General features: G+C 38.4%; 2 pseudogenes; one reads left to right on the top strand and one right to left on the bottom strand.

Moving 5' to 3' along the window:
* The first annotated feature begins 41,834 nt into the window (after positions 1-41,834).
* On the top strand, positions 41,835-55,482 carry LOC128109031 (60S ribosomal protein L18-like; annotated as a pseudogene).
* Positions 55,483-72,046: 16,564 nt separating this feature from the next.
* The window catches only part of LOC128108859 (60S ribosomal protein L3-like), a 1,214-nt pseudogene continuing 1,171 nt past the window's right edge, over positions 72,047-72,089 (bottom strand).

The following is a 72,089-nucleotide window of genomic DNA, read 5'->3' as shown; positions in this document are numbered from 1 at the left end:
AAATAGGACAACTGATATCAGTCAAGTTGTCCTATTTGGATATTGTCCAAAGGATATCAAGGGGACACAAATTTATAAGGAAGAAGTGGAAGTATCTCTATTTGCAGATTATATGATAGCATAAATAAGTGCAATGGCTATTCTTGGTTGTCAACTTGACTACATTTTGAAGTAACTGAAACCCAAGGGGCTAGGTATACCTGTGAGAGATTTTCTTTTCTCAAATAAATCATTCATGGTGGAAAGACACAATCTTATTCCATATCTTTGGAGGTGGGAAGATCCACCAATAATCTGGGCCACACCTTCTGTTTTCTACATATATAAAGGACATGGAAGAAGGAGGCTTACTCTCTCTTTGTCTGCTTGCTCTAACTCTCAGTAGCAAGTCTAATGGCTGGCATTATAACCTACTTCTTAAGGATTCCAAGATATACTGGAGACCAGCTGAAACATCCACCTCCATGGACTGACAATTACTGGATTCCTGGACCTTCTTTTAGTAAACAGATTTGTAGGACTAGCTGGATGAGAATGTGTAAGCCATTCTCATAAATTTCCTTTACAAACATGCGTGTGTGTGTGTGTGTGTGTGTGTGTGTGTGTGTGTGTGTGTGTGTGTTCATTCTGTATATATTCATTCTGTAATTTCTGCTTCCCTAGAGAACCCTAATATAAAAGTGACTAAAAATTCCACAGTGAAATCCCTACAGCTAATAAACTCTTCCAGCAAAGTAGCTGGATACAAAAGCTAACTCACACACAAAAAAAAATAGTAGTCCTCCTATGTACCAATGACAGATGGACTAAGTAAGAAATCAGGGAAACATACATTCCACAATAGCTTCAAATAATATAAAATGTCTTGGAGTAAATCTAAACAAGCAAATGAAGACTCAAATGATTATAAATTTTAACTCTTTAAAGAAAGATATTGAAGAAGGTAGCAGAAGACAGAAAGATCTACCTTGATCATAGATCAGTAGGATTAATATAGTAAAAATGTCCCTCCTACCAAAACCAATCTTCAGATTCAATGCAATACCCATCAAAATTCCAAGAAAATTTTACAGATCTTGAAAGGACAATTTTCATCTTCAAATGGAAACAAAATAATCTCAGGATAGTGTAGGTAGAGTTTTTCTGCCTGGCCCACAGTCAGGACAAATCTCTCTCACCCGCCAGTCCCTCAGCAGCTCAGACCCGACCAAGTAAACACAGAGACCTATATTGCTTACAAACTGTATGACCATGGCAGGCTTCTTGCTAACTGTTCTTATAGCTTAAATTAATCCATTTCTATTAATCTATACCTTGCCACATGGCTCGTGGCTTACCGGCATCTTCACATGCTGTTTGTCATCATGGCGGCTGGCAGTGTCTCTCTGACTCAGTCTTCCACTTCCCAGTTTTTTCTCCTCCTTGTCCCGCTTATACTTCCTGCTTGGCCACTGACCAATCAGTGATTTATTTATTGACCAATCAGCAACACATTTGACATACAGACCATCCCACAGCACTTCCCCTTTTCTTTTCTTAAAAAGGAAGGTTTTAACCTTTACACATCTCCAAAGTCAGCTTGGTATATTTGGCAATTTGGGCATAGCTTCTCTTACTACTTCCTGCTGGAGGTGGGCGCTGTATCTTCTGGGGAAACAAAGAAAATTTTAGGATCACGGAGTAGTCTGTGAGGCTTTATCGTCTGAGCCAGTTGCCTTGAAACCATTCTGGATGTTGGATCATCTGGGCCTTAGTGTCACCTTTTAGGGGGTCTTGGCTGGTCAAACCTGATGTATCTTAATCTGGAACAAATCCATAGCCTCTGGCTTTCTGTGAGAACAAAAGCAGAATCTCCTTCCCAAAGCAACATATCCTTATATCCAAATTTTGAAGTTAAGGTACCTTTAAAATATACATTTTGGCATAACTCAACAGCTTTTACAATCAAATGTTTTTCTGCAGTTAAAAATCCCAAAGACAACACAATCCAGATTCTCTGTGTAATATTCATCTTCACGTGGCTTATTTTTTATATTAATTTTACTGTCTCTTTAAAGACTTTATTTTTTAAAACTATGTATTTGTTTCTATAACTGTATATATCACCCTTTTTGTCTCTTTCAAGCCTATGTATATTTTACACACATTTTAAACTATTACATCTGAATCTGTCTTATTGTGAATCTATTGCTTTAAACTGCAGCAGCTGTGGCTGCTGGCTCCGCCCACCTCAGCTTCCCAACATGGCGTGGTACTTTACCACCAGCTCTGGGAGTTATCGTGGGTCTATGTGGGTCTATGCTTTTATCCAAGCAGCGTGTAGCCCAGAAACCTCTTTTTTTTGTTTTGTACTAGCAAAGGCTAAATCTACCATGCAGCTTAATGTGCCACTTGCAGAGGCCTCATTCCCGCCATACTGCAGGTCAAGCGCACATGCTAGGAACCCACCAATAGCTCAAACCGGCAGCTGCCGCTCATTTGAGAGAGAAAATTAGGAACTGTTTTTAGCTCCATTTTAGAATCTTTTTTCTCAGTTTTTAGGTGGAAACTCTTGCCACCACGTTGGACGCCATTTATAGGTAGAGTTTTCCTGCCTGGCCCACAGTCAGGACAAATCTCTCTCACCCGCCAGTCCCACAGCAGCCCAGACCCGACCAAGTAAACACAGAGACCTATATTGCTTACAAACTGTATGACCGTGGCAGGCTTCTTGCTAACTGTTCTTATAGCTTAAATTAATCCATTTCTATTAATCTATACCTTGCCACATGGCTCGTGGCTTACCGGCATCTTCACATGCTGTTTGTCATCATGGCGGCTGGCAGTGTCTCTCTGACTCAGTCTTCCACTTCCCAGTTTTTTCTCCTCCTTGTCCTGCCTATACTTCCTGCCTGGCCACTGACCAATCAGTGATTTATTTATTGACCAATCAGCAACACATTTGACATACAGACCATCCCACAACAGGATAGCTAAAACAAAACCAAATAATAAAAGAACTGCTAGAGATATCAACTCCTCTGATTTCAAGTTGTACTACTCAGTTATGGCAATAAAACCATCATGATATTGATACAAAAACAGACATGTTTATCAATGGAATTGAATTGAAGAAGCGGACATAAATCCACAAATCTATGCATGCCTATTCTTTGATAAAGAAGCCTGAAACACACACTGGAAAAAATGACAGCATCTTCAACAAATGGGGCTGGTCAAACTGGAGAACTGCACATAGAAGAATATAAATAGATCCATACTTATCAACCTGAACAAAACTAAAGTATAAAAGACATCAGCATAAAACCGATATAAAGAAACTAGGAAAGAAAGAGCCTTGAACTCACTGGCACTGGAGAAGACTTTCTGAAGAGAACAACATTAGTACAGGCACTTAAGCTCAACAATTAATACATGGGACCTCTTGAAACTGAAAATCTTTTGTATGGCAAAGGGCAGCATCATTTAGACTAAGCAACAGCCACAGAAGGTGAAAAGATACTTTACCCACTATACATCTGACACAGGGCAAATATCCAAAATATATCAAGATCTCACAAAAACTAGATATCAAGAAAAGAATTAACTCAATTAAAAAATGAGTTACAAATCTAAACTGAGAATTCTCAGTAGATGAATATCAAATGGCTGAGAAACAAATGTTCAACATCCTTATCTACTAGGGAAATGCAAAATAAATTTCCTTTGAGACTTTATCTTACCTCTGTCAGAATGGCTAAGATCAGTAACACAAGCAACAGCTCATACTAATGAGTATGTGAAATAAGGGGAACAATCATCCATTGCTGGTTGGAGTGCAAACATATATAGCCATTATGGAAATCAGTGTGGGTGTTCATCAGAATTATGTGAATAGATCTACCTCAAGATACAGCTATAGCACTCTTAAGCATAAAGTCAAAAGTCACTTCATCCTTCGGCAGAGACATTTGCTCAACCATATTCATTGATGTTCTAGTCATAATAGCCAGAAACTAGAAACAACCTACATGTCCCTCAACAGAAGAAAAATGGATAAAGAAAAGCTGGTACATTTACACAATAGAGTATTGCTCAGCCAGTTTAAAAAAAAAATCAAATCATGTAATTCATATGCAAATGAATGTAACTGAAAAAATCATCCTAAGTGAGGTATCCCAGACATAGAAAGACAAATATAGTATGTATTCATTATATGTGGTTATTAGTTGTTAAGTTGTTACTGAGGCAGAATCCATAGAAGATAGAGAGTAAGGGTATAGGGCATTGGATATATCTTGCTATGAAAGATAAAGACAATTGATGATTGCAGATGGATGGGGAGATTGGAATGGAAAGGTCAAGTAGAAATGGGGAGGGGAAAGGGAGATGAGGAAGGGAATGAAGGAAGCAACAACTAAAGTTAAGGGTTATTTGAAGGGTAGTGTGGAAACCTAGTAGAGTAGAAGCTTCCATATATATGAAATTGCCAAATAATAGAGGAGACAGGGCCCAGCTGGTTAGCTATTATCACCAAATGAATCTTCCAACGTTGAGATTCATCTACATTGAACTGATTCGTTGGCCACGGGATTCCCAAACAATCCAATCTGTTTTTACAATAGGTTACTCTCCCAAAACTGGGAGCTATGTTGCTTTGCTAAAGACAACACCTAGACATATCACTGAACATGGAGAAGTTGAGCTACTGCCTATATACAGCCTTCACTAGCATCTATGGTACAGGAATGCAACTGGAAGTTTTCCTGTGTCTCGTCTGGTGCTGCAGCCATTCTGTCACAAATAAACACACAGAGGCTTATATTAATTACAAACTATTTGGTCTATGGCTCAGGCTTATCATTAACTAGCTCTTACAACTTAATTCAACCCATTTCTATTAATCTATGCTTTGCCACATGGCTTCTTGGCATTAAATGTGTTCCATTACATCTTGCTCCCCTGGCAGTGCTCAGGGTCTCCTTTGACTCTTCTTTCTTTTCCTTGTCTCTCTGCTTAGATTCCTCATCTGGTTCTATTTTGCCTTGCCATAGGCCATAGCAGGTTCTTTATTAACCAATGGTAGCAACACATATTCACAGCATACAGAAAGACCAACCCACAGCACAGGAAGGCACTCTGCATGCTACCAAAAGAGAAATGTAAACACCAAATCCAGCTACAAACCCTTTGATCTACAATGGTGATCTTCCTGCAAGATGAGATAGGGCAATGGTGACACAAAGCTTGTAGGAGTCATCAACCATTATGTGATTTGACTTAAGACCTACTCTACTAGATGGCACCTGTATCTGATAGTGCTTGGGTGACCAAGAACCTGTGGTGGTATTGTGTTCCCCAAAATATTGTGCACCCTAATAAACTTATCTGGGGTCAGAGACAGAACAGCCACTAGATACTAAGGTTAGAAAATGGTGGTACTCACACTTTTAATCCTAGCATTCCAGACGTAGAAATCCCTCTGGATCTCTGTGAGTTCAAGGCCACATTGGAAACAGCCAGGCATGGTGACACATGCCTTTAATCCCAAGAAGTGAGCCTTTAATCCCAGGGAGTGATGGTAGAAAGCAGAAAGGTATATAAGGTGTGAGGACCAGAAACTAGAAGCATTCGGCTGGTTAAGCTTTCAGGCTTTCGAGCAGCTGTGTAGCTGAGATTCACTCTGGATGAGGATTCCAGTCTGAGGAAACACGATCAGCTGAGGAATTGGCGAGGTGAGGAAACTGTGGCTTGTTCTGCTTCTCTGATCTTCTGGCATTCACCCCAATAACTGGCCTCAGGTTTGATTTTATTATTTTTTTATTTTTTTTAATTTATTTATTTATTATGTATACAGAAGGGGCACCAGATCTCATTACAGATGGTTGTGAGCCACCATGTGGTTGCTGGGAATTGAACTCAGGACCTCTGGAAGTTGCAGTCAGTGCTCTTAACCTCTGAGCCATCTCTCCAGCCCAGGTTTGATTTTATTAATTAGACCTTTTAAGATTTCTGCTACAAGAACCCAATACTAGATAACCCAGGGTCTTAGGAGAAACAGAAATACTATGATTCTAAAAAAAGAAAACGCAGCAATAAAATGACTCCTAATGACATTCTGCTATATTTAGAAATCAGTGTCTTGTTCAACCATTATCAGAGAAGTTTCCTCCTGCAGTAGATGGGAACAATTGTATAAAGCCACACCGACATTATGCAGAATGAAAGACCTGATACCACTCTTCCCTAAGTGGGAATCTCTCCCCTCAGGGCTCAGAGAACACCTGGAAGAGGAAGCAGGAATTGTATAAGAGCCAGAGCACATGAAGGACACCAAGAAAACAAGGTCCTCTAAATCAACATGAGAAAAGCTCATGTGAACTCACAGAGACTGAGGCAGCATGCACAGGGCCTGCACTGTTCTGCCTAGGTCCTCTGTGTATGGATTATTGCTTCCAGTTTACTGTTTTATGGAATTCTTAAGTGTACAAAGGAGTATCTGATTCTTATGCCTTCTCTTGGGCTCTTTTCCTTGTTTACTTGTTTTGTCTAATTGATATGTTAGTTTTGTTTGCTTTATTTTATTTTAATATTAACCCTTAGAAACCTGTTTATTCTTTTAATGAGTCACAGAAAGGGAGTGGTTGGAAGGAGAGGAGGAGAGGAAGTGGGACACATAGGGAGGGGAAACAATAATTAGGATATGTTATATGAAAAAATCTATTTTCAATAAAAAGAAAAATAAGTTAAAAAAACCCTCAATCTTGGTGGCTTAAATCAAGAAAAAAAGTAGAGACCAGAGAAAAGTTAAACTTTGAAACTAGAACACAGAGAAGGGTTGTACAACTTGCTGGAGGAAGGCAGACATGAAAAGAACACAGAAGAGCTAACTTTGTTGTTTTACTTCTCCATCCTCTACTCTTCATTATTCATTTACACCATTTTCGAAGTTCTAAGTTCTGCTTGTATTTTTTTTTTTTTAATTGTAGAGAATACAACGATTGCATTCTTCCTGAGAAAATTTATCTTCGGCATGAAAAAAGCATTCCACTTGCTGTTACCCACAGAGGAGGTAATAGTAAGCCTTCTTTTCTTGATATAAGTTGTGAGTAAAGGTTCCAGGAAAAACCATAGCCTAAATTGGTTTAATTTAATTGGTCAACTGACTGATTAGAATTTCAGTGAATTTAGAAAGGATGGACTATTGCAGGTTAGAGCATCATTACAGTTAATCTTAGGCACCTTTGTGCCTGACCTAACATTCTTGTGACTCTCAGATAAAGTATTTTGGGATGCATGAACTTAGCAGATCATTGTTTTCCACCAAACCCAGAGGAGAAGATTGCCCTCGAACAGTATCCGGAACCTGTAGTGGAGACCTGCTAACCTTGCTTTGTCACACCTGATGTTTCTTCTAATGTATTTGTCAAGTTCCTTGGTTTACCCTATTCTTTGTCTTGTTTTTGTAGAATTCATGAATCTGCTGATAACCTGGAACATGGAATTTGAGGTATCCCAAGTCTGAATCTGTATTCCTGGGTCATGGTCATTTTTATTGGTTCAAGATGACCTGTCTTACCCTTGAGGTAGGAGCTGATTCTTCTGTGGGCAAGGTTTAACTTTGTAGTCATCTAAGAATTTCTCTTTGTGGTCCCAAATGCAGGATGCGTGTCTGAAGTTAAGAAATAGATGACAACATGAATGCTTTAGGTTTTCCTTTTAGTGCTGGGCTTGTTGAAAGCTGCTCTGTTATTGGTTTATTTTCAATCTTGCAGTAACATAACAGTAGCTCTGCCATTGACTGATTTTTATTGAGACAAACAGCAACAAACCATTTGGAGTATTGGGATGATAGCATCTCAAACCTGTATCCTTTATAAATTTATTAAATCTCTGACTTAGCAAAGCAGAATATGTGGTAGGAAGATTTGCAGTTTCATAAAGTTTTGATGGAAGAAACAGGTATAAGAAAAAAAATCAGACAAGTCAGGGAAGTAAAAGAAATAGCTGGAAATGAATCAGATTGTGGTTGCCTGATTTACACCTGGCCTTGATTTGGACCTGAGTGTACACATGTCTTTATGTTTTCCTTCCCAACTTGAATAAGGATGAATGATATGTGTCACCAAGAAAATTTTATGGAAATAATTATATGTACCCTTTAAAAATAGGCCTGAATTTTACTTTTCTGTTCCTTGGACAGGTCACTCCAAACTAAGCCAGTTGTCCTATCACAAGTCCTGTGATATGATCTTTATGGGAAGCAGCTACTGTCTCCTTCACTAAGCCACTATGACATTCAGAGCAACCGGAAGTAGTGTCTCTACGCTGTCACATCTTCAGATTGTCACAATCAACCCAAAATCTGGCCAAGAAGCATTTGGAAAGTACCTAGGTATGTAAGTTCTCAGAAAATATGAGATTGGTGATGGTTTGTTTAATTGTCAAGCAGACTCAACCTGGAATCAGCTGGGATGATGGTCTCAATGAGAGATTGTCTTGTTTGGGGGCATTGTCTCGATCACTCCTTAATTGATGTTGGGAGACCCCACCCACTATGGATTGTACTATGCCCTAGGCAGGGATCCTTGACTGCAGCTGTTGAAAGGGAACTGAGTACAAGTCAACATGTATGCATTCATTTTTCTTGCTCTTGATTGTGGATGGGATATGACCAACTGTCTCAAGCTCCTGCCATTTTGACTTCCCCATAATAATGGACGGTGGCCTGGAATTATCAGCTAAATTAAATACTTTCACTCCTAAATAGCCTGTTGTCAAGCAACAGAGATGAAATTAGGGGAAAGGTTTAGCATGATTATCATTTTTAGACTCCATTACTGTTTTAGTGTGATACATTATATTGGACTAGATACTTCACACAAAATATAAAGAAGGCAATTCATTGTGAACTCATCGGGTGTAGCTGAAGGATTCCTGCGGTGTGGACAGTTTTGGAGTTGAGATACTTTAATAGAAAAGTAAGATATTGATTATTTCAGTTACTGAAATATTCCTCTCAGCTCTAGGATTATAATTTCATTTTCTTTTATTTGGTGTGAAATAGGCTTTCTCTGGTGTTTACTTTCCCAAGAGTCGCCCTTTGATCCTGTCAAGATGATGCTATGATTCAGTGTAAAGCTGTGTTGGGTCTAAGCTTTTGTCTTCAGTACACTTCACAGAATGTTTTTGTTTCCTCTCTTTTATTCCTGCCTTTTGGTATTTTAATCAGCTATTATTCTGCACTGCAGGAAGGCTGTTGAGGTTTTCTTATGAGAACTAAAGCCTCATTGTAGTGATCAGAGATAAGCTACACTAGTGCTATGAATATGTAACTCCCAGCCAGAACTTGAGTGATGTTCAATGAATACCGAACTCTTAGACCAGAAAGAAAGGCTTTTAAGCAGAAGTGAGTGAGGAGATTGTAAAAGGAATGACTTATTTATTTTCTGACTTATTTTCATGCTAATGGAAAATGGAATTACAAGATCATTAGGAACTTGACAGACCCTTTGCTCCATTCATCTCTCCTTTTCTAGCGAACTGATCTGGACAAGGCTGCAAAGTAATAGAACTTGAAACTTTTTCAAGTTCAATGACTAACAAAATGTTTTTCTTCATCAAATATTTTTTTTAGGACTTTCACTCCAGCAGTATGTACATTGCATGTAAAATCCAGTTTGAACAAAAATCTTAAGTTACTTCAGTGAGACCCCTCATCTTTGCTATCAGATCACCTTCCACATACCTCCAAACTTTGATCAGATTTCTAAATTTACAGTGTCTCCTAGGTAATTTCTGACTTGCCTTGAGTAAGAATCATTGTTACGTCAGTGTGATAGTTACTACTAGTGTCATCTTGGCAGGATCTAGAAGCACCTTCCTACAAACATCTGGGCACACCTGTGAGAAATTATCTAGATCGGGTTAAATGAAGTGGGAAGACCCCCCTGAACAATAGGTGGTACCATTACATGGGCTGTGTTACTAGGCTGAATCTGTTGTGTCCAGGTCGCAAGACCCCCAAGCAAGACCACCACAGAGCCAATATCCGATGCAAGCACACAAAGGTTTTTAATAACAAAACAAGTAAGTTTGGTCCGTGTCCAACATCCAACAGAGTGGGTGGAGAAGAATGGCCCCGAGCACTCACTTTAAGGGGTTATATAGGAAAAGTTTACATGTACCTTGGGATTTGACAAGGGGGTTAGGAGTGAAGTAGTTTTTTGAAGTTACTGGCTGAACTATAAGCATGAAGTTACTGATGGCTAACAGGATTCAGGGTATCTACAGAGACATAAATTTTTACTCCCTATGACCTGCTTTTGTTGAACCCAGGATACATATACATACATATGTATATATATATATATGTGTTTGTATACACACACACACACACACACACACACACACACACACACACACACACATATATATATATATACACATTCAGATTTATTGTTCCAGTCCTACTTGCTGTGGGATGGTCTGTATGTCAAGTGTGTTGCTGACTGGTCAATAAATAAATCACTGGCCAGTGGCTAGGCAGGAAGTATAGGTGGGACAAGGAGGAGAATAAAGCTGGGAAGTGGAAGGCTGAGTCAGAGAGATACTGCCAGCTGCCCCAATGACAAACAGCATGTGAAGATGCCGGTAAGCCACGAGCCACGTGGCAAGGTATAGATGAATGGAAATGGATTAATTTAAGCTGTAAGAACAGTTAGCAAGAAGCCTGCCACGGCCATACAGTTTGTAACCAATATAAGTCTCTGTGCTTACTTGGTTGGGTCTGAGCATCTGTGGGACTGGCAGGTGAGAGAGATTTGTCCTGACTGTGGGCCAGGCAGGAAAACTCTAGCTACACCTACTCTTCTCTGAGGTCAGTTGATATTACTCCCCATATCTTGTTTTGCCAAGTCCAGGATACATAGATTTATTTTCCCAGACTTGTAAGTTTAAGTTCAACTTCTGGTCACTTCTAAAACAACTGGTCAGCAAATACTTTTGGAGGAGGGAAGGGGGAAGCATCTCTCAAGATGGCTACTGGTTTTTCCCTTTCAAATCCAAAGGAGAAAGTGAGCAGAGTGGCAGCAGTCACCGCTGTCTGTTTCCTGGCTGCTGATGCACCAGCTACTTTAAGCTTCTGCCACCATGACTCCCTAAACACGATGAACTGGATTCATGAACTGTGAGTGGAAATCAACCCTTTGTCTCATTACATTGGCTTTGTCGGGATATTTTATCACAGTAATAGCAAAGGAAACAAAGAGAAAATCATAACAGTCAACACACACACACATAAAATACATCTTTCATCACAAAAGGACTAAGAAATAGTTTATTCTAGAGCCAAATTTGAGTAACGATGGCCCAGAAAACATGGAACTAGGTTACCCCAGCTTCCATGTTTCAATATGAAAAGAGATTCAGAGAGTTTTTATGGTAAAAGAACAGAGGAAGTCATGTATCAACACAATTTAAAAATACACTGGTACATAAAACAGTCAAGCAAGTAGAATTGTAGGATTGGTACAGAGGTGGACAAAGAGTAGCTCTTTAGGGGGTAAAGATAGCCCAAATGAAATTTTAAAGTATCAGATAAGCAATTTCCCAACTACTTATGATCCTTGAAATATTCATAAGTTTATCAGATAATATAAACAGCCTTTTGCCAGTACTAAGGACTAGAGCCATTGCTGTGATAGGTCTGATGCAGATTTTAGGTGTTTAGAAGTGGTTTTATGAAGAAATGCAGAAGAATTATAACTTTGGCAAGAAGAGCCCTCAGGTACTATAATCAGAACTTAGTGGGCCACTCTGGTGAAACCTGGACAGAGCATGAAGAAAGAAACAGAGCATTGAAGGTCCAGCTCATGGAGTTTCAGGGAGGAGCAAGATTCTACTAAGAACCTGCCTAGATAGCATTTGTGTGTTATTCTAAAATCAGTCAATCAATCAATCAATGGCTGCATTCTGAACATATCCCAAGAAATCAAGTGAAGTTAAATGTAAAGGCCCATAGTGACACAGGGTTAGAAGTCAAAGTAGAGAGATAAAAAATATTTAAAGTAGCCGGGCAGTGGTGGTGCATGCCTTTAATCCCAGCACTCGGGAGGCAGAGGCAGGCGGATCCTGATCTACAGCGCGAGATCCAGGAAAGGCGCAAAGCTACACAGAGAAACCCTGTCTCGAAAAACCAAAAAAAAGAAAATTTAAAGTAGTTCAAGGTAAGGTGCTGTGAGCAGGTTTAGTGTTTTGAACAGGAAGGGTACAGACCACAAAACACCAGTAATTAAAGAGATCAGTGGCAATGAAGAGAAGCCTGCTACCATGTACTAGCACAACAAGAAAGGTGCCACGAGGGTAAGATCCCATATACTGAAGGCTCCATCTTCTATAAATGGATGTTTCAGAGAGTCTAACTTAAGCATGCTGCTGAAGGTGCTTCTTGCTCAAAAACAACCACCAAGGAAAGTGCTTTCCCAGTCATCACACAAAGGCCCAAGTAACCACGGGCCGATGCATCTGGGCTCCATTCCAGGTTAGCAGAAGAACTTGGCAGTATTGTTCACATGGTGATGGTTTTATAGACATAAATATGTAAGACTAGGGGTATCTTACCCTGTGATTTCAGAAACTCACAGAAGCCAGCATTGTGTGATAGGGCTGACTTGCAAGCAAGACATCTCTGATGGTCACATCATGAGGTCGTGAAGACGGAGTGATAGAGACTCCAGAATTTTTGAGATGGCAAGATTTTGGAACATCTACCAATGTAAGCTCTAGGCTTACTTAGGGTAGGCTAGGCTAAATTACATGGTGTGGAATTTCCTGCCACCTCTGAAAACACTTAAGAGTTATAAACCACTGAATTCTGAGGATTCAAAGGCTCTTTCCCTGAGTTTCCCTGTGATGAGATACATGGTGGTTATCTCTCCTGTTGAAGCTCTTGTTGGGAGCTGAAAGTTTGCTCTCCCTGTTCAGGGCTCCTTCCAGTGCAGCTCTTTTGAAGGTTAGTCTGTTGGTATGCAGTTACTTATGTGGCTTTGAGGTGAGTTTCTGAGCAACCCACTGGAAATGAAAGTTAGAAGATAGTTTTCTGGAGATTGCTGACACTTCACTTGTGATGACAGAGTAACTAAATCAAGGAAGGAAGTCAGATTCCTCTGTTCATCTTCAGTCTGTCTCTTTTACTTTGGCTTAATGTAGAGATATAAGAACAAACCCTTTCTAGACAGATACTCCCTATCTGCAGGACTGTGGCATTGCACCCTGGAGAAGAAGTGATCATATTATTGGCACTACATCAATCCCCTTAAGAGATGTGGGAGTCAAGGGCACCTTCAGATCACATTATAGAACCAGAATTTACCCCGTGTCAAATAGAGCATATCTAGGCCACAACAGCACAAAGTGTACACCTCTTGTCCCTTGCTCCAATTTTTCCTACATTTCAACTTTAATGTCATTGCCCTGAATATGGACCTGGGACCACTGGATTCCTTTACCAGTTCCTTTTAGTATTGTGTATACATTAAATAATTCCATGCTCTGCTTTCCCACATTATCTCATAACTTGTCATATATGGGGTAGGTAGCTGATCCAAGCTTATTAAGGAAGTCAGGGTCCCAGCTTTTTCTCTGAAATTTCTGCCTGAAATACAAGGTCTTATGGTTTACGCTCTGTGTTCTCCAAAAAGGAAAGGTTCACCAGCAGCAGTAAATAGCATCATAGAATAATTGCTATGGGAGATGTTCTCAAAGACAGCCCTAGGAAGGACTGGAAAAGTTTCTCAATCAGCTGTCTCTAGGAGGTGCTCATGAGGGTGAGGTCTGAAGCTAGTGTGGGATTCAGGTGACTAAAAAAGTAACATGGGTGTGGCAAGACTACACACAGGAACAACCTAACAGAAGCCAAATGCAAAGACCCGGACACCTGCAGAGCAGAGCTTCCAGACATGTGAAGAGAGCTCAGAAGAGAGGAGGGTCGTGTGGTGTGAGGTGACTGAGGGAAGCCATGAGGCAGATGCTGCCAGAGGAGACAACACAGCATCCTGTTGCATTTTTTTGCCCTCATAGATAAAAAGAAGGTAAACGTGAGCCCAGGAGGAAACCTGGAGACCATTTTCAAGCTTGAGAAAACATGAAAAAAAAGGCAGCCTGATGAATCAGCAGCTGCCTGGGAAAGGGAGATGGAAAAAGAGAAAAAAAAAATGACCTTTTCTGTTCTAGAAGTCAAGAAAGCAGGAAGGCACAGTGGGAGGTGGTGGTTCTTGGGGTCTTTAAGTACGTATCTCATTAAGAGGGTAATTATTTCTCACATCTTCATTTCATAAATTCAGGTGTGTCTCACTTGTTTGGCTTCATGCCGACCTTCTTTAGGTTGTAAAACAGGAATCTCCTTATGTCAGAAGGTCTCTGGCTTTATGTGGGCATGGAAACTTACTACAGACTATGTCAGAAAGTTGTTAGTAGCCATGGGCCTAACCATTTATAAGGGGGCTTACTAGCCATCATCCATGGCATTTCTGTCAGAGGACACACATACTATATTGGAATCCATTTGTTCTCAAAGGGGTCCCTGACACAGAAGAAAACTGATATCTCTTTACTTACCTCACAAAGGAAGCTATTGTTACCAGCAACTTAGAGTCATTAAACCAGCTGCATAGTTTCACTGTATTTTAAAGGAAATTAGGAAACAGATATTGGTGAAGGAAACATACTTATGTTCAGTTTTAACAGTCAAGATAGTGTCTAATTCCCTCCCCATCATGCCTGTAGCTGCTTACAGTTTGTAGATAGTTACTATGGATTATGTATGGAGGTTTGTAAGAAACCTATAAATAAAAGTGTCAGATGATCCAGTTCTGTACCACTTATTGACAAATATCCAAAGGACTCCCCATCCTGCTACATAGATAGTTGCTAATCCATGTTACTGCTGCTCTATTCACAACAGGCAGGAAATGGGAAGCAGTCTAGATGTTCATCAACAGATGAATGAATCATTATCTAAATATGGTGCATATACACAGTAGAATTTTACTCAACCATAAGAGATGTAGAATTAAGAAATTTGCAGGAAATTGAGTTGGACTGGAAATAATGTATTGCATGATGTAACTCAGACTTAAGAAGATAAATGCTGCATGATCTTCTGTATGCATTCTCTAGCTTCTAATTTTTGAATAAGTATAATTTATATGCAAGTGAATGTGGGCAGAAATCCTGAGGCCAGGAAGGGGCCCACAGAAGTGGAACCAAGATTTTAAGGGAGAAGTGTGGGAGGTTAATAGAAAGCATATGGCATGAAAAGGGAAGTCAGATTCTAGGGACAGAAGGGACAGGAGCACAGTGGAGGAGGAATAGGGAAGGATGGGAGGGAAGGACCAAGCCAACAAGACAGAGTTTGCATGAAAAGACATTGGGAATACTGCTTCTGTATAAGCTAGTTGAAACATTAAACACATTAAAATTCTAGAACGTATGTGTTCCTAACTGTGAGATGGTCTGACTGGTCCTCTTCGACAGGAAGGGGATCTGGATCCCATCCCTCCACCCCATCCCTCCATTCTCTTTTTTGTCTCCTGAGACCAATTTTATTTATGTAAGCCAGAGGAAAATGGGCCTTTAGTCATTTGGAACTTTGGGCACTCTTCTCAGCTCTCCAGTCCACTCTCTCATGGAAGTGATGTCACTCTTTTCTTTTTATTTAAAAAAATTCTTCATTTTACATACCAATCACAGATCCCTATCTCATCCCTCTTCCAGCTCCTCTTTGCCTCCCTCCCCCAACCCAACCCCCATCCCCTTATCCAAAAGGTTAAGTCCTCCTGTGGGAGGACAACAAAGCCTGGTACATTCAGTTGAGGCAGGACCAAGCCCCTCCCCGCTGCATCAAGGGTGAGCAACGTGTCCAATCATAGGTAATGGGATCCAGAAAGCCAGCTCACACACCAGGGATAGATTCTGATCACACTGCCAGGGGCCCCTCAAACAGATCCAGCTACACCTGTCTCCTGTATGCAGAGGGTCTAGTCAGTCCCATGAAGTTTCCACAGCTGTCGGTCTAAAGTTTGTGAGTTCCTATTAGCTTGGTTCAGTTGCCTCTGTAGATTTCCCTATCATGATCTTGACACCCCTTGCTCATATAATCCCTCTACCCTCTCTTTGACTGGACTCCTGGAGCTCTGCCTGGTGCTTGGTTGGGGATCTCTGCATCTGCTTCCATCAGTTACTGGACGAAGGCTCTATGATGGTAGTTAGAGAATTCACCAATCTGATTACCGGGGTAGGCCAGTTCAGGCACCCTCTCCACTATTGCTCAGTTATGTTCACAGCAGCATTATTTGTAACAGCCAGAACCTAAGAAACAACCTAGATGCCCTTCAACTGAAGAATAGATAAAGAAAATGTGGTACATATACATAATGGAGTATTACTCAGCTGTAAAAAAAAAATAATGACATCATGAAATTTGGAGGCAAATGGATGGAACTAGAAAACATCATCCTGAGTGAGGTAACCCAGACTCAGAAAGACAAACATGGTATATACTCACTCATAAGTAGAAACTAGATGTAAAGCAAAGGATAATCAGACTACAACCCACAACGCCAGAGAAGCTAGGAAACAAGGAGGACCCTAAGAGGGATGCATGGATTGCCTTGGGAAGGGGAAAAAGATGAGATTTCCACGAATAAACTGGGAATGAGGGGAAGTAATAAAGGGGAGGGAATGGGGGATGAGAACATGAGGGAATAGGATGATCGAGCTGGGGGAGGGACATAGTGGGAGAGCAATGAAAGAGATATCTTGTTAGAGGAAGACATGGGGATAGGAGAAATCTGGTGCTAGTGAAATTTCCAGGAATCCACAAGGACAACCAGATTAGACTACTAGCAACAGTGGAGATGTCACCCCTCTTAAACTATTTCTACTCCATGCTTAACTTGAAAGGCCTAATATTTTCTCCATGTCCTTCTGGTGGTTGCTGGGACTTTCCTTTTGGTTGGTAAAGAGGCATCTGGGAGTGAAGAATTTCTGAACAATCATAATTGTAGACTCTGTGGAGGAAGACTTTAGGAGGGGCCAAAAGGAATGGAAATATCATTCCTCTAGTGAGGATTGTTTGGCTGAAGAGGTGTGGAGGAAAGGGCTCTCTACCTTTCTCCTGATGGCCCTCAAGTTGTAGATATTCTAAGCATCTTCCACCTCAAATCAGAGATGTGAATCTTGTCTTGCTGGCAATCGCCAGGCCAGAGATGCTACCAGCAGCAGATACCAGAGATGTCTGGGAGCCAAGCTTATTGTCTTCCCACAGTCTTGCCATCTGCAAGGCCTAGAACTTCTTGCTCTTGGTACATCATTTCACATTTGTTCCCAATCTGTTAAGGACAGAGTCCTAGGCCCTGCTTTGAGAGGAGTTACACTGTAGAGAGGTGCTTTTCCCTATGTCACGGTTGTTTTGCCTGTTAGAAAATTGCTCGCGGTAATATACCTTTCATTAACGGGAATCTTCCACAGCTAAAAACTTCTAAGAGTTGAAAAATATTATATTATCTCTGATCCAGATCATACTTCAGTTTCAGGGAAAAAAAATCACACAAAAGGTGAGAATTCAGACTGCAGTTCCCACTACCAGGAGGGACAGAAGAGCCAGAAGCAGAGTGCCATGGGGAGAGGCACCCAACCGTGCCCCATGTAGCCTGGATACAGTGGTGGCACTTTTAGGATTTTTTTTTCTACGTCTGTAAAAAGAATTCCTAAATGGGCCCTTGAATGTTACAAAGTTGAGCTGTGAATGAGATCACGTGCTATCGCTCAGTAACAGGTGTTTTAACAACTAAAGTAATACACATTCTCACTACCACTTGTATCAGGCATCTGAACTTGCTGCATATTGTTTAGGAGCTGTCGTAGCTCTACCCTTTTCTTTTCCTCATCAAAGGACAGTGAATCTCAGATGCCTTCTAATTAAACATTAGCTACTGTCAGAGCATGGCTCAGGAATGGAGGTTCGAGGAGAATTGTGAGTGCTTGTGAAGAACACTCCAAGAAAATACAAGTGTTGGGACCTCAGCGGCCAAGAACATGAAATTGTTCTTGGAATGTGTTTTCGTGCTCCTCCCAGGAGTCGTTGATAGGAGTGAGTTTACTCCAGTTTACTCATCATTGCTTGCTGTTTTTATTCAATTAGATGTTTAACTAGCCTTTGGATGCCTCTATGGAAAAAATACATTTTTGTCATGTGTGACTTGTCCTTGTGATTGTATACAGCTTGAACTCATGAGAACTTTACTCATCGACCTTTCTTAACTCTCAGAGTATAAATGGTCTGAGGCTCTAAGTAAAGTTGGCTATTACATGAGACTTTCACCTGCCTCATTTATTAATTCCCCTCTCCCTGGTACCACCACATCTAGAGTGGTGACAAGCTGCATTGTTTAAGTTGAAAGGAATGGGATACACTGGCCTGTTAACTTCATCTACCCTCTCCTCCACATGAGAGGTTCGTGTGAAATAATTAACACCGTTACTGTGAGAATCGGTATTCTATGAAGTGCTTTCCCCATGCTGGCCACCCCAAGCCCCTTGCTTTTCACATTGGGAGTAACACCTAGGATATTTTAAGGGTAATCATACAGTATTCCCCAAGTTCCAGCATTAATAGTCTCCTCCTTTCCAGGGGAGCAAGAAGAAGAAAGAGGACATTTGTCTTAAAAACAATAAATTTTAAGGCAAAAACAGAAGCCCCCCATCCCAACCTGTCAAGTGAAATATAGTTAAAGCTACCACTGTGAACACAGTTCCGTCAAGGATGTTCACATTCCCAGTGCCAGGGCTTAGGAATAGAATGGAACATGCTGTACAGTGGAAGGAATTAATGACTTAATGACCATGAAGCTGACCTTGAGATAAGAAGATGGAGATGCTGCTACATAATTGCTGGACCAGTGAATATCACGAACATAGATTTCAGCCTGGTCTGATGAATATTAGGTACTTGAGGTTCTAACACTGAACAGGAAAAAAAATGTATCCTGTCTTAGGTTCTTAATTCCTGGATATGTATTGTAGCTTCAATAGTAAGCACATGTTTCTTCATAAATCCATCTGTACGTGAGATGTATTTCAGTAATCCGAATATGCCTCTCATTGATTGACTGTTCAATTAATGTATGAGAGGGATGTGTGCCTGGATTCCAGGCAAGCACCACCAAGAAAAAAAAAAAGAAGCTACTTTTGATTCAGAATTGAACTGTGTATAATTTATGATATAGTATTTACAATGTTTGAAATATACATGGCAAAATATCACTCAGTAGGATGATTTTGTTCATAATATGTTTCAGGACAAGATTGTGCAAAATACCTTTGACACTGACAAGAGCAGAATAGAGAGGTCAATTTCATTCTCCCTCAGCTCTCCATGAAGTCAAGCCACAGACCATAGTTTAAGGAATGCCTCTAGCACCCGGGGGAAAACAGAATGGTTAGCTGTTAGCTCAAAGACACTGAACAGACAGAAAGAGTGCAGCCTTTCCCAGACCAAGTCCAGTCTGCCTGCCTGCTTCCCAGTCCACTTCTACTCTATCCTTTTTCCTTGGTCAACTCTCTTCCCTCCCCCTCCCTGTCCATATGCTCTCTGTCCTGCTAGTTTATCAATCATGTTTTTCTATCCTCATTAAAATTTCTTATGAAAATACAATTATACATACATCTTTGAGTTTTTACCTCCAAAGTTTTCCACATCATCTAAAACTTGCACTAGATTAATTTGTAGATGCCTGTCAATCTGTCTTTGTTGTGAGACCAGCTGTGAATGAGGACAGAAAATATTTTAACCTGCTCTCGTCTACATATTCTCATTATTGCTGGAGTCCATGAATTCCTTCCAGCCATCTCTTTCCTTCTTCCTCTCACACCACAACAAAACCCTCTTTAAAGACAAGAAAACACAATTTTTATCCTGGATAATGAGGGTTTAGTGTTCTAGGCGGCATAGAAGACTTTGCCCAGGTTCTTAGCCACCATTTATGAAAGCAACTTTTAAACTCTACAATTCTATCCAAAATATTAATTGATATTTTGTTACTGAAAAAGAATCAATTTATGGTACAGATCCACAGAAAACAAAAGAATTTTTCTACAGTTGACATAATTTAAAAAATGTTTGTTTATTGTTACTGAACCATAAATACTTCCTTTAAAATTTTAGGTTTCTTAGGAGAGTTAACTAGGTATGGCACATGAGTGATTTTAAAGAAACTGTTTTAATTATCATACAATGATTATAATTTTTGAAAGATTAGATTTCCAAATGCATTTTTGTCAGTCTCATAAAATGTTATAACTTGTTCATTTATTGATTATTATTGCAACATATTACAAGGGCATGTATATGAGTTGGCATATGCACATACATATGTTGAGTCTGTTTTGTTGGTGGTGTGTATATGCTTTTAAGACAAAGAAGCTATCAACATGAGAGTAAGGGGGATACAGGTAAGGGGTTCGAGGAAGGGTAGATGGTGTGTTAGAGGAGGAAAAAGAAAGGGGAAAGTAGTGTAATTGTATTTCAATTTAAATAATGTTCACTGACGTGTTTTTGGTTATTTTGTTGTTAAAAATGTTTGAAATGTGTACTTGTGTATGTGGGTTGGTGTGGGAGATGAATGTACATTTTCATGTGGGTGTGTGCAAGTCTGCATGTACGTGGAATCTCTGGGGCAATGTCAAGTATTTTTCTTGCTCTTGCTTCATCTTATTTTTAGAGGCAGAGTCTTGCATTGAACCTGGTTCTCGTAAATTTGGACAGACTGGCTGACCAAGGCACTCTGCATCCAGGCTTGGGGTTAAGACAGTTGCAGGAAGTTTTCCTGTGGGTGCTGGGGATGTGCACTCCAACAGTCATGCTTGTCTGACAGGCGATGTACCTACTGAGCCATCTCCCCATCCCTCACATGACCTTATGTTATTTAAATACAATACATTTATGTTCATTGTTCACTTTACTAATGAAATAAAAATAGCTTTCGAAAATGTGATAGAAAAGATGAATTTTGAAACAAAAAAAAATCAAGCAAAGTTGCTCAGTGATTGATTGTTTCAGGCTAAGTAGGGGCAAAGAGAGACAAGGAAAAAGCACAGAAGTGCCTTTGCAGACGTGCCCACATTTTTACTGTTATGGTTGAGATTAAGGAATATAAAAAGGCTTGGTCCAAGTGTAAATCTAGCTAGTATAGTGAAGGCTAGATGAAGAAGTTTGACACAGAATTAAAGGATTGTGTTGGTAGAGCTGAACAGTAGACAATAGAGTCTCCAAACAGAACATTTACGACTGAGGAAAATCAACTTGTTCTATTAACAATTTAAGTAGGTAACAGCTGGCCACTGAGGGCTAGATTGTGAGACTGTCTCAGAAGAAGTAAGAAAAGGAAGGGAAAATATTAGCAAATCAAGAATCAGCAGCATCCTCTAATCTTCTATAAAAAATTCTTATGCTAGTTGTCACAAGCCATTTATAAAATTTGTCTGCTATTCTTCCTCATGCCCCAATCCAAGACTGTCCTTTGCCAACACGCCACCCCTCACACACAATCATTCTTGTGCATATATGTATTTAACCTCTGATAGCTTTGATCACAAAATATTGCAGAGAGGTGACTTAAAAACAGATTTGCATTTTTTTTCAGGTTCAGAGACTAGAGGTCCCATGTTGATGTCAGAATAGACAGATTGTCCTAATGCTTGTGTCTGTCCACCCCTCTGTGTTTGTACATGACCTTTTCTCTTTTTTTCATTAGGGATACATAGTTGCATCCTTATGATTTTCCTGGATAAAGATAAGTCAGAATTGAGCACTTGCCTTAGGGAGAGTAATTTCTTAGCTTAGTATTTGCTACACATATTTGCAATTGAGACAGGAAGGAAGAGACATGGCCAAAACCTTGGCTGAGTAAGCACATGTGTTTCCTGGCAACATTAGGTCTCTATGATTCAAACGTATTTGGGGACCACACACGAGCATATCTGGATAGACAAATGTAGTCTTAGTATGGATAAACTGTAAACATCTAACTGAACACACAGCTGCCTTGCTTCCCCAGTGGCTCTCCAGATTTTAGAATAAGCAAGGATTCCCAGAGAACTTTATCTGTACATAGGGCTTTATAATATGCCTGCACCAGACCACGCAAGTCAACATCAAAGCAGGAGGGAAGATGGGATCACAAGACCCTCTCCCTTGTTGAAAATTATAGAAAGTCATAGGCTTCTGAGAAAAGAATAATTAGATTTCTTCATGGATGCATCCCTGATGAGATACTCATGCCCAAATAGTCAGCCCTATAAAATTGGACTCAGTAAGCTTTGTAGGGATTACACAGGAACACTCTTCATATATGCTAAATATAAATTTATGAAATAATTATAGAAGAAAAGGACATGAATTTGAGAGGGAGACATGGGGAGGCACTGAGGAATTGAATCAGGAGAGAAGAATGGATATGATGAAAATTTATTATTCTCACATAAGAAATTATTTAAAAAATATTTTCAGTTGTTGGAATGATGGCTGAGTGGTTAAGAGCACTGGCTGCTTTTCCAGAGGACTTGAATTCAACTCTCAGCACACACATGGTGGCCAACAACATTCTGTAACTTCAGTTCCAAGGGAACTGACACACTCTTCTGGCTTTCGTGGGCACCACACACACATATAGTGCAGACATACTTGAAGACAAACACTCATAGACGTGAAATAAAATAACAGTGAATTTTTTAAAACAACTCAAGAAGTTCTGACTCAGCTCTCCACATTTTCTCTTTAATGTTTCTTCTTTGATCAATAGCCAAGCAACTTTTGAGACATGAGAAAAGTCCCTTTCAAGACAGTGTATTTTTACAAGGTTTATTATTTGTTTTTCTGTGTTTGGAAACACTGAGAAACAGATATGAGAAAGAATAGCAGAAATCAAAGCAAAGGCAGAATTATTAGTTGAGAAGGCATTTAATTCCTCTTTAGTTATTAAAATATTCCAAATGTTTCTGTAATTTGCCTCGTGGCAATCAGGTCAGGTGAGGTGTCACAGATCTCAGATGCATCTTGAGTCCCAAGGGCTCTTGCAAAATTTTACCAGTACCACGATATTTTCTGTGAGTGAATCAATTATATTTTAATGACCAGCTCAAGTGTCTAATGAACATTAATGTTACCATTGCTCTGTGGGCATTTAGGAATTGGTCAGAAATATAAGGAAACCGTAATGTTAGCTGAAATAACACTTAAGAGATTTTTCTCCCAGAATTGTATTTGGTGACTTCAGTCTCACACTGTAAGAATGCAGATGAAATTCTGCAGAGGTGATGCCATCAGACTCAGTAAGGCTGATGTCCGGAGCCTCTGCTAGTCATGCTCTTGGAGTTGTCCCTGAAGTGCCATGTTCGGGGGACATATTGGTTGGGGCAGCATCATCCAGAACTTTCCACTGCTTCTATGCTTATATGCCCTTCAATTGAATTTCAAAACCTTACTAATATTTTAATAAACACAAAATCTACTGAGTTTTAAAGTTTATATTACTATAAACATGTCATCATTTGAAAATATCTCAAGTGAAATAATGAGATTTTCTTATTCATCACTAGTAAAAATACAAAATATATTGAAATAATAGTTAAACCAAAGTTCTGTGCTTCACATGTTTTAAATAAATGACTTAGTACAATGTAAGTAGGAGTTATTTAAAAGAATATACAGTTTATTTATTTGTCGTAAATTAAATTTACCATCAGGATTTAATACGCTGATTATTTTTTCATCTTTAATATAATATATTACTTTTCATAGAGAAACAATAATTTCTGAGAGCATTGGATTTATTAAAATGTAGCACTGGTGTGGATTGGATAACAAACGGTCTTTGATTCAAAAAATACTCTGTCAGTATGATTATTTCATTTTCAGTGATTAATGATGTTGGCATTTGGCTCATAATGAAATTGTATTACTTTGAATTTCTATGGCATTCTTTCTCTTAGAACTTCAAGGACTCTCCTCTTTCATGACCTCAAGAAATATCTTGCAAGCATAATAATATCAGTTTTCTGATGTTTAAAGTCATCAGACACTTCTTTGGAAAATTATGAACTTTAAAAAATACTTAATAGAAAAGCAATCCAAGCTGGCACCTTCAAGACCTCTCAGGTGTTGGCCGTAAGTTTAACAATATGCCACTGTTGTTAATAGCTTTACTGGTTTCACTGAACTTCAATGTGTGAACTTAATTAACTTGAAAACTGAAAGTATTCTTTGAATAAAACATGTTAACATTTGTCCAAGAAATTTAGAAATAAAGTGTTGGAAGATTTTTGTGAAGAATTTGTATCCTGTGTTAAATACAGAGTTTTGCACCCATCCTTTAAATAGTACTCACTAATTCCATATCAATGCTGATTCTCTTCATTTACAATGTATCTGTATATGCAACTCTTATTAATCTTATGCATGTTGAGGAGGGGATACATAAAAGGTACATAAAGTACTATTTGAATAATGTTCCAAATGTGATGTCAAGTTACAGCATGAAGAAAACAGCCACATCATACAATCAGATTGGGATAGATAAGTGGTAGAAAGGTAACATAAGTAATTAAAATGAAGAAAAGGCATCCAGTGGCTACAGCTCATGAGAAACTGCAGCTACACAAAGGCACAAAGGCTGAGGCAAGAAATATCGGATATTATCATAAAATGTAGCAAATGAGTATCAGTTGAATTTATTGACAACTGAAGTTGTCAAGGGTTAAGAAAACTTTTAATATAGTGTATCACCTCACTGATAATTTCAGGTAACTTATTTGAATTATATTCACCTCTGACTGCTCTCCTACCTCCTGCTAACACCCCAGCACCTGCCCACTTCTCTCCAACTTTGTGTCCTATGTTTATGTAATAACTTACCTATTTCAATTTGTGCTGCCAATACACTCAGTGGTATGGGATCATCCATTGTAGTATGGCTGACCTACTAATGGCCATACAGTTAAAGGATATAGTTCTTCTTTCACTAGAAACCATATCTGTCAATAGCCCTTGATTAAACTTAGAGTGTCAAAAATGTTTGCCAGCTTCACTCTAGACTAGAATGATGTCTGGCTTGATCTTGTACAGTCACCCAAAGCTGCCTGTGAGTTTATGAGGACATCAGTCCTGTCATGTCCTTAGGATAATGTTTTTCCCCAATCTACTTCAGCCACTGGTTCTTACACACGTTCTGGGCCCTCTTTCACATTTTTTGAACCATGAATGGGAGGAGTGTGTGATAGAAAATTTCAATTTATGGCTGAACACTCTGTGGACATTTATTCCCTGTACTTTGACCAGTTGTGAGTTTCTCTTTCAACTTTTCCATTACAGAAAGGAACTTCTCTAATGAAACCTGAAAGCTGCGCTAATCTAAGGATATAGATATATGAATGAGAATTAAAGCAGTAGGCTCACATCCAGGGTCTTTGGCCTTGCTAAAACAATGGATTCTTGGACAGATTGACATTGCCAGGCATACATTTCCTCCTCTGTGACCTTATATCCAATCAGAAAGCAGTTAGTTACTGACATAGCATTTGTGCTATTATTGTGCCATTGGTGATAACATTCCAAACAGGACATTACTGTAGTGCAGAGTCCACAGCTGTAAGACTATTTTTTGTTTGTTTGTTTGTTGTTTGTTTGTTTTTCTACACAGTACCTTCTAGAACAATGAAAGCTAGCCAGCATGAAGGAAGCTTCCTGGTTGGTACTAATTTTATTTCTCCAGGTATAATCAAAGTTTGTGGTGTCTTCAGCAATAGAGTCTTACCACCAATGACTGGAGAATGACCAAGAGCTATAGAAAAGCTAGGTATTATGAGGGCTCTGGGACACCTCAAATCAATAACTCTAAAGGAGGTATCGCATGTCTGGCACTGACTTATCTTTTTCATTTTAAAACATAAGGCTCTGAGAAGATAATTTTCTCCTGTGCAGGGATCAATTATACTCTTTTATATATATATATATATATATATATATATATATATATATATATATATATATATGTGTGTGTGTGTGTGTGTGTGTGTGTGCAGTAAATCTCAATCTTCCTTGCTGTTAGCTGTGTTATTTACTCCTCCTGTACTCCTCCTCAGCTCTACCTATTTCTCTCCCTTCCTAAATTTTCCTCTTGATTACCCTCTTCATATTACCTGTGCTCTACTATCTGTACTCCACTAAGATCTTCCTCCCCTTCTCCACCAATCATCCCTCTCTGGTTTGCTGGTTTCATAGGTATTACAAGTTAAGTGATGCTAAAACCTGCATATGAGTGACAACACTCATTTGTCTTTCTGAATCTGATACCCCACTCAGTATGTTTTCCCATTTTATTTATTTAAACACTGAAGAAAGAATGTACAAAAAAGATCAGAAGGTCACTGAAGGGAGAGAGACCTTCCATGCATATACATTGGTAGAATTCATGTGAAAATGGCATCTTACCAAAAAAAATATATAGATTCAATGCAATCTCTATAAAATTTCAATACAACATTTACAAAGGTTTTAAACTTAAAATGAAAATGGAAACACAATCTTTAACAATAAAAACAATGCCAAAGATATTCTGATTTAAAGTTACAGTATAGAATCATAATAGTAAAAATAGCATGGTACTGGTATAGAAATGCTTTAATAAGTAGGCTGGAATTGAGGACCCATATATAAGTCTATACACATATAGACTCTCAGTTTTTGACAAAGGCACTAGAAATTGTCATTGGAGAAAAGATAGTCTTCAACAAAAGGTGTTGGGAAAACTGAAAAGATTCATTTCGAATGAAACATATTTCTTCTCTCTCCACTTACACACAACTAATTTCCAAAAGGATCAAAGGTATCAATGGTCGATCTGAAACTGAAACTTGAAAAAGAAAGGCCGTTATACAAACAATCCAGTTCCACAATGGACTATGGAACTAGGCAGACAGTTCACTGGCTGAGAAATACATTTAAAAGGATTTATCACTTGGGAAATGCAAAATAACTACTTGGAGATTTCATCTTGCCACAGACAGAATGGCTAAGATTAAGAAAACAAAAGCCAACAAATACTAGCAAGGATTTTGAAAAATGTGGTCTCATGCACTGTCACTGGGAGTACAAACTGGTACAGACACTGTGGAAATCAGTCTGATGACTCCTTAAAATCTAGAAGTAGATCTGCTGTATGACCTAGCTGTACAGATCCTAGGCATATCCCCAAGGACTGTATTTCCTACTACAGAGACACAGGTTCATCCATGTTCCTTATTGCTCCACTTACGCTAGCTAGGATCTGAAAACAGCCTCGATACAGATCAACAGATGAATGGATAATGAAAATATTGTACCTCTACACAATGGAATCTTACTCCATTGTAATGAAAGGGAACAAAGCACATTTTTATAAGGCTTACATGGTTCAGAAGAGAACTTAAGAAGAATTTAATAAAGAGAAAGAAAGTAAAACCCAGGTAGAACTAGCAAAATAGATTAAAACAATTGAATATTAAACAGACAGTAAGAATATAGTGTGACTGAGTATGTTGAATGCATCCTTGATGGATTAGGAGTTTGAATTTGTCCAATTCTTCTCACCATCAGTTATTCCAAGGGAAAGTCATATGAGTTTACTTTTTGGTGGGAAGACCTCTCATTTTTAAAAATACATAATCAATTCATTTTTACTTCTGATTCCAGGGTAACTTTATATTTAAATTTCAATCTCTTTTTGAAGTTGAATATTCATGGTTATCAGTGTTAACTCCATTTTTGGGAAAGTAACTTGTGTCCTCATGGGTTCTGTTACTGGGCTTATTATTTAGGAACTAGTGAGAAGAGGTATACTGACTTTTCACTTTGATAATCCTAGAAGAGTTGATGGTGGTAGACATGCTTTCTGTCTGCTACCTACCCCACGTAATGCTCAAATGATCAAGGCAATTTCTCTTGGCATTCTGCCCTGCTCATGTTCTCCCCAAGATGACTAGGAGTTGGTTGGCAGGATGAAATAAGAGAGGCTACTGAAGAAAGTTACAGAGCACAGAGTTCATCTGTGGTTGACTGAACTGTGGTCCAAATAAGTTATTATTTTTCTGGATAAAATGTAATGGAAAGTATACTATTTTCTCTGAAATATTTCATATGCTTAAATAATACTTTGTTGTTGTTTTGAAAAAGAATGAGCTTTAGTAAGTCTTAAGTATTTTTCCTAGAAAGAAAAATATTGTTTCAAACATTTTCAAGAATAGAAAACATGAACCTCACAACTGCCAAATTTCATGTAAATAAAAATTATAAAATCATATTATAATAACTAATTTCTTTATGATATTGATTAGGTTCTTGATCGCAAAATGATGTGAGACGCAAGCTATTGAAATTGTCAATTATGATAATAATGTGCAATTGCCGACTTTTTATCCAGAAATATTGCATAAGAATTATGGTGGGTTTTTCCTACAGAGAATATAGAATCTATCAGTCAATGAACAAAGCAGAAATTGGATGTACATGCTAAGAAATTTCTTATATGTTAGTGAGCACACATCTACATTGAAATGGATGTCATGTGATTCATTGCTTTCAACATAAAATATGAGATTAAACAGGAGAAAAAATTAAAGGTTAGTTAAGACAGTTATGACACTCTAAGGAAAGTTGTTGACACTGAGCACAGACTCTCAAAAATATAAAGTACATTAAAATGTAAATAAAATCCTTATTAATATTAAAGAATATTTCAATGAAATGAGGACAAAATGTGTATACTGGTTATATTCCTGTAATTAAAATAGAAACGATGATGGAGAGATGAAGTACTACTATCATAAAACAATCAGATTGGTCTCATATGCACAATGGATTACAAACAATGAAAAGTAAATAAAATTTCAAGAGAAACATCACAAGTTGTTCTAAAACTTTTTTTTTTTTTTTTTTTTCGAGACAGGGTTTCTCTGTGTAGCTTTGCGCCTTTCCTGGAACTCACTTGGTAGTCCAGGCTGGCCTCGAACTCACAGCGATCCGCCTGGCTCTGCCTCCCGAGTGCTGGGATTAAAGGCATGCGCCACCACCGCCCAGCCTGTTCTAAAACTTTCTAACCACATTCTACTTCTCCTTACACCCCAGATAAGTGTCGCTCTCACCTTCATTAAAGAAGCTTCTTTTTGCAGCAGATGGAGATCACTATCGAAAGATACAATTGGCCAAAATGGAGACAACTGATTGTGGGGTGCCCAGCACCAGCTGATGCAATAGAACCCTCACATGGAAGGCTCAGTACACAGTAGGAAGGAGGGGGCTGAAAGGTCCTAAGGATCAGAGGACTAGCAAGTTTGCTGTGATATATTGTCTTTTGTATAATACAGACGCCTGCATTCATGACATCCAATAAATATGGTTGCCTAAACATGACCTGACAAAGAACAACACTGATTTGAAGTCCCAACGTGGACTGGAGAAATATCACAAAGTTCCACCAATAGATGAGCTATAGGCAGTTAATGACTGCTGAGAGAGGGAAAAAATCAGTCTTAGCTGGCCCATTCCTCAGCAGTCAATCCTAAAACTACGCATATGAGCAACACCAAATGAACTCAGCAAATTTTATTTGCAAATGTATATGTATACATGTAACAATAATAGTTAAATTATAAGGGTACAGGAATTTCAGAAGGAGTAGGCCTAACACAGGAGGAGTCGAAAGGACAAAAGCATAAGGGGAACTGAAGTAAATACAGTATTACTTTACAGAAATCCTAAAAAAATAAAGTCTTTCAAATATGGTGCTAAACTGAGTTAGAAAATGTATCAATGAACACAATTTTGATTTCTTTTAAGCAAACTCCAAACACTAGAGACCAGTCAGAAGAGAAGTGAATTGTGATGCTAGTATCTGTAATGATAAAAGCTATACTGCTGATAAATCAAAACTAGAAGTTCATTTTGAATAAACTGACATAGAGGGTGGGATTGATGAATTTCATTTAAAAGAACAACTTTAGACAGAGTTAATGTGGGAGAGTTAAAAAGCAGAATTTCAATCTCTTAAAAATCTTCTCAAAATTAGGCTAATTTACATAATCATCTAAAAGTTTTGAAGGTAAATAATAAATACTACAAAACTTTTCTGTATAATGAAAAAAATGGTCCACAACTTGTTTAATTATGCCATCATTTATTTGATAGCAAAATCTAGTGAGAATTTTACAATAAAGGAACAAACCTACAAGTTTATAAATTTGGATGCCACAATGGTTAAATAAAACATGCTTTTTAAATAATAAATAAACAAGAAAACAGAATTACAAGAGTATTTTAATATTCCAAAGGCAATTAACATAATTTAATAACTAGCCAAGAGCAGAAAATATGGTAATTTAAAATGAAACAAAATACTTTTCATGAAATTTAATATGTGAGTTATTTAAAGAAGAGCTTTTAGTGAAAGAGTCACAAAAAAATTTCTACATCTAATTAAGGGCCCTTATGATGATAGAGCTTATAGCATTCTCAAGAGAACAATATGAAAGCATTTACCCTATAAGAAAAAGAGGCAAAGACAACATCATTATGACATTTAATGAGATATTTTTCTTTGTCATCAATTCTCAAGTGAAGGAGAATTTCTTCACATTAATTTAATAAAGCTATAAAAATCTCTATCAAATATACTTGATGAGAGGAATTCTAGGCTTTTCCACCATGAATGGGATGGATGGGAGGCTGTGCCCTCTTGCTTCTACTTTCCTATATAATACTGAAATTATACTTGATTCAATAAGAAAGAGAAATAAACACAAGCATATAAGTTGGAAAGGAAGCACTAAAACTAACTGTTCACAGGGGGCATGCTTGTGTATGCACAAACTATGAATCAACAAAACAGCTCTAATAAGCAATTATAGCAAGGTTACAGAAAACAAGTTAGGATAATCTGCTGAAGTCAATTGCTTTCCTGTATAGCAGCAAGGAACAAGTAGAATTGAAATTAAAAACACAACACCACTTACATTAATACAAAATATGAAATACTTAAGAAAGAAGCAAATAAAATATGTCCGAGATTTACATGGGAAAAACTACAAATTCATAGGAAGGGAATCAAATAGTACCAAAGAAATGGAACGTTTCACATTTAGGGATAGGGATGTTTAATATTTTTTAATGCAGTTCTACTTAATTGTGTCAATAGATTCAGTGAAATCACAGCAAGTTATTTTGTTATTATTGACAAACTGATCCTAAAGTCTATAAGGAGACTTTAGCCAACACACTGTCGAATCAGAAGAACAACATTATATGACAGATAGCACACAGCCTCACATTACACTATGAAGCTATAGTAATCGAGATAGAGTGATACCAATGGAACATAATAGATACATAAGAAATAGACCCATGTGAATATGTCCAACTGATCTTTGAAAAGGGTGTGAAGGTAATTAAACAGATAAAAATATGTATTAATGAAAAATGGTGCTGGAACAACAGTACATCTGTGTAAGAAAAATAATGAATCCAATCCTTCATAAAAATGAACTAAAAAACATTTATACAAATAAACATAAAACATAAAACTCCATGTACATGAAAGTCATTTGTTAATTACCAATACCTGTGGAGTTGACACTATGTGGCTATCAGCAAGATGGCCCACATGGATCATCCAGAGCAATGCATCTAGACCATGCACTCCAGGAGCCCCATGACCCACAGTAGCAGCAATCAGGGACCACTGTACTGAAATGCAGAAACAGAAGTATGATCCCAGGCGGAACTGCCGAGATCCACAGGTATTCTAGGCTCCAGTGAAATCTTTGTCTTCTCAAGATTTTTTTCTTTAGGCCTGTGATGAGTCAAACACCTCCATCTGTCATCTTTCTATATTACTTGTCTATTTATTTTAATTATCATAAGTATTTATTTACTGTTACAGCATTATGCTATATAAGGGTATTTTTACACTACCATATGTTAAGTACGTGTTCATCTCAGTAACAATTTCCTCTCACCTTTCTCATTCTGCCTCACTCCATTAGTCACCTGTGTTCCCCTTGACAGTTTTATTTTTATAGTATAAATATATATGTACATCATTTTATAGATCTATATAAAATCTAGGAAGCACATGTATGTGAAAGCATGTTAACTGCTCTGATAGCTAAACTTGATTGTAAACTGGACACATTTCTGAAAAAGAAACATTGATTGAAGAATTGTGTACAGTTAGATTGGCCTTTGGACATGACTCTGTGTCATTTTTTTCATTGATAATTTATCTGGGAGGGCCTAGATCACTGTGGGTGCTAGGCAAGGTAGCTGAACATAAATAAGGCTTGGAGTGAGCCATTAAGCAATTTACCACTACCTGTGGTTCATGACCCCTTTGGGGTCAAATGACCCTTTCACAGGGGTCATCTTATTGTTGCAATAAACATTGCTGTTCATGGATTGCTATGGTGTATCGACTTGGAATATTTTGTGTAAAAATGATATTATAGTTGAATCATATGATACATATTTACTTTTTCAGGAATGTCTAGATCCACACTGATTTCCATGGTGGCTATATTGGATATGTTCATGCCAGCAGAGTATAGGGTCTTTCTTGTTCAAATTTTCACCAGTACTTATTGTGGTGATATATTGTCTACCTTAATAAACTTGCCTGGGGATCAGAGGGCAGAGCCAGTCACTAGATCAGACATAGAAATCAGGCAGTAGTGGCACACACCCTTCATCCTATCACTCCAGGCCACACTGGAAACAGAGCCAGGCAGTGGTGGCACACACTTTTTATCCCAGTAAACAGATGCACAGACACCTTTAATCCCAGAAAGTGATGTCTGGGCAGAGAAAGGTATACAAGGTGTGAAGAAACAGGAGCTCACTCTCTTTAGACTGAGAATTTCGTAGAGGTAAGAACTAGTGGCTGGCTGTTTTGCTTCTCTGATCTTCAGCTTTTACCCTGATATCTGGCTCTGTTTTTTGTTTGTTTGTTTGTTTGTTTTGTTTGTTTTTTTTTTTTAGTTAAAAGACCATCTAAGATTTGAACAACTTATTGTAATTCAGTTTCTTGATGTCTGTTGTTTTGACAGAGATGAGATGGAATCTCAACATAGACGCAAATTTGCGTTTCTCTGATGGCAACTGAGGCTGAACCTTTTTTTCTTTATTGATCATGTGTGATTTGTCATTTGAGGGCTGCTTGCTTACTTCATGAGCTCATTTATTGATCTGAATATTTCATTTCTTGTTTGTCATTCAGAGTTCGGTGTGTACTCTGGATATTAATCCTCTGTCAGATACACAGCCAGCAAAGAATTTTCTCTCCTGTGGCAGGGTGTGGTCTCAGCTAGTAAAATGTTTCCTTTGCTGTACTGAAGTGCAGATTTCATAGTCTCTAGTTTGTCAATTCTGACTTCAGTTTTGAGTGACTAGAATTCTTTTCAGAAAGTCATTGCCTATACTCATATGTTGAAGTATTTCCCTAATTTTTACTCTAACAGTTTTAGAGTTTCATGTATTGAATTAAGGTCTTTGATCCATTTTGAATTTCTTTTTGCACAGGGTGATAAAGACACCCGCTTTCATTCTTATACACATAGCTATTAATTTCAACATTATTTGTTGAAGCAGCTATTTCTGCCTCTGTGTCTCTGTATTTCTCTCTCTCTCTCTCTCTCTCTCTCTCTCTCTCTCTCTCTCTCTCACTCTCACACACACATATATAAACACACACATACATTGATTTATTGTTTCGGTTTTATTAAAAATATATACTTAAACATGAAATACCTCTCCTTTTTTTCCTATTATTCATAAATTCTTTTTCTTTCCATGGTGTTTCATTATCTCAAATGTTCTGGTAATTCTTACCAATTTATTTGCCATGTTTGATTATTCTGACACATCATCTTTACCTTCAAGTTTCAATGTTTTTCTCCTCCTAAATGATACTATTGGTTAGGATTTCCATAGTACTTATTATTTGGCTTAAAGAAATTTTATTTCTAGTATTTCAGTTTGATATTTTTTCAAAACCTTTTGTCTCCTTATTGAGTATCACTTGCATATACTGTCTTAACTTTCTTTTTTTTGTGATTGCATAAATTCTTTTTTTTTATTTTGCAATACAATTCAGTTCTACATATCAGCTGCAGATTCCCTTGTTCTCCCCCCTCCTGCCCCCCTCACCTTTCCCCCAGCCCACCCCCCATTCCCACCTCCTCCAGGGCAAAGCCTCCCCCGTGGACTGAGATCAACCTGGTAGACTCAGTCCAGGCAGGTCCAGTCCCCTCCTCCCAGGCCAAGCCAAGCGATCCTGCATAGGCCCCAGGTTACAAACAGCCAACTCATGCAATAAGCACAGGACCCGGTCCCACTGCCTGGATGCCTCCCAAACAGATCAAGCCAATCAACTGTCTCACCCATTCAGAGGGCCTGATCCAGTTGGTGACCCCTCAGCCATTGGTTCATAGTTCATGTGTTTCCATTCGTTTGACTATTTGTCCCTGTGCTTTATCCAACCTTGGTCTCAACAATTCTCACTCATATATGTGGTGCATATACACAATGGAATACTACTCAGCAGAGAAAAACAATGACATCATGAGGTTTGCAGGCAAATGGATGGACCTAGAAAAAAATCATCCGGAGTGAGATAACCCAGACTCAGAAAGACAAACATGGTATGTACTCACTCATAGGAGGATACTAGATGAGGAACAAGGATGACTGGACTGCTACTCACATCACCAGGGAGGCTACCTGGAAAACAGGACCCCAAGAAAGACACAGGGATCGCCTAATGATGGAGAAATGGAAGAGATCTACATGAACAGCCTGGACATGAGTGGGGGTAATGAAAGGCGAGGGTCGAGGGAAAGAGAGCTTGGGGGAGCGGGAGATCCCAGCTGGATCAACAACAGAGAGGGAGAACAAGGAATAGGAGACCATGGTAAATGAAGACCACATGAGAATAGGAAGAAGCAAAGTGCTAGAGAGGCCCACAGAAATCTACAAAGATACCCCCACAACAGACTGCTGGCAATGGTCGAGAGACAGCCCGAACTGACCTACCCTGGTGATGGGATGGCCAAACACCCTAATTGTGCTAGAAACCCCATCTAACGACTGAGGGATCTGTATGCAGAGATCCATGGCTAGGCCCTGGGTGGAGCGCTGGGAGTCCAATTAAATTTCTTATTTAATTTAGCTGTTGTATTCTCTTAGGATTCTTTCAAGAAATTACTTATGTCCTCTCTGGTTTCTTTGAAATCATTAATAATTTGCTTTTGAAATCTTTGGAAGCCATTACAAAACATTAGTAATTTTTGAAGGAATAATGTTTCCTTGGCTTTCATATTTTTTTATTGTCACTGAGGAATGGGCCTGTGGAGCTAAGTCAGTGTTTAGAGCTTCGCTAGTCACCTCCTGTCCCCCCTCCGCAGTGGAAGTGTTTACAGTTCTTAGGAGGACTATGCTATAGTAGGGCAGAGATGTCCATGTTCTCTGCTGGACTGGTGCTGAAAGGACCAGGCTGTTTCACCACTCCTCTTTGGAATGCAGAATACTATCTGAAAACAATCACTTTCAATGTATAGGCCTGCTATACATGTACAATTGCCAAATAACATATCATGGCTTAAAGGTCAATCACTCTAGGAAGGGGAACACTGACCGTATGAAGTGCTGTATGATTTTCATTACTGTGTAGGTGAGTGAGAAGAAAAAAAGCAAAATAAGTAAGACCAGTGATTAGCATTTGATTGTCTGGTGAAAATGTATAGGAGGGAAAAGTAAATTGCATAGGGAAACAACAAGAACATGGGGTGAAGAAACGATGAAGTTTTGGCTAAAAGTAGAATTAAAAGAGGGAGTGTCTTAATTAGGGTCCACTTTTGCTGTGAAGCTACATCATGACCATGGCAACTATTGTAAAGAAAACATTTAATTGAGGGTGGCTTGCTTACAGTTTCAGAGGTTCAGTCCATTATGATCATGAAGGGGAGCATGGCAGCATGAAGGTAGATGTGATGCTGGAGATGAGAGTACTACATCTTGCAGGCTACAGAAAATTGACTGACTGTCACATGGAGGGAAACTTGAGAAAAAGAGGCCTCAAAGCCTTCCTCCACAGTGACACACTTCCTTCAACAAGGCTACACCTCCTAATAGTGCCACTTCTTTGGAGGCCATTTCTTTCAAACCACCACAAGGAGGGAAAGAAACCCAATTAAATAATGTAAATATCCAGAGTCCAAGGTCTCAGGAATGTGAGCCATGGAGACCCCACAAACTTGACTAGCCTATGTTCTTTCAGAAAGCCTATAAAAAGGAAAAGAAAAACAAAATGGGAGGGGAATAAAACCCAGGGAAAGCAAAAATGAAGAAAAGCTGTCCTACTAAATTGATATTGGATATTAAATAAAGGAAGAATAGACATAAAGCAGAGATGACCTGGCAGATTTACAGGGTATGAAGGCAGTTCTCAGCTCTCTTGGCATTTTCTCCTGGGATCCATGATGCCTGCCACACAGCTGTTGGTAATTTGTGAGGTCGGGTCTTGGCTGGTCCTGTCAGCAGGTAGTCCCAGTCTCAGATGTTAGTCCTCAAAGGAATCCAATTGGTAACGCTGGCCCTGACCATAGGCTGTCTTTCCAAAAGCAAGCAAAACTTGAAACAGGTTCATTGTAGTCCTGCAGACTTTGAGCCTTGTTTCCATTTACCCATAGCTCTAATTCAGTTTCTTCCCGAAATTTTAGATACAGTCTGTTTCATAGGCATAGTATATAGACACTCTCTCTGAGTGTCTAAGACTGTAGTTCACTGAGAATTTGAAAGTGCTACATATGCCATTTTTGTAAAATGGTATCTGACCACTGTTCCTTTCCAGTGAAAAGACGGGAGATTTTCCAGCATTTTTCCTCACTCTGCTGCTGTCAGAGACAACGTACGTTTCTCCTTACTCTACCTTGAATTTTCCTTTCAAATATGTGTTATTGGGAGCACAGTACTCATTTTGCAGTGCTCTCTTCCTTATTCGTGATTTCTCCTCAGTGGGAGGGGAAATCTCACCAGACTATATGCGTCCCTCCAGGATGGACTCTGTGATTTTCCTGTTCTGTTTTTCAGAATGTTCTACTTTACTTAGCTATCAAGACTAGCCACTCGACCTCTCCTGACTATTACCCAGTTTTCCTCAGGTTATTCCCTAGAGTCAGCAAACCAAGTCTGTATTTCATCTCCCAACTTGAATTTTCTGTTGTTTCTGTGAGACAGAGTCCCAAAGCAATTTTTAAAGTGTGATGCTGACACAGAACAGTAAATTGACTGAAGTAACTCCTGTGGAGTATCCAGAGAGAAGATTTCACTTGCTTGCTAACCTCCATTATGGCTATGGAGAAAGGATATGTGCTTTGATAAATTATAATTGTGCCTCCATATTGGATCAAAGAGGATATGGCTCCTTATCTAACACACACACAAAAAAACCTGGTTGTATTTGACAATGTATTTTTTCTTTAAAAATAAAAGATGAGAATGGGTACTTAGTTAAAAGAATGCATACTTTGAGAAATGTTTTGTCTATCAATCTTCCATTTTTGTTATGTCTAAGCCTTTTATGTTTATGTAACCATGTCTAGAACGATCATAATCCAATGTAACTTTGTAATGTTATCTGTTGCTTTATTATTTAAATTCTTATCTCCTCCTTCCATTTCTGCCCTTCTATTGCTAACCCTCTTCTTCCTACCTTCTTTTGAAAATTTAGGCTATAATCATGTGGGAACTCAGGCTATTTATAATAGCTTTACATTTTACTTTTCTTATTTGTTTTCTAGCCCAAATGACTGAGTTCAAGCAATGTTCCTTTTAAGGGACTAGGAAGCATGGCAGCACACCTAGTAACTTATTTACTGTCTTTATGGCAACCCTGTGTCATGACCATGAGAAAGAAGCAACTTTTGGAACACTGGGTTAAATAGGGATTGAGCCATATGGGATGCACTGAACCAGATGGGAGGGTGCTCTCTCCTAACCAGCCTTCAGAAGACAGGAGCAGGAAGATTATAGATTTGAGGGCATCAAGGGCTACACAGTGAAGTCTTATCTAAAAAAATGCTTCATATTATATGATGATATTAAAGTGACAATTTTAGAGACATGATATATGACACAAGTAAAATACGTTGTTTATGAAATTATAAAAACAATTTAATACTACATGTTTTTGGTGTTGAATGAAGACCATTACACACATACACACACACACACACACACACACACACACCACCACCACCACCACCACCACACCACACACATGGGGTAGGTTCTTTTACCATTTTTAGTACAGAGCTAATTTTCAAAAGCATGGCTCTGGAATTAAAAATAGAAAAACTTTTCATCTACTCAAGCTGTGAGCTGCAGAGTCATACGCACAACCAGACAATGCAGGCTGTGCACTGAGAAGTGAGTGTAGAGAAGCTGCGTTGAACCCTCAGCACTGAGCATTGTTCACTCCAGATCATCTCTGCTGAACAGCAAGAACTGTATGCACAAGGCCACTCAGCAAATCAAATAAGTACATCTCCAATAGAAAGACCCCGCAGCCTATTACCTTAAGCTGTAGGCTTATTTTTCTTAATTTACTATGTTGCCTTCTGCAGCTTGACAAATAAAACTGTTGTCTTTCAACTTTTTATAAGGGGTGAATTACTTTTCTGCCCATCTGTAGTGGACAGTCCACCAAACCTGATATTTGAATACATATGTGTACATGTGTGCACATGTATATAACACTTACATATTACTCATAACAAGAATTTAGGAATGGATTTCTAAAATACATAACATGTACACATGCAAGTATACTTATAATATATATGTCTATGTATACATAGAGAAAAGCATAAAATTATAGGAGAAGAGCAGATGTAAAACACATAGATGTTATATTCTGAACAATAAGACAGCTAAAACAAAAATGTGGAGAGACCAAAGAAAAAAATTTAAGCATGCTCAACAGTTTTTAGATTGATTGTGACAGTATCTGAAATGTAAAAACAAAACAATGTATGACTCTTGACCTCCTACAGCTCCTAAGATGCTGAAAATGCCATAAATATAAAAAAATAGAACATCCAGGGATTTTGGATGAGACTTTTCTATGAGAAGATTGTCTGCTCTAAGAATTCAGAAGCAAGTGGTAAGGCGGATCATGTTGAATATATGTTGAATTTTTCATCAATTCAATGAATGTACATGAAATTACAATTGCATTAGGGTGCCTTAAAAACAAAGATAGAGTTCTGGGGGGAAAATGTTGACATGCAATTGGACTGCAAAATATTTACTATCCTTGAATCTTATTTTATTAAATGTTAAAAAAAAAGGAAACATAGTCTATAGATACAGCCCAAAGAAAACATGTGGGTTTGACAGCCAGAGTTGTTACTGGATCTGAGTCTCATTTCTGTACCTTCCATGTGACCCAGACATTCACTGAGATTATTGTGGTGATATATTATGTACCCTAATAAAGCTTGCCTTCAGGATCAGAGGACAGAGCTAGCCACTAGATTAGACATAGAGGCCAGACAGTGGTGGCACACACCCTCAATTCTATCACTTGGGAGGCAGAAATATACCTGGATCTCTACGAGTTCAAGGCCAAACTGGAAACAGAGTCAGGCAGTGGTGGTACACACCTTTAGTCACAGTACTGGGAAGCACACACACACACACACACACACACACACACACACACACACACACACACCTTAATCCCAGGAAGTGACATGGCTGGGCAGAGAAAGGTATATAAGGCATGAGGAAACAGGAACTAAAGCAGTTCAGTTGAGATCCTTTTGGGTGAGGAGTCAGAGGCTTTCAGTCTGAGGAAACAGGATTGGTCATGGAGTTGGTGAGGTGAGGTTGGCTGTGGCTTACTCTGCTTCTTTGATCTTTCAGCTTTCACCCTGATATCTGGCTCTAGGTTTTTTATTAAAAGACCATATAAGATTTGAACAACCTCTGGCACCCAGTGTGGGACACAAATTCAAGAAAAGTTGCTTGCCTATGGCCTTGCAGGTCATGGCTCTGGCCTGAGCTGCATGCAGCCAGAGTCTCCATCTCATGTGGGCTGGAGTCCCTAACCACTGGCTAAGTTTCTGTTGCAGCATCTCTGCAGCAGACTCCCCAGGCTCAAGCTTCAAACACCCCAGAATTAGCTGCTTTCACATGTCCCCAGATACAGAAAGCTGGCTTTTTGGCTTCTTTCCTCTCCTGGTGGATTCTGGCTTTCCTTAGGCCCCCTTGGGGACAACAGCTGTGGAGAGATATCAGATAACAGAAAAAACTACAGAATCAAATCAGCCTATATACTTTAAAGATGTGCTGACCTCAGAAATGGAAACCAGGATGTGTATTACATTGGGGACAAGGTTTTGCTTTTGTTTCTACAAGAGAAAAAATGATAAAGATATCATCAAAATTGATAAAGGTTCTATTTAAATAAGAGAGACTTCTTAATTAGAAGAGGTAATAGTTCATCAGCCAACATGACCATTCAATTTAAATTAACTTATATAACTAACAAATGCTTTTCATTTGGTCAGATATAACTTGGCAAAAAGAGACCTCTCTAAAGTTAGGGTTGGGGAAGGGTTTTTGTTTTTGTCTTTCAGGAGAATAAAGACTAAGGAATTTGAAGAACCCTGCACAAATGAGACATCTGAAGAAAAAGAACAAATTATCCAGAAAAAACATCCCATGCAAAAGATTTTTCTGCAGTGAACCATGACCATGCCTAACAGCAACTTTAAAGTCTCCAAAAAGATGAAGGGACCCCACAACAATGATTCCATGAGGACAATGATAATACCATTAAGCTGACAGATACCACCCAAAGATCGGCTTTGGACTACAAACTGTTCAGGACAATATCAACATGGCTAGCTGAGATAATACAGCCTCACAGACTACTTGAGCAAGGACTTGAGATAAGTCCTGCACTTTCCCATTGTGCAGAGAGTGGAAAAATGATACAGCTAACTCTCTCAGGACTTGACAATTAACTCAAAATTTTTCTTTTCAGGATTCCCTAAAAATGCCTTCAACCCCAGACAACAGGAAGTAATTTTAAGAACATGACACCCACATTCCCAAGAGGTAGGGTGTGTGGTTTTTGGTTGTTCACTTGGTTATGGATAATTGTCATTGTTTAGGCTGGTTGGTTACCAGTTGTTATTGTTAATGGTCAAGAAAAAGGCTAAACAAAGGAGAATAGATTTAGGGTTCTTGTTTGAAAGAAAAAGAAAAAAGAAGAAAAGAGGATATAGATATAAGATAAAATGTAGATTATTGAATCTACTGTGAAAAAATATAGAAATGATGAATAAAAGGTAGATTATTGATTCTACTCTGAAAAGAAAATAGAGAGAATATGGATATAACAAGATAAAAGGTATATTATTGAATCTACTTTTAGAAAGCAACTACTAGTTTTAAATATTTTACATTGGCTTGGATTTTTGTATATAGTATACAACATGTATATTGATACAAATTTGAGATTGATTTTGTTAGAAAATATTGTACATATATTTCTACTCTTGTTCAAGTTATTGTACCTATACAGCTTAGTTAACTATGTAATGCAAATTGCTAGTCCTTGAAAGTTATTATCAACTAATTAGGATATAAAGAAATGCAAGTTAGTTGTTAGTTACCTATTACAATTGAACTTGTAGTCATGTTAGGTATGTTTTTAAGGTCAAACAGAAATATATTTTAGGTATACAGGTCATCTTCAAATAATTCAGAGATCTACAGAATATGGCATTTAAGATATTTTAATAACATAGTTTCTTTTTTTTTTTTTGGTTTTTTGAGACAGGGTTTCTCTGTGTAGCTTTGCGCCTTTCCTGGAACTCACTTGGTAGTCCAGGCTGGCCTCGAACTCACAGAGATCCACCTGGCTCTGCCTCCCGAGTGCTGGGATTAAAGGCGTGCGCCACCACCGCCCGGCCTCTTTTTTTTTTTTTTTTAATGACAATGAGGCATGTATGCCCCTGGCAGCACCAATATACTTCAGAGAAGATTATGGACTTTGAAGGAACTCCTCATGGAGTTTACTTTCTTTGTGGCAAAAGTTAGCCACTGGGCAAGAAAGTGCCGCTGCCATGACTGCTGACAGTATGCTGTCCAAAATGGACAAGCCAGACATGAAAGAAAGGACTACCAAACCTTGCCAAAGCAAGGGGGGAAGTCCCTTCAGAAAATCCTGTTTCACAGATGAGTCTGTCAGATATGCTAGGACTGTAAGCCAAAGATGGATGTCCCAGCATTGCAGAGAAATCTTGGGTGACTGTCCAGGCAGCCAGATGTTTCTGTCATTTCTCACATTTTTTTTAAATCCCTTGTTTGCATTCCCTGCTTACTTAGGTAATATTATTTCCTTCTCAGGCCTCTGAGAGTGTTGAAGATTAGATAGTTATAGTTATAGTTATAGTTATAGTTATAGTTATAGTTATAGTTATAGTTTTCCTTTTGGCTGATAATACAAGTTAAGGTAGAAAGTGAATTAGGTACAACATTTAGGACTCACCATGATAGGATAAATAATGGAGGATTTTTGTCTGAATTTGTCAAATGTTAAAGGACTTGTTACTATTAATGTAATTCTTGACTGTGTATATTGCATATACTTATTGTATATAGTTTTTCTTATATTAGTTATAACCTTCTTTTATTATTTTAGATAAAAAAAGGAAATGTGATGACATATCATGTCCCCTAATAAAGCTTGCCTTGAGGGTCAGAGGACAGTGCCCACTACCAGATTAGACACAGAGGCCAGACAGTGGTGACATATACCCTTAATCCTATCACTGGGGAGGCAGAGATACATCTGGATCTCTCAGTTCAAAGCCACACTGGAAACAGAGCCAGGCAGTGGTGGGACACACCTTTAATCCCATTACTGGGAAGCACACACACACACACACACACACACACACACACACACACACACACACACACACGCCTTTAATTCCAGGAAGTGACATGGCTGGGCAGAGAAAGGTGTATAGGCACGAGGAAACAGGAACTAAGCCAGTTCAGCTGAGATCCTTTTGGGTGAGGAGTCAGAGGCTTTCAATCTGAGGAAACAGGATTGGTCATGTATGGAGTTGGTGAGGTGAGGTTGGCTGTGGCTTGCTCTGCTTCTCTGATCTTTCAGCTTTCACCCTGATATCTGGCTCTGGGTTTTTTATTAAAAGACCATCTAAGATTTGAACAACAGATTTTCTTATAAATAATCCTGACTCCATTTGGGATACAAATTCCTTTTTATTTTTTGAGAAAAAGTCTCCATATGTAACTGTTTTCTCTTTAAGACATGATCCTCCTGCCTCAGCATTCCGAAACCTGGAATTAAAAGTACATTCAACCATGTTTGGAGGAATAGGAATAGCTTCATCTTGATAGTTGTTGAGTTCAAATGGTCTTTAGGTTCAGTTTGTGTTGTCAATTACTTTTGAATAGTTAGTTTCCAATTTAGTATTTTTTTTTTTAATGTCAAATTAGGTATGTATAGTTTTGGAGTACTGAGTTCTTCACAAACACAGTAAGGCCAATGCAGCACTTACTTAAAGGTTTTAATAAATTAATTATTAAAACAACTTTTTTTTACAAATTAATTGTTTGGTGGCCATAATTCTTATTGAAATTTTGATTAGATTTGTTTATTTATGTCCATGCTCATGTGCGTATGTGCACACATGTCTGTGTGTTTGTGTGGTTGGAGCCCTGTGACTTTTTCGGGGGACAAAGCTTGAGAATACCACTAACAAGCTCTCCACGTGGCAAGGTCCTGGAGACCCTGGCGCATTTGGCAAAGCCTGTGGACGGTTTGCTGCATAATTCTGGGCATGACCCAGAGCATATGTGCTACCTGTTCTGCGTGCTTTCACTGTTCTGGCCATATTGCTGCCTACCTTTAGTTTTACTTTCTTAGCCATGGATAAAATAGCTATTACAAACGGAAAATTTACCCCATGACTCCCCTCTGAATGAGCCAGAGGGGATATCGTTAAAAATGTACATGATCACATTCAGTGCCTAAAGCCTTCGATGTTTCAAATGTGACCATGAATTTAGGCAACTTCTTTTCTTTTTTATTCCACTTTTTTTTATTTAAGAAAAATTTTAATTCATTTTACATACCAACCACAGATCTCCCTCTCATCCCTCCTCCTGCTCCCCCACCCCACCAGTCTCTGCCTCCCTGATCCACCACTATCCCCTCCTCCAAAAGGGTAGGGGCTCTCATGGGGAGTCAGCAAAGTCTGGTACATTCATTTGAGGCAGGACTAAGCTCCTCTTCCCTGCACCAAGGGTGAGCAAGGTGTCCCACCATACATAAAGGGCTCCAAGAAGCCAGTTCATGTACCAAGAATAGATCTTGATTCCACTGCCAGGGGCCCCTCAAATAGACCAAGCTACACAACTGTCTCCCGTATGTCTGATCCCATGCAGGTTCCACAGATGTTGGTCTAAAGTTTGTGAGTTCCTGTTAGCTTTGTTCAGTTGTCTCTGTAGATTTCCCCATCATGATCTTGACCCTCCTTGCTCATATAATCCCTCTTACCTCTCTTAGAATGGACTCCTGGAGCTCGACCTGGTGCTTGACTGTGGATCTCTGCATCTGCTTTCTCAGTTACTAGATGAAGGTCCTATGATGATAGGGTATTCACCAATCTGATTACCAGGGTAGGCAAATTTAGGCATCCTCTCCACTATTGCTAGTAGTATAATCTGGGGTCATCCTTGTGGATTCCTGGGAACTTCCCTAGCACCAGGTTTCTCCCTTACCCCATAATGTCTCCCTCTATCAAGTTATCTCTTTCATTGCTCTGAACTCAGGCTTCTTAAGAACAGGATGTTGCCTTTCCAATGCACTTTGTGATTAGCCTGAAAGAGTCACAATTAGCTCACAGTTTAATATTACATATTTGCATAGCTGTTCTTGAGAGAATGATTTTAACCGGCAGAGTCTAGGAGAAATGTAAATAAATAGATGATATCAAGAGTTAATGGGAACAGTCTAGGGACAGGGAATGAAGCAGAATCATAGAAGCCCACAATGCCCTCATTTCTAATAGTTGTGCCAATACTCCCAAGAACTTAAGGAAGAAGGACATGAGAACAAAGGATAAACAGTGCCAACTATAAACAGTACGTTTCTAAGCATATAAGGAGGATAGGAAAAAAGCTGGTATATCCCCAGAGGAGATAGAGTACTACAGAAAGTAGAATGCATTGATCCAGCTTTGGCTGGTGAGTTGATTGTGAGAACTCAAACCCTACCAGATGTAAATAATAACCACTAGAGACAAAACTCTGTCTTTTACTTTGCATGATGCTATAATTGCAAATGCTGCCTGCCAGTTGGGCGCACTGTTCTACCCGTAGGTGTGCCTAGTTAGAAAACTTCCTCTGTCACTTGCAACACTGCTTATGCTGCTGACATGACAGCTATGAATCAAATTGGTAATGGTTACCTGTGGGAAAGTTGGGGGATAGAAGGGTAATGAAGCAAAGAAACAAACTGGTGATTATTGTAACCATTTCCAGAGACTTATGGAAACAAATTTGATTGTAAAACTGTTCCAGCAAATCAATGAAATTGTATAAAGAAAAACAGCCCAGGATATCCATGGCCCCTTGTTTGAAACAGGTGGTCACAGTTTCTTCATTAGAAGGTTCCCTCTGTGTGTGTGTGTGTGTGTGTGTGTGTGTGTGTGTGTGTGTGTGTGTGTGTGTGTGTAGGAGGTATAACTCACTGTGGGTACATGAGGTTTCCCATGCTCAGGATTTCATCCAGTGAGTCAGTTGACTTCCTGATGACTGCAAGATGTAGCACTCTCAGCTCCTGCGCTATGTCTGCCTACATCCTTCCATGCTCCCTGTCATGATGATAATTGACTGAACCTTTGAAAGTGTAAGCAAGCCACCCCAATTAAATGTTTTCTTTATAAGAGTTACCATGATCATGGTGTCTCTTCACAGCAATGAAAACCCTAATTAAGACAATAGCCAAATTAGTTTTCCCTAGAAAAGTCAAAATTTAATATAAAGTATTTGGGAAAAGACTTACATAAAGAACACTCCCCCAACACACACACACACACACACACACACACACACACACGCGCGCGCACGCACGCGCACACACACACACATACAGAGTTTATACAGAATAAGTGGGCTGTACTGGTTTGAGTGGAAATGCCCCCCATAGGCCATCATATTTGAATACTTGGTATGTAACCTATGGCATTGTTTGAGGGGAGGTATAGCCTTGGTGAAGAAAGTATGTCACTGGGATAGAGCTTTGAGAGTTTATAACCTCATCCCATTTTTAGTTCATTCTGTCTGCTGTGTATGTGAAGGGTGGTGTACTCTGTCAGTTTCCTGCTCCAGCTAGCTCTTTACATGCCTTTCTTCCCGTTATGGATGCTCCTTCTGGAATGGTAAGTCTAAATAAACTCTTCCTTCTATAATTTGCCTTGGTCAGGCTATTTTATCAAAGAGAAAAGGAACTAACAGACATTCTTACAAGAAATCAAGCTGAAATTTAGCTGGAAAACTTCTCCCTGCTGGTTACCTTTCAAAGTGCCAAAATATGCTTTGCAGACTGCTGGGTAGAAAAAGTACAAATTGTATGGAACTCTACAAACTATAATAGGAACCTACCAGATAAGATATGCCCACAGTTACAATAGTGGCAGAATGATAGTATGGAAATAATGATTGCTCTCTATTTGTATTTCAGGGCTGCTTCAGTCTGGAAGGTAAGCTTAGTGTTACAAGCCTAGTCAAGACTCACGCCTCTGGACCGAAAGGTTCAACGCAAGGAGCCCAAGAGCCAGGACATCTACCTGCGGCTGCTGATCAAGCTGTACAGGTTTCTGGCCAGACGAACCAGGTTGTGCTGAAAAGGTTATTTATGAGTCGCACTAACCGGCCACCTCTGTTCCTGTCTCAGATGATCCGAAAGATGAAGCTTCCTGGCCCAGAGAACAAGACAGCTGTGGTTGTGGGGACAGTCACAGATGATGTGCGGATTCTCGAAGCGCCTAAACTGAAGGTGTGTGCACTGAGGGTGAGCAGCTGCATCCGAAGTCGCATCCTCAAGGCTGGGGGTAAGATCCTCACCTTCGACCAGCTGGCCCTGGAGTCTCCCAAGGGCCGTGGCACTGTGCTCCTGTCTGGTCCTCGGATGGGCCGAGAGGTATACCGGCATTTTGACAAGGCCCCAGGAACCCCACACAGTCATACCAAACCCTATGTCCGCTCCAAGGGCCGAAAGTTCGAACGTGCCAGAGGCAGAAGGTCTAGGCGCGGCTACAAAATACTAACCTTGGATCTTACTGTACTAAAAAAAGAAAAAAAAAAAGCTTTGAAAAAAAAAGAAAAGACTCATGCCTCAAGAAGTCACAGGCCTTAGGAGGTAAACTTTTTTTCTTTTAAGAAATTTTTTCAATTCACTTTACACACCAATCAAAGATCCCCCTCTTCCCGCCCCCACAGCCTGCCCCTCCTAGCCTACTCCCCACTCCTCCCCACAAGAAGGCAAGGCCTCCCATGGAGAGGCACATGCAGTAAAGGCAAGTCCAAGCCCCTTCCCCTGCCTCAAGGCTGCACAAGGTGTCCCATCATAGGTAGTGGACTCCAAAAAGCCAGCTCATGCACCATTGATGGATTCTGATCCTACCGCCAGGGGCCCTCCCAAGCAGATCAGGTTACACAATTGTCTAACCATGGAGAGGGCCTAGTCCAGTCCTTTGCAGGTTCCGAGTTTCATGAGTCTCCACTAGTTTGGTTTAGTCATCTCTGTAGGTTTCTCCATCATGATCTTGGTGCACTTGCTCATAGAATCCCTCTTCTCTCTTTGACTGGACTCATGGAGCTCTGTCTGGTGTTTGGTTGTGGATCTCTGCGTCTGCTTCCATCAGTCACTGGAGAAAAGCTCTGTGATGACAGATAGGGTATTCTGGTCACTGGGGTAAGCCAGTTCAGTTCAGGTACCCTCTCCACTATTTCTAGTAGTCCAAGCTGGGGTTATCTTTGGGGATTGCTGCCAACTTCCCTAGCACCTGGTTTCTCTCTATCCCCATGATGTCTCCCTCTATCATGGTATCTCTTTCATTACTTTCCCACTCCATCCCTGTTCCAACTCAACCATCCCATTCCTTTATGTTCTCATCCCCCACCCTCTACCCTCCATTGCCCTCATCCCAAGTTTACTCATGGAGATCTCATCTATTTCCCCTTCCCAGGGAGATCTATGCATCTTCCTTGTTAGCTAGCTTCTCTGTCTCTGGAGTTGTGGTTCTTCCTTGTTAGCTAGCTTCTCTGTCTCTGGGGTTGTGGGTTGTAGTCTGGTTATCCTTTGCTTTACATCTAGTATCCACTTATGAGTGAGTAAAACTTTTAATGCTCAGCTTCATAGACACAACCTCAAACTGTATTCCCTGTAAGTGTTGGCCTCAACTCCAGTAAGTGGAGCCTGTCTTTTCAGTGAACAACAATAAATGTGGAAGTACATCAGTGCCCTAAATGAATAAGTAAGAAATGAGGACTTGCCCTAAATAACTCATTAACTCCACCACTTATAAATCTTAGAAAATATTACAGAATGGGTGGAATCCCATTTACTTTTCTTTTTTTTTTTTTTTTTTTTTTTGGTTTTTTCGAGACAGGGTTTCTCTGTGTAGCTTTGCGCCTTTCCTGGAACTCACTTGGTAGCCCAGGCTGGCCTTGAACTCACAGAGATCTGCCTGGCTCTGCCTCCCAAGTGCTGGGATTAAAGGAGTGCGCCACCACCGGCCTGACAGAATCCCATTTTCAAGGCAGGACCTTGACAATGTAATGAAAAACTCACAGCAATTGTTATTACTCACACAGACCTCCTTCTTCACAAGATACCACAAGTCATGGGCAAGGGTAGGCATATGGGACCACACTTCTTACTCCTGAGCTACTGGATACTGATGGACTCTAGGAGAGGGGAGCCATTGTCGTTAGGTGTCTACCATTGGTAACTTCACTAGGTTCCAATGTTCCAATCCCAAGACCACATAGACTACCCTAGCCACACCTATAGGGAAACAAATAGACAAAAATGATATGAGTGTGATAAAAAAATGGGTAGAGAAGAGAGGGTGTGGTAGACAGGGAAGGAGAGATATGAAAGAGGGCAAGAGTAAGTACAATCAGAATGCATTCTATTAGTGCATAAAATTGTCAAAAGTATTAATAAAATTAAAAATACTTATGATACAAGGTTTAAAAAGCTGTGATATACTAATAGTTACTAAATCATATAAATTTGTATAAAAATGTTCAGAATATTTTTGTTATGGATTCTAAAAGGATATAAATTTGTTTTCCAAATAAATGTGGTGCTACACTGTTTGCATGGTTGTTTTTATTGGAAATGTTAGGGAATGAAGTTATGTCAGTATAAACATTGAAACTATCAATTGGGTTATTTTAACCAATGAGATTGTGTCTTAGTGAAATTTGAAGTTTAAAGAATATGTTTGAATAAGGTTTATGATTAATGTGCATGTATCTACTGATGTGTGAAGAGTGTCATCAATTACTGGGCTTTGCAGAACTAAACTTTGTGGTTGAAGTAACTGATTGCCTGGTCTGTAGTTAGTCTTCCCATCTCATCCTCCAGAGACCATGGCATCCTTTGTGTTATCATGTGCTCACAAATAGTGGCCACTCCCTGGCCTCTATGAATAATTTATCTTATTTTACATCCAATGTTGATAATTCTCTTTATCTTAACATGAGAGAGGTTTGCTGAGCCCATCAGTAGGATTTGTACCTGAGTAAAAAACTATATGTGGGAAATGCAAATGCTTTTCTTCACAGGCAGAGAAAATGCTATTACAGGTGATGCTCTTTTGATGCCTTCATTGAGATTGCCTGGAACACTGCATCAGAAGACAAGTCTAAAAGCATTTGAAATGCTGAGGCTGCACAGCATAGTCTAGAGATATATGAGTGTTCTGTAGCATCATACTTTGTTCTGATACTTGATCCTGGAATCCCGTTTCCCAGGACCTCTTGTGACCTGTGACATTGAACTCTTCATTGTTTCACATTCTGATTCCCCTTAAGGTCAGCTTACTTTCAGCACAAAACACTCCAGCTAATAAAACAATTTAACAACAACAACAACAATAGGGATATTTACAGTCAAAACCCAAGACAATGAGCAGATCTAATGAGAATTTTTTTAATTACATTTACATTGACCTTTAGTATTTTAAATCAAAGAACAATTTCATTTCTCCCAAGAAATAGAGTAAAAAATACACCTTACAAACATCACAAAGGAAAGTTCCTCCTGAACTAACTATCCAGGATAGCGAGGGAGTAAATGTTGCTCCGCATCACACTAGTGACTATTTCCAGGACCTCATTCAAGTCCTGAAGATCTCTAGCAAGACATTGCTCTGCGACGTTAGCTAATTTAAAACCTTAGTTGAGTAAAACTATCTCTGCAAATCATGATTTTTCTCCACACACATGAAAGTATCTAACTGCAAAGTCGCTTTCAACTGTTTGTGAAGATCAGGAAAATTTAATTTTTTCTTTTGCTGCCACACAGGCACATATTTTCATTGTATAATATTTAAAACACTTAAGGTCATTGTAAATGTAAACTTTTATTGAAAATCAATTCTTCCCTTGCATAATACATCCCAACATAGCTTCTTCTCCCTCTACTCATGCCAGCTTCCCACCCCCTCTCCTTCCCTCAGATCCATTCTCCCTCTGTTTCTCTTTAGAAACAAGCAGGCCACCAAGAGACAACAAGCAAAAAAAGATACAATAAGACAAGGCAAAAGTCCTCATATTGAGACTGGACAAGGCAACCAAATAGGAAGAAAAGTGCCCCAAGAGCAGACAAAAGAATCAGAGAAAAACCTGCTCCCACTATGCTCCCACAAAAACACCAAACTAACCACCATAACATATATTTAAAGGACCTACTATAGGCCCTTGCAGGCTTTGTGCTTACTGTTTCAGTCTCTGTGAAGCTATATGAGCCCTGCTTAGTTGATTCAGTAGGCCATGTTCTCCTGGTGTTCTCCATCCCTTCTGCATTCTACAGTGTTTCTCTCTCTCTTCTGCAGAGTTCCACAATTAGCTCTCTAGTGGGTTCATGGGCCTCAACAGGTAGCTACATTTAAAAATGAGGTTCATGACAGTGGAAGTGCAAAAAGCAAATTCCACAAAGGTTTGGCTAGAAGAGTCTTTAAAAGCCAGACTCTGGCTTCCTGCATTTTATCCCAGTGGAGACCCCCAGAGTATCTGGAAGCTCATTGTGGAATTGATGTCTACTCATTTTACTGTAAGCTCTCATAGGCATCTTCTGCTTGGCACTTAAAAGTATCATTAATACAGAAACAAATTAATTCCACATAAATCTTGGCATTCAAGATTCTAGGATTATAAATCCTCCAGTCCACAATAGAGGGAAACCTCAGAAAATCCAAGATATAAGACTGTAAAAAACAGTCTTGTAATCAGACTTTTTAAATAATAAGCACTTGACATGTGGTGCTAATTCTTGGGATAGTATTATGCGTTCATAGAACACAGAATATCAAGACTAAAGTACGTCTATATGTCCTTGTTATAACATGTTCAAATGAGATTAACATGTAAACTGGTGACCTAAAAAATACAGAGCTCTTAGTAATGGGGTAGATGTCATCTAATCTGTGGAAGGTGTTGACACAATGAAATAGGTGGAAGAATAAATCTGTATCTGTCCTACCCATCACTTGAGCTGGAGCAAGAGTCTCCTTCTGCCTTGCCCTGAAGTCTACACCATCCACTACCCTGGTTCTCTGGCCTTCAGGCTCAGGATGTTACTACCTGGTGCTTCCAGCAGTCTACTTGCAGTATCAGATCATGGACCTGTGTATGTTGTGATGTTTTATGCTGGAAGAATACTGATAAACTGAATGTTGTTATATACAGTAAGGAAAAACTAAAAGAGAGAACTGAACTAATGTGTATGAGAGAGTACACATCATTACTTAGCAGAATCTTGATTGTTCTTGGATTTCTTCTATTTAAAGAAATTGTGATGTCATGGGAATATTTCAGAAATAAGCACCTAAACCTATGAAGAGCCCAGGAAACTGAAATATGAGGAATTCATTATTGACTTTTTCAATGAACACTTTTTATACTATTAGTTTAGAACAATAGAACATAAAATATTTCCAAAATTCCAGATCATAAAAAAGTGATCTAAGTAGGAATTTTAGGAAAACGTGATGTTACCAATATATTCTGTTGTAATGACCAACAAAATTTCCCATTACTCCTTAAGCATATATGCCAAGTCTATGGGAAGCTACTATGAAGAGAATGGAACACTTTCCTTGCAGTCTACAGCCCACATCTCTCAGGTACTTACTGCCACCTCTGACATTTCCTCAAACTTACCTCATCTCTGTGCCTAACACTGGGTTAGCTTCATACACCTACAAATAGGCCCAGCAAATCACTGGGTGATGAGTGGGGAATGGGGGATGGGGAACTAAACTTTCCCCTTAACATAATGTTGAGTTGCCAATTTGATGAGAACCATGGATGCAAGCAATGGGAGAGGGCCAAAGAAAGTAAGTCACCAAGACCTTAAGTTTGATTTCCAGTTTCAAAGAGTCTTTGAACTCTCAAATCCATATGAAAGCATGAACTCTTAGCAGTGCCTTGGCTTTAATCTGCTGTATCATGGATACTTTAAGAACACAGAGCTTGGCATAGTGATTGCATAGACATTATTGCCTTTTGTGAATTTGGAAGAAGAAGCATCACATCATTGCTAAGCAATGATGCCTAAACTCTACATTAATAGGAAACTTCTTTCCATTCAAACATAAATAATTATGATATTTCTGGGCTAATTAATCCCTACACAAGAGGTGATCTTACATAATTGCATTTTAGGAGAGGATGTTTTCCTTTCTCTGCCACGTACTTAATAAACAGCTTTTTACTTTTTTTCCTCTCTTAGGGCACATGCACAAAATGATAATGCTTTTTCACAAATTATTTGGCAGCTGGTGGGAAAATATTTAAGTCCATTAAATTAAGAAGCCATTTGCCAAGCCTACCCCACCCGAAATTACACCATAAAACTCGGAGTAACAGTTCATAAAGCAGAGTTCTGCACACAAACAATTAGATTCAGAATTTGAGGCCTTAACTGCACATAAACAAATTATTTTTTTTCACTTTTGCTTCACAATAGGAATCCATTGCTAATGAGGAAAATTTGCCTACATTAAATCTGCAAATTGATTTTTGATGAAGTAAAATTACCTGTAACCTGAAGAAAATCTGATTCCTTACTAAAGACAATGTTGAGCAGAAGAATATAAAACACTGTGAAAAATGAAATTAAGAGGACTTCCATTAGAAAGATTGTCATAGAGATAAGAACAAACCGTATATCATTCACTTTTAGACAAAGAGTAAGTTAAGTTCAAAGATAAAAGAAATTATTCTTCTTTTAAAGAAGAAAAAAATAACTAATGCTACAAATCTTTGTTTGTTTTTAATGCTGAGAGTGATAGACATGCAACTTTGGCTTTGACAGTTGTAGCAGGGAGCATCTCTACCCTCAAGATGGCAATGAAACCTGAAAACAAAAAAAAGGGAAAATTGTGGTTGTAGCAACATAAAAAATGCTTTCTCTGTGGAGATGGAAGTACACTAGCTTGTGGGTCTTAGATACATGTCTAGCTGTGCCTAGAGTGAGAACTGAGGTTACCGCCATCCTTTGACCAGAGACCTATAGAATCACAGAAAGCCCTGGTCAATTACACTGCATCCAGAATATAAAGAACACTTCGAGGCTATCAGAATCTAATCTGTGCACATAACTACCCTGCTTATATGTCCCCTTCTTTATCTTATTTCTCAAATAGGTTCCAGCCTGTCTTAACATCCAACAGCCCATGTTGCTCCTACTGTTCCTGTCTACTTTGGAGCAATGGTATACAGCTACCTGAACCTACAGCAATAAAGAAATAAGTAATAAATAATCATTAATAAACATGAAGTCAACAGATATTCTCAGGCCTATCAAGGGTTATATAGTTATAGAGCAAACCAATACTCTGAGATTTGGGGTACAATTCAATTCATACAGGGAGGGGTAAGGTCTGTTTAACTGGGATATTCAGAATTACAAACTATATGGGGAATTTAATGAGAAATTTGAAATACCTGGACAGTGGATTTGGACTAGAGTGACCAAGGAAATACATGGTTCAAGAGTCATCGGGAGGCCCTTACACCTTTATGACTATATTAACCAGGCATCTCCCCATATAACTCACAATAAATGTCTCAGAATCAGATTTTCTGGCTCTGCTAGGGTGAGAACAAGAGTAACCATAGTGAAAGGAACCCTACTTGTTCTTCATAACAGATTGTTCTCCAGGGGAATGCCCTTGCTTAAACAATATTCCATCTGTGGAAACTGCAGTCAAACCTAGCCCAGAAGTCCAGCATTATATTCTAAGATAGAGGCAGGAGCTGAACACAAGACTACAGAAACATGCAGGATGCCCAAGGTTTGGAGGTACAGGTCCATCAAAAGAATAGGATGCAAAAATAAGAATGAAGAATCTCACCACTCTACTAAGCCTTTCTACACAGATCATGATGTAAGTGAGGGCCTTCAACTCTCATGCTCTTTCAGGAGAAAGATGTAAGAACTCCCAAAGCCAAAACTGGGAATGAGACTAGCCGCAGAGGAATTGGAAGTGAAGTACATTTGAAACATTGTAAAGACAGACTATCCTCAAAAGAGATTTTTTTTGTTAATTACAGTATGGACTATCTATCTCACTCTTCTCTTAGGCAGTCAACACACCCATGTCAACACCGTAAAGATGAGAGAAAGGAACAATTTGATGATGCAGAAAAACAAACAAAGAAAGAAAAATTCTTGGAGTAAACTCTCATATAACTCACATTTTAGGGTTAGCAGAGAGGGAATTTATGCTGATTTTGAATGATACATATGGTGATTTGAATGAGAATGACCCCATAGGCTCATATATTTGAATACTTGGTTCCCAATTGGTGGAACTGTTTATGAGGACTAGGAGTAGTGACCTTATTAGAGGGGGTGTGCCATGTGAAGAGGGCTTTGAGGTTTCAAAAAAAAATACTGCCCTTCTGAACATACTTTCTGCTTCTGCTTACAGTTTAGAGATGAGAGCACTCAGCTGCTCCAGCTGCTGTGTCTTCTCTTGGCCATCATGGATTCTGCCTCTCTGGAACCATAAGTCCAGCTGAATATTTTCTTTTATAAGTTGCCTTGGTTATAGTGTTTTATCAAAGCAGTAGAAAAGTACCTAAAACACAAAGAAAGAGCCAACTTGGTGAAATATATTTAGGCAGATTCTTTTCTATGTGAAATTCAAAACAGAAATCAAAACTCAGCACTACATCTGAGCACTATGACATGGATTTCAAATGTGCACCATATATTAAAAAAACAATAACAAAAGAAGCAAAAAAAAATGAGCAGAGAAAAACAGCATACTTAAAGTAAGAGTGCTAAAGAATTTTTTGTATTTCAGAACAGGTACCCAAAACCAGAACCAGAACTCAGATTTTTTCCAAGCATAATAAAACCGACCAGTTGCCACATTTGTCAAATTCAAACTGCAGAAAACAAAAGACAGAAAGGAGAAAACCTTGAAGTTTGAGTGGAAGGTACAGAAACTTAATTTTAAAAAATACTGAGGTGTCCTCTTTTTAATTGTGGGGAAATGGACAAGGGAGAGAGATTAGGAGAATTATTAGCTACATACAAGAGCAAGCGGGTTTCACAGTCTTGAGTGCATGCTGGGTTCTTCCGCTTACTCCCATCATGGGTATGCCCCTAGGACTCCTACCTCCAGCCTTGATTCCAGAAACAACAAGCACTTCTCCTTACTGAATGATCTCTACAACAGAAGTCCCCATGTTTCTTGTAACCCTGCCCCTCTTCTCTATAGCAAAGGTGGTTCATTCCTTCTCCAAATTTGTATTATAAACATTCTGCCAATTCAGATTCAGTGAGTATTTTTGTAACCACTGCTTTGTCTTGCTAGGCTTGTGGAAACCTATTCCATAACCAGTTACTTATTGATGGCTGGTATCTGGACTGGCTCAGTAGAACCTTTTATTGCAGATGGGTTGCTTTTTAGTTTTTTTGTTTCATACAAATTAACTATAGAGGCAAAAGTATAAGAACATCAGTGAAACCCTCTGCCATAAGTGACTCTGGAAGTAAGTGGACAGAGTGAACTTTTTAAAGCATCAAATAATAAAATTGGTAACATGGAACAGATTTAATGGAATTATTCTGTTAAGCGAAGAAACTTTTGGCTAGCTACTGCACCTAAGATGTTCAGAGGGAATCATCTTGCAATCAAACAGGGAAGGAACAGAATAAATTAAAAATCAATACTTTTTCTGAAATGCCCCAGAAATCAAATTCCTCAGACATAGTGCCTCTTCACCATCTAGAGAGACAGATCAACATAGAAATGCAGTGAAGATGAGTCTTCTGTAGAAAGGACAGAAAAGAAAGCCTAGAATCGATGAGTGATTGGAAGATTTAAGTGGTAATTTAGATGAAAAACTGGAAGCTGAGTGTGGATCAGCAAAAGAGATAATAATCTTGTGGGGCTATGCTGTGGGGCTTCCACAGCTTCATTCCTTTTACCCAGGGGATTGGATTAGGCTGTCATGATGAAACCTGAAAAAAATCCATTTGTGCTTTGAACGATGTGAAGGGGCAATGGCTGTAAAACCATCATGGAGCCTTCTCCACAGCAAAGGCCTACAATGTGGATGGCAAATATTTCAGCAGAGACTTCACTAACCTGGAGTAATGTCAGTTAGACACTCCAGCATCTTCTATGATGTCTTGTGTGAAGGTAGGTGGAAAGAAGAAGAAGAAAATGAAATCTCTGGCATTTGCAGTTACAGCAAACGTTCAGCCTGGGCCAGCTTCTAGGTCGGTTATCATAAAAGATTATATAAAAAGCCTAATTAACTCAGTTTCTATCATTTGACACGTTACATCTGGTTTTAGCACAAAATTGCAAGGATTGCAAAAAAGCTTGTGATATGGAGGAAGAACACATTAGGTGTTATCTTGCCAAGCTGTTCATTGTTCAGAGCTGCCACAGGTGGATAGAACTATTGAATGGATCCCTCTCTTGAAAACTTCAATAGTATTTTCTGGTACTATGAATGTTACACCATAAGAAGAGACTTTCAGATTAGATCCTAGTCATATCTTCCAAGCCTTGTGTCTGAAGTGTGCATTGTCCATAACAATGGGGACTTATCTTCAACCTCTGGGAGGCAACTGTGGGCAACAGCAATAACCTATATTGTCTTGGAAGTCACTTTGATTACCCTGGTCAACAACTCAAATAGAAGTTTCTCATGCCTGAAATTGGGTTTTTTGTTACATAGTTTATGACTCTTGTGGGGATCATTTTAAGTCCAATTTTTGAAATTTCATTGTGTGTGTGTGTGTGTGTGTGTGTGTGTGTGTGTGTGTGTGTGTGTGTGTATCTACAGATAAATGAAGTTATATGCATTATATATAATTTTAGTTAAATAAAACATAATGTGATTCCTTGAGGAATCAAAAATTCTTACTATTATGTGTCCCTCCTCATTCCTTCTTCTCTATTGACCTCCCCCTTCCCTAATTAAGAGCACTTTAATCTTTTTATTCATGTAGATAAGTTTTGGAAATGTCTATTTGTGTGTTCAAATGTACTGTCTTTTCTCAGTCACATCCGTTCTGGAAATCATTCCATTCTGTACAGTGCCACCTTTATTCCAGTCTGCTGGACCCTTGGGTTCTTCAGACTTTGTGAACCCATTACCCATGTGTTCCTGCAAGCTATTTACTTTTTTCTATTAGATCCTTTTCTGTAGTAATTATAGTCATTTTGAAATCCTAATCAGATAATTCTTAGTTCTTTGCTTTATCTAATTCTCCTGGTAACCCCTGTTTTATCTCTTCACGCTACTGGTTCTCCCTCCATATCACAAGCTTTTTTGCAATCCTTGCAATTTTGTGCTAAAACCAGATGTAACGTGTCAAATGATAGAAACTGAGTTAATTAGGCTTTTTATATAATCTTTTATGATAACCGACCTAGAAGCTGGCCCAGGCTGAACGTTTGCTGTAACTGCAAATGCCAGAGATTTCATTTTCTTCTTCTTCTTTCCACCTACCTTCACACAAGACATCATTTTAAACCTTACACTTATATCTACAGAGAAGTGCAGCTCTTGTCCTCATCAAAGAAGCTTCTCCTTACAGCAAACAGACCATCACATCAAACCACAACCATTATTAAGCAGAGATCAAACAAAATTGGATACCAGTCAAAGAGGATATATCAAAACTCCCTTTACCTATGACTAGGATGTTTGCAGTGAGATTGCGTCTCCTAGAAATGACAAGATAGCTTTACCCAGGATATCTCAACAATAAGGTGTGTTACTTTTGTTTATATTGCATTTGTTTAACTCTGTGAAGCTGTGTTGCTTTGCCTGTCTAAAACACTTCATGGTCTAATAAAGAACTAAATGGCCAGTAGCAAGACAGGAGAAAGGATAGGTGGGGCTGGCAGGCAGAGAGAGGATGAATAGAAGCAGAAATCTGGAGTTAGGAAGGAAGAAATAGCCAGAGAAGGAGTAGGATTCCAGGGGCCAGCCACCCAGCTACACAGCAAGCCATGGAGTAAGGGTAAGATTTACAGAAGTAAGAGAATGGGAAAAGCCCAGAGACAAAAGATGGGGCTAATTTAAAGTTAAGGAAAGCTGGCAAGAAACAAACCAAGTTAAGGCCAGGCATTTATAATTAAGAATAAGTCTTCTTGTGTGATTTATTTGGGAGCTGGGTGGTGGGGCCCCAAAAGAGCAAAAACAACCAACAACACTAATGTCTACTAAAAGAGGGAGCATTAGCCTCTCCAAGGGATGAGCCCCCTAAATGGTTATCTAATAGAAAGTGGTGAGCCCTGAAATCATACACACAAGCCACCAGAGGGGCATGATAAGTTGGAGGGAGAGGATATTGGGAGACAATGGAGTGAGAGGTAAGGGAGAGGGATGTAATTATTTCTTAATTAAAAACTTGCAGAAAAATAAAAAGTTTTTAAAGTTAAAGAGACTATAACAACTATGGTAGAAACATATAAAGTGTGACATATGCATGTATTTACATACATTTATTATATGCATTTCCTTCTAAATTGTTATATATGTCATACATGTTAAACTTTTAGAAAGAGAAAAATACTGGATGAAATGTTTGAGTTGTTGCTGAATAAATGCTTTGTCCAATAATAACGGGCAGTGGATTCTAAATTCAGAAGCTCAGGGAAAACCAAGAAGGCTCAATACATCCAGGACTGCAGATAGGCATATGTTGTGCATTGTACAGGAAAATAAGGGAAAGAGAAAATCTTGTGATGAAGAACAGAGAGAGAGAAAAAAAAAAATCAACAAAAACAGTTAGTCTATAAAACCGCAGAAAGACAAGTGTGACTTTGTAAGAGAAGCTATGGAAATCAAAAGAACTGGAAGTGAAATACAGACAGTGCTGGAGGAAGAAAGCAAGCAAGCAAGTGTAACATGATCATCACAAAACTAGCAGGGAGTCCATCAGGAGGACTGCCACTCCCACATGCCACTAAAGAGCTTTAAGATAAAATAGATTAAGGGAAAACATACAGAGACAAACAGCACAAAATAAAAACTACTAAAACCAGTTCATACAAGTGAGTAAAATTGCCTTTGTAAAAAGTAAGTTTTTTTTTTTCTGTTGTGACAAAATACCTGGTACCAGCAATTTAGTTAATTGAATGAATTCTTCATTTGCTCATGGTTTTGAAGGTTTTACTTCCCAGTCCTTGGCTCTTATGATGGGCTGTGGTGGTGCCAAATGTCATAGTATAGGTGTGTGTGGAAGAGGCTATCCCTCCCTAATGAGCACAAAGAAAGAAAAAAATGATGAGACCTGGGAACACCTTTAACTGTCAAAGCATTCCAATAGTCATCCAGTTAATTACTCCAGAGAGATCTTACAAAATGGGACCACCAGCTGGGGACCACATCCCAAACACATAAGCTGTTATGAGACATTTTGCATTTAAATCATAACGGAAAGTCATTTAATTTAAAATTAATAACATTCTAATAAGCAGTTTTAGAGCAATTTCAGGACAAAACAATATATGTGCCAGGTGGTGTCTAAGGAAGCAGAGGCAGCTGGATCTCTGTGAGTTCAAGGTCAGCCTGGTCTATAGAGCAAGTTCCAAGACAGCCAAGGCTACACATAGAAACCTTGTCTCTAAATAATGATAATGATGATGATGATGATGATGATGATGTATGTAAGCACAAGCCCTAAAACAGCTTCCACAAAAACATAACCCCAGATGATTGAAGACCTCATGTAAAGTGGGAAACTATAAGAGTCTTATAGTAAAACAGGAAAAAAAAAAACCATGAAATTTGGGTGACTAGGAGGTTGCAGCTTCTTTGTTGTACAGAAGTCAAATGAAGGGCTTTGAAGACTGGCAAGAGTTCTACACTAAGGTTTGAAAAGACAAGCTTCTTTGATGATGATTGTTGAAAAATGTCTGGATCTATGAATATAATGACAAGTCTTTAGGACTGGAATTAATAATACATACATTTAGCAGAATAATAATAGTAGATTCTCCCTTTGTCATGGGCAATTACATAAATACACTAGACCAAGACCATGGGGTTACTGGCTATGGAAACTGGTTGCTTCTGTCTGTACTTTTTCTCATGTGTGGTCGTAATTCCTCCCTAAAACGAACAGCAGTGGGGTTCTTTCCATACCCCATTGGTGGTGTGTTTTTTTACTTTTTGGGCACATACATCTCTGGATGGTCACAAAGATGATTTCTTTATAAGCTGTATAATCTTTATGAATAGAAATAATACTAGGATATTTTTCATAGCTCAGACTGACATGGGAAAATTATGATATTCTCAGTTACAAAGACAGCTTTTTATACCACTAGCTGATTTTAGACCTGAAAACAAATTCAAAGCAGACTAGTTACCCCTACAAATGACCCCACAAGGACAGTTTCCCAGGTCTATGTTTAACCAAGGTCAGGCACAAAGCAACTTTAGTACCAGCTTTTCACTTGCAAAAGCCTGGCTGATAACATTAAAGACATAACTGCCTATACAGATTCTCTTAGCAATTGACTCTGCACAAATAATGCAGGACTCATGGTCAGCAAACTAACTGTTTATTGTTTAGTCCCTTAATTTCAATGCCACTCTCCTTTGGGAAATGTTGGGCATTGGGTGCCTATGTGTCTCCTGATTTTGCTTTACAGACTGCGTACCGGGGAACCTGGCTGAGAGCCAAGCATTTCCATAGTTACAGTCAGAGCAACATCTGAGGCCTGGGAGAAGCCGTGTGATTTCTCATGTGTTACCAGAATGGCTCTGTTTCTTATTGTTTACTCTAGTAATGCTATATGACGCTGAATATGCAACTCATATATATTGTCCAAATTTTTCTGTTGAGAAGAGGATTTTTCAAGATGTGTGAAGAGAGATATGTAGCCGTTTAGAGAGACAACTATGTAGAGAGCACTGTATAGAGAGAGCTACTGTATAGAAGAGATCTGTGTAGAGAGATCTGCTATGTAGAGAGAGCTGTGTGGAAAGAGATGTAGAAATGTGAAAAGAGATATAGCTGACTGTAGACAGATTTTCACAAAGGGATTTTTTAAAGATGAAGTAAAAGAGAAAGTTGCAATCTGAAAGCGTGTGTTTCTTTCTTATTCCTTTCAGATAAAAAAAGTCTAGTTCTTGCCACATTTGTGGGTTTTTTTGTCTTTCTTTTTGTTTTTTTTTTTTCATACCTTGGGCTGCTGGAGGCTTTTTTTCCAGCAGTGATATCCCTTGGTGTTCATGATCTGTCTAGAAGATTGTGGCCCAAAAAATGGTGTTGTATATGGGTTTTATCAAGTGTACTGGGCCATAAATCCAATCAGCAGTTCGTTGACTACTGCCAGGACATTTGGGCCACTATTGCACCAAGCGGCATGTTCAGAACTAGCTTCATTTTTCTACATTGTGAGACTCAAGTATGTGCTATCTTTAATAATCTGGTCTTATAGTCAAGTTCTAATGGATAACAAAGAGCAATGGCAATAGTTTATGCTATTAGGGAATATTTGTGACCTCATTGACCACCAAATCTCAAAGAAGTACCCCGTTCCTGGCATTGAGCTATTTCTATGCTAGCCTGTAGTTTCTAGTATGGGCATTCATGCCCTAATATAGAGTAATTCCATTTTTAATTATATATATGCATTCCTACTTAATACCACTTCTAAAAAATGTGTTTGCTTCCTATTTCTTTAGGTAAATTTTATGATATTTATTCTCAGTCTTCAGTTTATTGCATCTATAATAAAGCCTATAAATTGCTTCTCAGCATGGTTTATTTAGGACTCGCAGTTTTTAGGATGTACTAATTCCATGATCATTAAGTGTGAATAATTTTTGAAATATATTTTGCAAGTATATTTTACTAGAGATCAGGAAAATACATTCTTTACTGTCAGGGGAAACTATTCAAATATCCATTAACAATAGGATACATAAAGACTTGCTACTTTTATTGTACAATACTAAAGACAACTTAAAACAGCAAATTACCAATAACTTGTGGATTTTGGAAGTTTTCTAAGAGTCTAGAAGACTTTACTCATTTAATTTGACATGACAGATGTTTGGAGACATAAAATATTTTATAGCATAATCTTGCTTAGAATTTTAGAGACTGAAGTATACATTTTCAGAGTTGATTACTGAAAATTTTTAGTTTGCCTACTTATATTTATATTTCAGTCAGAGATAGTGGCTTTTATCTGTAATCCAAGTACTCAGGAGGCTGAGGCAAGAACACTACTAAATGTTTAAATACAAGCCTGACAGTGGTGGCACATGCCTTTAATCCCAGCACTTAGGATGCAGAGGCAGGCAGATCTCTGAGTTTGAGGCCAGCCTAGTCTACAAAGAAAATCCAAGATAGCCAAAGCTACACAGAGAAACACTGTCTAGAAAAACAAAACAAAACAAAAAGTTTAAATTCAAACATCCAAACTGGGCTACATATTGCATACAATGTGAGTATCAGGCCAGCAGGGGATACATTATGGGATTCTGTTTCAAAGACACTGATGTAAGCAGAGATGGAGTTTTCTGTCCCAACTGCTGGTCCTGAATAAACACACAAAAGCTTTTATTAGTTACAAAGTGTTTGGCTGATAGTTCAGGTTTAATACTAACTAGCTCTTACATTTAAATTTATCCATTTCTATTAATCTATGTATTGCCGTGTGTTGATGGATTTACTGGTGCTCTGACATCTTTCTTCTTGCTTCTCTCTTGGCTCCTCCCTTCTTCATCCTAGTCCTCAGTGTGATTGTCCTGCCTATCTTCCTGCCTGGCTACTGGCAAATCAGCATTTATTATTAACCAATGAGCGTAATACATATTCACAGCATAAAGAAGGATCCCACAGCAGAATTATAATGGCCTGTCTAGATAGTTCAGCAGGTTTCACAAGACAAATGACCAAAGTTTATACCCTGGAAACTATGAAAACATGAAGGGAGAGATGGAGAGAACTGAGTACACAAATTCTCCTCTGACATTCACATGCATATCATGGCACATACTGCAGTCACACACACACACACACACACACACACACACACACACACACCCTGCACAACCATACGAACACACACTCACATACAAAGAAAATATAGTATACATATATGTGTGTGTATGTATATACATATTTCAGGAAATAAAGCAGTGATAGATTGTGATATGATTATAAGTGGAAAAATATTTTCAGTAACAATTACTGGTGTGAAATGCAGTGCTTTCACATGAAAAAGTGAAGCCTCACCTACCTCTGAACAGTTTACTTAACACTGTGAATCTCACACATCTAATTCTAGTAAATGTATTTAGTAACTTGGATTCATTAAGTAATTCAATATTTATATATCACATTTTTCTAATTTAACCTTTTTTGTTATTATATAACTGACTTCACACATAGAGTCAAAACTAAAATTAACATTTCTTATCAATGATCAGGAAGTAGGAAGAGACAAAAATAAATTAAATTTTATCCTCCTTCAGTCCAATTCTAGGACTAATTATTCAACTTAAAAACACTGATTGAAAATTCATTAAATAGTGTTTTAAGCTGGAAGGCCAGCTTAGTGCTTTCATGGAAAACAATACACACACATTTTTCTATGAAGGTTTCAAGGCTATGAATAGTGATGGTGATTTATAACATGAATCAAAACACATGGACAAAGTCAGGCAGTGATAGCACAAGCCTTTAATCCCAGCATTCAGGAGGCAAAGGCAGGTGGATCTCTGTGAGTGTGAGGCCAGCCTGGTTTACAAAGTGAGTTCAGAACAGCCAGAACTGCTACACAGAGAAATCCTGTCTTGAAACCTCCCCCCTAAACAAACAAACAAACACCATGAACATGAAAAAGGAGAATCCTTCTTACACCTTGAATTAATTTATACTTATGTGATTTTCCTACAGGGAACTTCAAATATCAGCCTTCACTCTAAACCTAGATATCTAATTTATTAAATCAAACAACATTCATATGTTCTATCAGGATGAGTTCATACTGAGTTGAATTTAAATTCATTACACTTTTGTTCAAGAGAGGTATCATTTAAAATGAAAAGGAAACAACACTTGTCATTATGTTCTTGTAATAGGTGACATGATGAAGATTGATTATCCTGCCTAAGTTCTCCACAGTGCTGAGTTTACCTAGCAATCTCTCAGTTCCTCAGACTTCCAGCTTTTGACTGTGTTCTTGGATTATTAATAGCTTTAATGCATCAGAAGCCTTCCATCTCTGAGTGTTTTGAACTGTAAGATTCTCTAACTGATCATACATATATGGCTTTCAATTCAAAGTTCCCATTATTTCATTCTGGTCTCATCCACAACCATTCCATCAGACCTTGACTTCTGTGTATTCTGAACTTACTCACATTCTTTTTCAAGCACTCACATATTAGATGTCTAGGTTCGGTAATGAAACTGTTTCTAAGTTAATGCATTTGGTTGTCCTTGTCCTCATAGCTACCAGATATGTCACAGTCAGTCACTGGGCAGAATCTTATTTTTCTGGTGTGTAGGATGTTATGGCATGTACCTCCACTGTGGTTTTAAGCTAGGCCACTTTAGCTATGTCTAAGGGATACTAGATAAGTCTTTGCTCAAGTCAAACTGGCTCATTGTAACTCTACTCTTCACAGATCTTTAAAGTATTCTTTACTCCTTTCATATCTTTAATATGCCCCATCTTTATCTGGTTCAATTCACTAAGGACTAAAGTCCATTTTAGTGGCATACAACAAAACAAAGGAAAAGAATAAGTAAAGTTGTCTAATTAGGTGTGTGGAAGAACCATCCAGAAAACATGACTGGTAGAGAGACCTTTAACATGAAAAATAAAGAATAGGGGACAATGCTGACATATTTAATAGACTACTGTTAAGAATATGATAATATCCCTATAATTATCTTAAAACACTAAAAAATACAAGAAGCCCAAAAATGGGGGAGAGGAGAAGTATATTAGGGTGGAAATGTATCAAGAGTATTCTATTTTGCTGAAGATATCTTTGTAGTCATAATAATCCTTATAAAATTGAGAAAATGATCTAAGACACTTTCTTTCTGATAATGATTCAATAAGGAATTAAGAATATAGCTTCAGTTCCATTCTTTGCAAATATATTTTAAAATGTATCTAATAACAAGAAAATCTACAACAAATTCAAGGTAATTACACATCTATATATTTTCAAAATTCTTCAGAAGTAAACAGGTATGACAGTAACCATTATCGATTTTAAAATATGCACATAAAACATAATGATAATCAAATAAAATAAATGAACCATGATTGAATGTTTGATCATAAAATACTATAAAATACATTTTATGAATATGGGAAGCTTTATGTTATTTAGTAAATCAAATTTTCTTGGGTATAGAAATTATCCTACCACATACTCAGAGGTCCTTGTTTTTAACATCTCCTTATAAATAATGTTTACATCTAAACAATTCTGGCAAAAATTAGTACTTCTCTTTCTGTTCAGAAATGTTTTTAAACATTGCTAAACATAACAAAAAACATTAACTCAAAAAGGAAATAAGATATGAAATGCCCTCAGGTCAATCTCTATTAACCACATTAAAAAAAAAAGAAACCAGTAAATACAGAAGATGAAAATTAAATTATAGAGATATGCTAAAAGGCATGAATATTACAGAAATTGAGAGGAAAATTAAGCACTGGACATGTAGTCCTGACCATGAACCTTGACAAAGATACATACTGAAAATTTATCAATGAACAAAAGATGTGATCAGGCACTTCATCTAAAAGAGCAAACAAATAACTAAAGGTCAACGGCAGTGTTCACTACTTAAAACTCTTTAAAACATGCATGTAAAGCATGATCCAACATCAGCCAAAACAGAAAAGGAAGATGTAGTGTTTGGAAACCTTAAGCTACTTATTTTTGTTGTTTTGTTTTGAGGAAATGAGATTGATCCCTCTCTTTACTTTTTATTTTCAGACACAGTCTCACTGAAGTTCCTAGTCTAGCCATGGATTTCCTCTGTTGCCTAGGCTGGGCTTAAACTTCCAACCCTACAATTCCCAATTGGTGGAATTACAAACCTAATTTATTCATTCTTAAGAAAAAAAATGATTGCGAGGAATAAAATGTGTATTTCAAATTTATATACTAAACTACATCTAAATAAATGAATATATATCTTTATTTAAAATGTAGAACAGATGGTCACAGGAAACAACCAAGCAACACAAAGAAAATAAGTAAAAATGTTAAAAATTATCAAAAAAATGAATGAATCGAGTTTGAAATTATTGGTAAACAGACAACCCTAAAAAGAATATAAATGATTTCACAAATTATTCAGGAAGAATTATAAAATATGCATTTCTGTACACACAAAATCTTTTGTCCAAGGTCCCCACATCACAGAGGTTTATCAGATCTTATCTTTCCTATAGTGACAAAGATTAAGAAGCACTCTGGTTTACTTTTCTGTGGTAGTTTAACCATGAATCCAAATCTCACAGAACAAGTAAAGAAAGAACACCCAAAGCATTTTTATTTTAAATTATTTCTCTCTTATTAAATATAGATTCTTTCCCCATACAATATAATCTGATTTCAGTTCCCCTCCCTCTACTCCTCCTAGTCCCTTCTGACTTCCTCTGCCATCTACATCAACTTTCTGTCTCTCATTAGAAAAAACACAGGCTTTTACAAAATAAGAATGAACTATAACAAAATAAAGTATAATAAGATAAAACATAAATGATCACATGTTGCAGGAGAATTATTTGCACTACTGCTCTGTGGTGCCAATAAAACCATCTTGAAACAAGGTTGGAGTCAGTGATTGGCTGACCATGATTAGCCATAGAGATGTTGGAGGACTGAAGAAGTCAGACAGAGAGGGGCAGGAAGAGAGAAAGAGGGGCTGAGGGGGATTTCTAGGGATTGTGGATTTGGAAAAATCATGGAGGGTAGGGTCAGCAGATCACCCATCCACTGTTCCTTGGATTTATCAAGCTTTTATCTCAATTTCTGACTCCCAAGTTTTTATTCATACTAGCACAATTCAGGTAAACATTACATCTGGTGTCCAACATGTGGCATTATCAAACCATGCTAAGATGGTGAACCTGCCACCTCTCTGCTGCCACTGTTGCCACCACAGCCAGCATTGTCTCCCTCCACACAAGCCCTCCCTGTGAGTCAGGGCATTGTCCCTTGCAGTCTTTTTAAAACAGCTTCTAGTTGCTGCCTTCCCCCAGCTCAAAATGCCTCTGGGCTTAGCTGCCTGCTGTCCTCAGTTCCCACAAAGTGGGCTTTCCCTGGACACACTCCCCTGGCCACCAACCCAGGCCAACTCTGTCCCCTTGACATCTGCTCAGGCTTCAACTGATGCTGCCACCCCCACACACCCTCAGCACCATGACACATACAAGTAGCAGGTGCTATATATTTATATTTATATTATATTATATTTATATTATTATATATTATATTAAATATATATGCTATATATTTATATTATATTATATTTATAGCAGGTGCTATAAATCTGGCCAGAGGAGCACAGTGGCAGCTCACTGGACAGTCTAGCAACCACTGTACTAATCTGGCTGCCTGGAAACCCATTAGTTCCCCTTGCCCCTGCACAGCTCTGTCAATGCTATAGTTAGTCACTGCTGTAGATGAACTGAAAAGGCATCAGATCTGTTGAGATACCTGGGAATTTTTTAAAATGGAATTAGGTTAAAAAAAAAGGGGGGGGGAATCTTTCCTGTGTTAAGAATCAAAAATATTACAAAGCAGGGAGTTAGGACTCTGTCTAGCTCCACTATGGATAGCTTGTAAATGGAAAAAAAATAAATGAGGGGATAAACCACTTAACTAGGATTAATATAATACTGATTTTAATTACCATCAGTTTGATAATTCATATTTTTATCCTTAAAATGGTTTGACACTGTGCCAAATATGAAAATTTGACTGATAAGATGCAAACCTTAGAAACACTTACTATTGATAAGATGTAAGCATTAGCAAAACTTACTACCGATAAGATACAAGCCTTAGAAAGACCTCCTAATGAAAATTTTTAAAAATATTCAGATATAGAAAGGAATTTAGAGCAGAATCTACCTCACCTTGCATGTGGAAGTGAAGAGGAGTGGCACAAGGTTATTAGAAAACCCACTTAGTTTATCCACTTACCATACAAGAATGACAATCAGGTGATAGACATCCCCAAGGCTATGCATAAGTTGACTGGAACCCTGTAGATGTTTTGAAGAGATTTAAAGAAGCAGTCATTTCATATGGTATGCATTCACCCAATGTGAAGCAGATGTTAAATTCATAACAATATTTCTACTAGACTGAAAAAAATTAACAATAGCAATATTGGAAGTTGCCCCTCATTTACAATGGAAAATGTGTTGGAAAGAGGAAGCTGGGGTCATATAATAAGGTAGTGCTAGAGATATTGAAATCTCCTAAGAGCAGCTTCTCAGTAAAGTTTAGTGTGCTGATTTGCAAAGACAGTCTAAATTTGATAGTTACACTTTGGTACTCTGTTGTATAGCAGTTTTGAATGCTTGGGACAGGGTTGAAGAATCAAGGAAGAAGACTGAGTCATTTACTAAAATTATACAAGGCCTGAAAGAAGCTTTCACTGATTTCTTTTACAAAGATTGACTTCAGCTATAAAAAGGATATCAGATCCAGAAGTTAGATAAATATTAATTGAATCTTTGGCTTTTGAAAATGGTAATTCAGAATGCAAAAGGGTGATTAGGCCATTAAAGGCAACATTAGCACCCATAGATGAATAGATCCAAAATACAGTTGATATTGAATCACACACTTATGATGCTGGTTTGATAACAGGAGTGATTTCTAGAAATTTTAAGAAAAATCAAAATGTCAGATGTTTTAATTGTGGAAAAAAAGATTGTGGTGATATTTTGTTTGTGATCTAACAAATAAAGCTTGCCTGGAGATCAGACTGCAGAGCTAAGCCACTAGTTAGCCATAGAGTCCAGGCAGTGATGACACACACTGAAAAAGTCTTTCATCACAACACTCGGGAGGTAGAGGCAGATTGATCTCTCTGAGATCATGGCCACCCTGGGCTATACAAGATTGATCCAGTCTAAAAGAGAAACAAGGCCAGGCAGTAGTGACACCCACCTTTGATCCCAGCACTTGAGATCTCACACCTTTAATCCCAGCACTAGAAAGGTGGAGACAGGAAGTGATACAGCTGGATGGAGAGGGAAATAATAAGGTGGGAGGAAACAGGAGCTCAGTGTCTTTCAGGCTGAGGAGTTGGTGATGTAAGAGATAGCGGTTTTGGCTTGCATTTTCTTCTCTCTGGTCTTTCAGCATTTATCCCAATATCTGACTCTGGGTTTTTATTATTAAGACCAATTAGGATACATGCTATACAAGGTCATTTGAAAAGGGATTGCTGAGGGGTGGCCCATGCCTTTAATCCAAGCACTTGGGAGGCAGAGCCAGACAGATTTCTGTGAGTTTGAGGCCAGCCTGGTCTACAGAGCAAGATCCAGGAGAGGCAACAAAACTACACAGAGAAACCCTGTCTCAAAAAACAAAACAAACAAACAAACAAACAAACAAACAAACAAACAGAAAACAAAAAGAAAGAAAGGAAGAAAGAAAAGAGATTACAAAAGGCATTCCTGTAAGCAATGTTTTTTTCTAGAAATAATCCAAATAGATGGACCCAGCCTTCTGGAGCATGCAGAAAGTGTGACAAAGACTGGCATTGGACTGAGTGCAGATCAATGAGGAACAGGAAAGGTAATCCTTTGCCATCAGAAAATACCCTGAGGGGCCTCCTGCAGGCCACAGTATCAAATTTGTCTCAACCATTCCCTGTCAGCATCAGAGAAACTCATCCTTAGAGTAATTAAAAGACTTAATACCTATTGTTAAAAAAAAAACCATGCTGCTCTGAATGTGACAAAAGAAAGAACAAGTTCTATAGATATGACAAAAAGTTCAAGAGAGACAAGTAAACAAGTATATTGGCAAACTGCTATAAATAATCAGAGACCAAAGCTTTTTGTCATATAAATGGCATTAAAATTGAGGGTTTGGTAGACAAAGTTGTAGATGTAACAATAATTTCACCCAAACCTTGGCATCCAGACTGGCCTCTTCAGGATGTAAATTTTCAGCTTCTTGGAATTTGAATTTTATCTCAGGTAAAACACAATGCAAGATGGGTCAATTGTGTAGGGCCATAAGGACAGAAAGGAAAATTAAAATAATGTTTGGCTAACATAGCAATGAATTTATGGGGACATGATTTTTTGCAGCAATGGAAAGCACCCATTAACATTCCTCCAAACTCAGAAACAGAACTTAAAATAAGGAATGCTTCTGGGAGAAATATTAAAAGCTGTTATTAAGAATAATCACAGACCAGTCAAGGTATACATACATAGGGCACAACAGCTTGTCTTTTAAGGATAACAACAACCCTACCTTTAAAATGGTTAACTGACAACCTATGTGGGTAGAACAATGACCTATGACATCAGAAAAATTACAGGCACTAAAACAGCTTGTATAGGAGCAGTTAGATGCTCAATATATTGAAGAATCAACCAGTCCTTGGAATTCTCTTATAGTTATCATTAAAAAGAAGTCTGGAAAATGGAGAATGGTAGCAGATTTAAGATCCATAAATAAGGTGATTCAGACAATTTCCTCTTTATATCCTGGAATTCCCTTGCCTTCTTTATTACCTAAAGGATGGTCTATTTTAGTGATTGATTTAATAGACTGCCTTTTTTACTATACCTTTACAAGAATAGAAAGACTAAATTTTGCCTTAAAAATGCCTAGTTATAATAATTCTCAGCCTGTTAAAAGGTATCAGTGAAAAATTCTTCCACAGGGGATGTTAAACAGCCCCACCTTGTGTCAATGTTTTATACAACAGCCATTGGAAATAATACATAAACAATTTCATCAATCTATAATTTACCATTATATGAATGATAGCTTTCTTTCCCCACTGGAAAAAATTTATTTAGACCCCACCACCTGCGCAAAGTGCTTCTGGCATTAAGCACCTTCCTCCTACACAATGCAGTCTTTCTTGAGTAGT

Source organism: Peromyscus californicus, unplaced genomic scaffold, assembly GCF_007827085.1.
Source record: "Peromyscus californicus insignis strain IS unplaced genomic scaffold, ASM782708v3 Scaffold_13__1_contigs__length_99412109, whole genome shotgun sequence".
Classification (NCBI taxonomy): domain Eukaryota; kingdom Metazoa; phylum Chordata; class Mammalia; order Rodentia; family Cricetidae; genus Peromyscus; species Peromyscus californicus.
Note: the sequence above shows the minus strand (reverse complement) of the source record. Positions and strands in the feature narration are given on the sequence as shown.